At 42.9% G+C, this 72089-nt stretch overlaps 1 protein-coding gene across 3 annotated transcripts; it reads left to right on the plus strand.

Moving 5' to 3' along the window:
* The first annotated feature begins 2380 nt into the window (after positions 1-2380).
* EFNB2 (ephrin B2) lies at positions 2381-58496 on the plus strand. Of its 3 annotated transcripts, none has more exons than XM_081003240.1 (5): positions 2381-3120; positions 30710-30993; positions 51524-51616; positions 52388-52501; positions 54672-58496. In XM_081003240.1, the coding sequence occupies exons 1-5, from the start codon at positions 2993-2995 to the stop codon at positions 55052-55054; spliced, it is 1002 nt and encodes a 333-aa protein (XP_080859366.1). In that variant the 5' UTR covers positions 2381-2992; the 3' UTR covers positions 55055-58496. The 3 variants fall into 3 exon arrangements, with proteins under 3 accessions (XP_080859366.1, XP_080859367.1, XP_080859368.1); XM_081003242.1 differs by lacking the exon at positions 2381-3120 and adding an exon at positions 3796-4037; XM_081003241.1 differs by lacking the exon at positions 52388-52501.
* The last annotated feature ends 13593 nt before the right edge of the window (positions 58497-72089 follow it).

Below are 72089 nucleotides of genomic sequence, written 5' to 3' on the forward strand. Positions count from 1 at the left end.
CCCACCTTTCACCTTCAGATATCTGAGTCACCTTTCCAGCGATTGTCTCCTGGGTGAGAATCCGGATTTCCTCCTCCTCCTCCCCCCTCCTCTCTGGTCGGCGTCGGGTCTCCCCCGACAAAGGACACCGAATTCACAGTTGACTCGGCCCCGCTTGGCACTTTTGCGCGAGAGAAACCAACCGGGAGCCAGGCGAGAGACCCCGGCGCGCCGCGGACGCGCGCCTGTCGTGCAATTGGCGAAGGCAGGCTCGGGACCGAGTGCTAATTCGGACCAAACGGTGGCAGGAAAGCAGAGTCGCACGGCTTTGGGAAAGGGGAGTTTCACCCACGGCTTTGGGAAAGGGGAGTTTGGCTTCTTCCAAAAGGAACCAAGACCTTCTCCAACTCTTAAACATAAATAAAAATCCAACAAAACTCATATACACCACCCACCGAGAATTGTCTTAAGAAGAAAAAGGGGTTTCTTCATCCCAAAATATTAAGATATTTGGGTTGTTTTAATCAAATGAGAAGAAACGGAATGATTTTGAAAGCGGGGGGCGGGCGGGCAGGAGAGAGGAATACGCACAGATTTAAGATAACTTTTTTACTGTCTTGGTTTTTGATGTTCCAAACTTGGGAGAAAGTTTCCAGCTTCTAAATTTTGACAGAGCAGTTTGTGGCCTCGCTCGCTGCATCTCTCCAAATGTTTATAAGAGAGCAATCAAAAAATGATCGGATCGTGCCAGATTAGAGACCGCATCTCCTTCGAAACATTGCAGGGAAATTGCTTGATTGTTCTATCCATTGCAATTCGTATCATTCCACGTAATGTCGGGTTGCTAACTGCCCCGCTACGCAAAGTTCTAATCCGGAACATATGGGAAAGTGGGATTTTCCCTTGCGCGCTCCTCGGTTTTGGCCAGCATCCCGCGATGCGGAGGTGATCGAAAGCAGGACATTTCAACAACAAATCCCCAAACCTCCCCTTTTAATTTAAAAAAAAATCAAGCAAGATGAAGGCTCCCCATTCAACTACAACGCAAAGCGGCGCTCAGGATCGCGCCGTCGAAGCGCCCGAGCGCGGCTGTAATCCGCTGCGGTTACCGTCGCGGCCGCTAGTGGGCGCTGTGGCTCCACGGAATTGTGCAGGGAGGCCGGTTCCGCTTAGCAGCGCAGACCTGGCGGCGGCCGGGTTTGCGGAGCCGGGGAACCTGCCGCGCTGCCGGGTCGGGGCTCCCTCTCCGCAGGCTGCTGCCCCGCTTTTCCTCTCGTGGGAAGGGGGGGGGCTTCCATTTTTCAGCCGGGTTCCACTCTTTCCAAGCCGCGCCACCCAAAGACACCCCTCAGACCCCCCGGGGGCCGTGTGGGTTTTTTTTGGGGGGGGGGGTGATATGCGGGTGGATGAGCCAGAACCGAAGGGAGAAGGGGGAAGCCTCGTTTGCAGCCTCCCGAGGTGGGAACGAGGCGCCCCTCAGCAAAAGGAACCCCCGCGTTTCCATTGGGAACCAGCGGCGCTCAGGAGTCTCCGAGTTTCGGCGGGGTCGCCCGCTCGCCTCAGGAGTTTCTGTCACGGCCTCCTCTAATGCGTGTGAGGGGTATGTGTGTGAGCGCTGCGGCTCGTGAGGGGAGCGAAGTCTTCGACTTCGAACTTCTCAAGCCAGTAGTCCTCAAGGGACTTTCGCGAGGGTTAGGGCGTTGTGGCATTGCGGGGCGGCTCGGCCCGGCGAGCGCTGCGCTCCAGACGCCTGAGGAGCGCCGGTCCGTCCCTCAAAGTTTGGGAGCCCAAAGAAGCCACCCTACGCTTTCCCAACGCCTTTAAAACAAAGGTTTTTATTTTATTTTATTTTAAAAGGAACAAAAATCTAAGTGCGCTTTTATTTTCAACATAAAAATACTCGGCTGGGAAAGAGCGTTTGCGACCTATAACGATCCCCACCCTATGAGGTGACTGACTGGAGCTACTGGATTACCTGTCGCCGCCCTTCCCTCCCTCTCCCCCCCCCGCCACCCTCCCCCCCCCCGCCCGCGCGCAGGTTCCGCCCCTTTCGGAATGCGGGGCCTGAGCCTGGGCGCGAGGTTGGCGTAAGTGACAGCGGCGTCGCCCAACCAGCGCCGCCGTTGCCGGGGAAGGGGGGTGGCCGCGTTTATAGAGAGGAGCGAGGAAGCGGCGCTCGGAGCCTCACTCTCGCCTCTGGAGCCAACGAGGAGTCCGCGGCGGGGAAGTCCGGCAGCCCGCGGCGAGGAGCGCTTGTAGCCGCGCGGGGAGAAGGAGGAGGAGGAAGCGGACCACAGCGCGGGGACGAGGGGAAGTTGAGGGGGGAAAGGAAAGCGGGAAAGCAAAGAGCAAAAAGGGGCTGCTGCTGCTGCTGTTGCTGCTGCGGCGGCGAGCGAGAGAGCGAGAGCGCGCCTTCCTCGGTGCGCCTTCGCCAGCCGTGAGCTCGTCGCCACGCCTGGTCGTCTTCGGCGCGGGCGCTGGGAGCCCGCCGGAGCCTTCTCGCTTGCCTCGCTTGGACGCCGGGAGGAAGGCTGCCTATTTTTGCGGGTTGGTTTTGCCCTCATCCCGGGCCAAGGAGAGGATGAAGCCCCGTGGATGCGCCGGGCGGGACCTGCTGCGTCTCCTTCTCCAGGTGGATTTATAGAGGCGGCCAAGGACTCGCCGACGGGGGACTTGGGCGTTCCGGCGCTTTTCTCCCGTGCTCTTGCCGGCCTTCGCTCCGGTCCTTGGGGCGGCGGCGGCGGCGGGCGCCTCTCTCCTTGGCGGGCGCTTCCAGTTGGGGTTTGCGGCTCCTCCTCCATGCCGGCGCCCGGGCGCCCGACGCACTGAGCCGGCAGGGCGAGCTCGTTCCCTGCCCGGGATCTGCTGGTGGTTGTGGCTCCTTCTTCTTGGCGGAGGAATTGCGGACGCCGCCTTCGCTTGCCTGGTCGTCGTCCTCGTCGTCGTCGTCTTCCTCCGCGGAGTTGGCGAGCCTTTGGGACAGGACCCGGCGGCGGCGGCAGCGCCCCCGACCATGGTAGCGCGCCGGGGGGGATCCCCGTTCGGGAGGTGCTGCTGGGGGATCTGGGTGCTTTTGTGCCGGACGGTGCTGGCCAGCTCGCTGGTGCTCGAGCCCATCTACTGGAACTCCTCCAACTCCAAGTAAGTGCGCGGGGAGCCCGGATCTCTCCCCGGACCGGGGTTTGGGGACGGGGGGCGGTGCGCAAGGACAGGCAGGTGGGTGGGCACGTCTGGCATCCCTCGCGCGCCCAAGGCCCTTTCGCCAGGCCGCAGGATCTGGTCTGGGTGCGCTTGGGGATCGGTTCTGCTCTCGGAGCAAATGGAGGAAAAGTCTTGGCCCTTCTAGGTGGCCCGATCCTGCATCTTCTACAGGGCGCACAGTGCGGAGCTCTAGGCCTTGGTTAGCGGGTGGCGAGGCTCTCTCTCCCTGGTACCCGTGCGTGCGTAAAGGAGGAAGGTTCAGCTCTTTTTGCTACGCGCGCGCGCGCGCACATCACCGATCCTAAACGCACCGGATTCCCCCGATCCACAAGCGAAGGTTGGAGCCTGAGCCTGCCCTCTGGGTCCTACGCTCGGGTTTTTCGTGCGAATGAATGGAGCGCAGCGGAGGACACTTGTGTGTTTATTCTGCCGCTGGTTTTGCGGGAAGGAAAGCTAACCATAAAACAACCCCGTTGGACCCGGTTGTGTGGCGCCCAGGAAGCTGGCAGAAGTTTAGACAGTTTTGACAATGGGTCTACTTGAGGGCAGTGCTGCAGTGGTATGGAGTGAGGAGCCAGCATGAGAAAGTAGGGAATGGTGCCAGAATAAACCAGCTGTTCCCTGTCCACTGCTACATAAACTCCCAGTTAGCTTGACCATTAGGTGAAGTGAAGTCTTAGATCCTTGGGAACAGGGCTGATGAGTCATGATGAGCCCAGCTTTTTCACTTCTGGCCTTCCATTACTAAACCATGCAGAACAAAGATTATGGAGGTGGCCCCAGCAGGGTCAGAGCATGTCTCTACGCATAACTGTTGGAGTGGATTGAGATCGTTTCTCCAGAAAACCATTGATGCAGTAAGGCAAAAGGTGGGAGTTTGAGCGGAGTTTCCACCTTGATTCCAGTGGATTTAAGATCGTATCTCTATGTGCCACCTATCAAAACCTCTGGGTAAAAAGACTAGGAGAAGGCATGGCCTGTTTGTAGTTCAGGAGCATGTGAATCCATGAAATGCATGCAGCGGTGGACGGCAAATAGTGAACTTTAGGTATACTTGGAATAAAGTGAGGCTTCTGGGAAGAGAGATTTCTCTTGCTTTGGAAGATGTTTTACTATAGATAAAGCTGACTATTCAAACTTTGAGAAGCCTCTATAGGGTCAGGTTTCTTCGTTAGTGTGTGTGTGTGTGTGTGTGTGTGAGAAAGATGTACAAGTGAAAGTCTGGCCGGTGTCCTCATCGGGAGAATTAATTTTCGAGAAGACGTGATAACGGTGCCTTGTTTAATGATGTCTTAGGAAGTAGTTTATTCAAAATGAGCAGAGCACAACATGCCTATAAAACCTGAGCAAGCTTGCTGGATGTGAACAGAAGACAGGCTCTCCTATAAAACACGGTCAAACGGCTGTTAAAATACCTTTAAATGAGCAACGCATTGAGGAAATGGTCCGGTTCACAAGTGTGAAATAGCTCTTCAGTTGGGCGCCTGTGTGTGTTGCTTGCAGGCTCCGTGTGAAATGACGCAAGTTTGGATTGAGACCTAGAAAGCCAAAGGAGTTTATTTGGGAAATCACATTCTGACTCCATTTTTCTTCTGCTCCCTTTTAGATTTCCCTTCCTGTCCTTTTCCAAGGAAAGGAAGATTTATGAGCAGGCTTCTGGACCTTGATAACATGCAGGGTTTTGGTTTTTTTTTAATGTGGAAAACCAAAGAGGGGCCATTTGTTTTCATTATAATGCAGGAGCCTTGGTCCATCTTTAGCGGGATCTTGTGCGTGTTCAGCCCAGCGGTGCTTTCTTCCCTTCCCTAGGCAGACATACAAAGAAATTGCTTCTCTTTCTCTCCCTCCTTCACTCTCTGTCTGTGTGTGCAGAAAACGGTCCTTACTTGCAGTTGACACTATGGATTTGAGCTTGTTGTTCCAGTTCTCTCTCAAACCTGGAAAATGTCAGATAGGACATTTGTGTTTAAGCAAGGAAGGTGCCTGTTCTTAAGGGGAAGATGCATTTCTTGAAATTATTGTGTGTGTGTGTGTGTATTTGTTGGGAGTGGGAAAATCCACATAGCTGATAGCATTAAGTTTAGCCTTAGAGGAGAATGGCATATTCTCCCGCCTGCTGCTGCAGTCTAGTGATCGCTTTATTCCTACAGAGGTCACTCTTCCAATATATATCGGCATTCCGCTGTGCCGTGGTCATTATTCTTCTGGCTGCTTCCAGGCCTAACCTGCCTTAAGGGCGCACCCCCCCTTTTTACAGAAAGCTTTCCTTTTCAGTCTCAAATGGCCTGAGTCGCTATTTACAGTACATGGCCTCGCCCTCAAAGCAGTAATTCTAACATCTTCCCCTTGTTGCGTAAACTCATAAAAGGCCGAACGTTTATCAAGACTACAGTTGAATTACTTGTGCTTTTATTCCCAACTTAAAATGTAGTACTTGTTTGTCCACTGATGTGATTTTAAATTTTGTTAACCCAAATAGATTAGTCTTACTCAGCGCACTGGCAGAAGCATGCTAGAAGTGACCTGAGGTTTGTGCTCTCTCGCTCTCTCTTTAAAAATGGCTGTGGCCTGTGATTTTTATAGGCCTTGCGGAGGCCTGCACTTAAGGAAAATTTTCAAATGCAGTACATTATTCGTATTGCTGTAAGTGGTGGCAGGATCTTCACTTTTCAGAGAGCGTATTTCAGTTTAGAATGCATCACTGTTGTCTGCCTGAAGAAGAATAGCTAATGTTTCCTTATTAAATAGGAAATAAAATGCAGTTGTCTTCTGGAGAGCTTCCCTCCCACCTCAGTAACTTCTCAGGAGGATGTTAAGGCCAATTCCAAAGATAACTGCCCCGGAATTAAGTGTTTAATTCATTTAATGAAGTTAAATACGAACCGTTTACAATTCCTATATCTATTATACAGGGAAGCAATAAAAGAAAGAATTTTAGCCAGGCTCATAGTGGATATGTGATAAGACTGTAGAAGAAAGTAATCCAAATTCCTTCATGGCCTCCTAAACTGCGATTGCTCTGTGAGTTGCTTTAGTGACCAGAATTTTTAGCAGGTGGTGAGGAAGGGACGACAAGAAGACACCCAGATTGTATTTTCAATTGTATTCTGCTGTAACCTGATAACTCCTTCATTTAAATATTCCATGTTTTTGTGAGTGAAGGATACATTGCCTATATTGCTTTGCCTAAAAGGTGTGAGCATATAGGTAGGAGGAAAGGAATATTTTGCTTGGATGCCACTTTTGATGTTGTAAGGCTTCAGACAATGAGGAACCCAGATTCTAGGAAAACATAGCAAAATAAGACTTTTAGTTCACTACAGGGACACTTCTCAACATAGAATATTTCCCTTCTTCCACTCTCATTTCCTCAGTGGAGCTAACATGACCACAACTTCCCAACTTAATAGTACAAACCACAAACTGCAGTTTATTCAGTACCTTTTAGTTTGAAGTGGATGGAGCTTTCCTTATCAATAACATTGGCTAAATTGATGTTGCCTTACCCTTTAAATGGAGTAGTTCTGTCAGCTAATCATTTTTCTTTATCCGCCAACCCTGGGACTATTTTCCTTAGCAAGATGTAATTTGACCAAGGGAAGGCAAACAAATAGCTAAATAATATCTCTGATAACCTATTACACGTAAAAATCCGCCACAGTTAGCCTGAGTAAACACTAACCTGTCAAGGACTGATAAAACGGCCTACAATTGATGGCCCAATTTAAGCCATCTTTTCAGTGGCAAAAACCAGCCTGCTTCTCATTGTTTGTTTGTGAAATTCTTATTTTTTTTTTTTTGTAGGCAAACAAATGCACATTCACTGCTGACTGAATAGCCCCTTGAACTGTGCTCTGCAATTTGTGTTTGGGTTAATCTTGTCGGTTTTAATATAGAGAAGTGGGGGGCGGGGAGGGGACAAAGTGCCAAGGATAGAGTGAATTGTTAGTGCTTCCACATCCCCATTCCTTGCATTTTGTCAGGATGATAAACTGTAAGTAATGGACAGTCTTGCTTCACAAGAAAACTCGGCCTACTGGAGCAGAAAGAGCTTGCTGAAATGCTATCTTGCAGCGCGTTTGGAAGCACTCCTACTTGACAAGGATTTATTTGGGAATCCTGGAGCTTTGCTTCTTAATCCTAACCATTATAGAGTTACATTGGAGAAACGCAATATATTATATATGAAGATGCTTGGAGCTGGCTCGCACACTGGATTATGTATCAAATGGTTGGGTACGTCCTTCTGAGCTAGCAAATCTGAAAATGGAACACTTGCACGCCTCTTCTTTGATAGGGCAGGCAAGTAGCATACCCCAAAACCTTTCAGGTATTTTTTGCATTAACTAGGCTGCCAAAGCTCATAAAAATTTGCCTGGCAGCGGCCTAGTACTTCCAGCACTGAGCGAGCCAAGACTGTTCCTTTTAACAGCTATTTCTGGTTTGCTTTGTACCAGTCAAGCTGAACTTACCAAACCAAAACACTTTGCTTTTTCAGATTTCATCTAAAACATAGGTTTGGATCCCAGGCCTGCCACGCATAGGGTAGACCCACTGAAATCAATGGCAATGAAGTTAGCCATGCCTTCAAAGGATCTATTCTAAACATGGCTATCTCTGTATCCAAGCCACGATTTAGCCACTTACTGCTCAAAGGCAAAGTCCCAGGCAGCACAAAACTTATTTTATTTACTATGCTTGTAATCCTGTGTATTTCCTTCAAGGAGCTCCTTCCAACTCTATGATTCTCACTCTAAGCTCAAGTCAGTGTGCATGGTTCTCACCCACCATCTTATCTTTACAACAACCCTTTGAGGTTAGGCTGAGAGGTCTGGGACAGACAAAGATCACCACTGAGCTTTGTAGCTTGAGTGTGGATTTTAACATGGGTCTTCCAGGTGCTGTTCTGAAAACCCTTACCACTATGCAGCTACACTACACTGGATTTAGGTATGTTTAATCAATTCAGTGTGGTTTACTCCCAGGTAAAATGTCTATAGGATTGCAGCCTTCAAATGCTGTACGTTCCTTACAAGGTTTGCAAGACGTTAACATCTTACATTTGGTGACTCTCTTAAACATCTGCGTGAAACTTAGAAAATTTACTGACTGTCGTTTTTCGACGGTCAGTTAGAACACACGATTGGTCGCAATCAAAATTGCTGTAATTACAGCAATCATCTCAAAGCCTCTTATCTGTATGCCTTCTAAAGTGAAGTTGCATGCACACGCTTCTTACCTGGGAGTAAGTCCAATTAAACTCAGTGCGCCTATTTTTGATTAGACATGTCTAGGATCACATTGCCAGTTCAGTAAAGGTAAATTGCTATCATATAAACTTGAAAGTGAAATCATAATAGGAAAAGGCGCTCCCCACCCTTTGTCCTATTTTAAGGGCCACAGAACAACTTTCTGCTCAGGAAACAGTTCTTGAATAGGAAATTGGTAGAAAGTTTACCTCAGGATAAGTCTCTGTCAGATGTTGCACCTTTAGGAAGTCTGTTAGAGATGCTACAATTATGTGGGTTTTTGTGGTAGATGGGTACAGATCTAGTCTTAAACAAGCTTGGCTATTTACAACTTTACTGGTGCAAGCAAAAGACATGATATTCTGGGAAAGAAAAGTGTTCAGAACTCCATTTCCCCCCCAATTCATTTATGGCCTTTATGTAAACTTGCCATTAGCATGATGTGAGGAAGGCTTGAGTGGTTAAACAGTTTGATTAAAGCATGGGGACTTAATAACTTTAAATGCCGTGCTTGGAACTTAAAATGTTTTCATATTTTCAAGTTGTAGATTCCTCCCCCCCCCCCAATTTGTATCTGGCAAATGTAAAGTAGACTGCGGGGGGGGGGGGGGTGATGGCCCAAGACAGTGTAAGAACTGCTTGGAAAGAGAATTCCCGTGGCTCCATTGTTTCTCTGCAAAGCTAGTGCACACAAAGACATAACGCTATTCATCCCTTCACCCATGATGGAAAATGTAAACCGTTGACACGGTCCCTCTTGTTTAACTTGTTTAATTCTCATTTTAAATTCAGTAGTATAGCGGCCGTGTGAACTCTGGAGATTTCTTTGGTAATCCATTTTGTAGTTCCGAATCAAAAACAAAGTGAAAAGGTCTGACACAATTTGCTTTTATTTTTAGGCAAATCAACCCTGCTCCTAGTTAATAAGGGGATTACAACCCAGACTAGGCCTTTACAGATGTAATGTAAATCAAGGGCAGGGTATAAAGAAAGTGATCCCCTTTGATTGAAGTATGGTAAAAAGGCATAGAGAAACTAGCAGCGGTAATCTGATTGTATGGCAATAAAACCACCATTTTCTGTCTTTCAGATAAAAATAATGTGGTAAATCCATGCAGCTCATAAGATGTAAAGGCAGATAAAGGGGGATGCCATGGCAACATATAGATTAGCTTGATGTTAGAAATGACACGTCTATGAAAGGAGAAACTAAGGGTCTTGCTTCGGGGCTGCAAGGTATTATGTGAGAATTGCAAAAAAAACTTGGGGGCTGGGATTAGGAAGTATGAAAGGCCTACTTGTAGCCTGGCTGGTTGAAGCAGTAAAGAAAAGCTGCTCAGTTCTTGCTCATTGGTAGCGTATAATATGGTAAAGGTAGATTTCATTTACTGCCCTTTTTTTATTGCTCGAGATTTGGGCTGATTAAAACTTCGGATCACTGCAATTGTTCTGGCGTAGAAGTTTTTCCTTTTTAACTCCTGGCCCAGCGGCGACGGTCATTCTGTAGGATTAGCTGCACTTGGGAGTTTGTTTCCTTAATCTATTTGGGATATTCAGGCAGGGACATGCTGGCAAGGAACAGAGAGCAGAGGGGATAGGTGGCGTTGAGGTTATCTGAAAAGAAAAGAGAGGAGGCTTTTGATTCTAGCCATCTTTCAGACAGGGCCCTTGCAGCTCACACACCGCAGGAGAAGCTAAAATAAACATTCCACATTGTCCTTTCCCCTTGGCCAGATGATCCTTCTAGAGATATTTTTTTTTAAAAAATGTTTCTTATTTCGCAACCCCTGAGAAGAGAAAAGAAGTGGAGAAATCCTTCTTTACATTTTTCCAGACACCCCAAATAAACTTGCAAGCGCTTAATCCAGGTGGCATTTATTTCTGAAGGGCTGAAGCCTGAAGCTCGAATTCCACGGTGGACCTACTTCACTTTGGAAACAGTTGGATCAAACTCTTTTGCATTAATTTCAATGGAATTAGGCCAGCATAAAGGAAGTTTACCCCTGCTGACTGCCATATATCCTTAGGGCTTGTAGTAGCTGTAAAAGTAAGAAAAGAAATGGTCGCTGCTGCACACATTCTTCAGTACATCTGCTTTTAACTGCCCTTTATAAAATAACTTAAGACTCCTGTCTTGCTAGAGCCCTCACAGTTAGTAAAAAGAAGCCAAAAGCTAGTCAACTATTATTACATAATGAGCCACCATATTACAGATGAGAAGCTCCTTCTTTTATCACTTGTCTGTGTGATAGAAAAAGCCAAATAAATTGTAAGGCTACACGTAGAAAAACAAAAGGCAATTGGTGTAAAGTAGATCATGGAGTAAGTCTGGCAAAAACCCACATGTCAGCACTTCCTTGCTAGCTGTAATATGTTGTTTTTGTGGGTTACTGCGCTTTAGAGTTTTGGCATGTTGAGAGAAAGCCAACTGATTTCACCCCCCCCCTCCAAACCTGCAGCGTTTTTCTTTCCTTTTGCAGAACCTCTTCGAAACATTCTTTTGACCCATAACCGTTTTTCCAAACCCAAAATTGACATGCTGCTCAAAGTTAATATGGTTTAATAAATGCATTGGTGAGGGTTGAGTGTATTTGTGTAATGTCTAAAGTCTCATGCACAGCGATGTTCTCCAGTGTCCCAGCTTAACCTTCAGAAATCTATAGCAAAAGATCCATTTCTGCTGCAGATACTATGCAAAGCTCAGGGGCAATGCCCTCTACTTTACAGGCTGGTCACATCCAAGCACCTTGCATTCTGCATTTGACAATGATTGCTAATGGGCTATTCAACTAAAGTATTTGCTTGTTCACAGGGAACAGGGCATGATAAATGTCCAGCAAGCTTGCGGCCTCCTTTAGCTTTTCAAATGCAGACTGGTGCATATTTATGGAAGGCAAATCACAAAAGAAGCAGCTGAATTACTCTGGCCTTACCCTTTCTGTTGGAACAAGGGTTAAAGTGATTAAAGAAATAATGCAAGAACCAATGTCATTTGTTTGCTAACCATTATCCAACATTTAGCTTTCGAACCTACCTGTCATGTCACATTTCAGAAACCTCACAGATAAAACTGTGCACATTTAATATTGCATAGGAGAAGAGGAAATTGTTTATGAAGTGCTTCCTGTGCAGTAGCCGTCAAGCAGGCTTCTTTATGTCATCCCCTCTTGAAAGCAAGTGTGGATGCAAATCTTAACATTGTACTTACCTGTATACACGTCTTCAAGTGCAGTACATGAAATTTTGCAGCTGGGAGATAGTGCTTTCTGTTGCAAAGCATATTCACAACACACAAAGGAAGCCATTAGCGCTTCATCTGTTGCTGTAACTAATTTTTCTCTTAAAAGCAGCAAATTTTTGTGGCTCTCGTTTGTCCATTCCCTTCTTTTAAAACAAACAAACCCGTAAATTGAGACTGTTTTACATTAAGGGCCCACAGAACAACTTCTGCACGCTGGACATGCCATCATTTTAATGATACCGAATTATGTTACCATTGCATTCCTCTGAGGTCAGTGGAAATCTGGGTCTAACTCAGTTTTGGAGACAGTATGTTGTAGCAGTCAATTTACCTTTTGCTTTGCAATCCAAATGTTTTGTCCGTTTCGGAAGGAATGGTTTGACTCCAATTATAGAAATATTTATAAAATGTAAGTGTTTACACATGTGTGTTGTGTGTTGTGTGAAAGGCCAGAATTCAGGCCTTTTGGATTATGGTTTTTTCCCCTGTAGTACATGCCCCTCTGAACTATTGAGTACCCAAGTCATACAGCAGTCTAATAAATGCATTTCCATATTTGCGTTGAAATTAATGTGAAGCTTGGATCCAAGTGACTCTGGTCATGATGATGCTGAAAGATTAAGGGTCTGCAGCATGCGATGGGTGATGCAATGAAGCATTGCTATGCTTAAATGTACCCTCCAGCCCATCCACCTTGGGTCTTCACTGCATCAGATGTTGAGACCCAGATTGCACAGGTTGCTTTCGTCCAATCTCTGAGAGCACTTTGGGTTATCCAATCCGTTAAAAGAAACATTATCATTAACATATTGTTACAACATTTTTCAAAAGACATGCGTAATTAAGTCCTCAAGTCAGCTCCCATTAGAATAATTGGAAATACATTAGGAGTTGGGTTAAAAACAAAAAAGAGAAGAAAAGCTGGATCAGCTCCTAAAAAGTTTACAGTATTTAAGGAGTTGAAATGCAGTTTCCTGCTGATTCGCAGCTGTTGCAATTTACTTTACAGGAGTTATAACATAGCTAATATGTAGTACAAAGTAGCCAGTTTAACTAAAAAAAGAACTTGAGTGGATTTGATAAATGGTGCAGTATCCATGTCCTGTATAGCGTGTCTACACTAAGATTACAGCAGAGGAAACATTGCGAACATTGCTGCAGATTCTTCCTTTGCTTGCTTTCCGTAAAAGTTCAACACAACATCTGGACATCTTTGACCTGTATCTAGTGATAACAGTTAGAAGGTAGCAGGGTGAGTGGAGCAGTGAAAGTTTGTTTTTATTTCTAGTCAAGTGTACTTTACAGTGTAACGTGTAAACAAAACATACACGTAGCAGACTACTTAATGCTATTATTATTATTATTATTATTATTATTATTATTATTATTATATTTATAGCCCGCCCATCTGGGAGGCTTCCAACAAAATATTAAAATACAGTAGTGCATCAAACATTAAAAGTGGCCCTAAACAGGGCTGCCTTCAGATGTCTTCTAAAAGGCTGGTAGTTTCTCTCTTTGACATCTGGTGGGAAGGCTTTCCACAGGGTGGGCGTTCCACAAGGCCCTCTGCCTGGTTCCCTGTAACTTGGCTTTAACCTGGAAGCAGCAAAATGCCATATTTTAAAGTTTGAATAAGTTGCCTTCATATAGCTGCTTCTTGCCCAGAATGAACTATATAAAGGCTGATGGGTTTATTTCTCCTCATTGTGCCCAAAGAGTCTAAACAACGCTTGCAAAACTGCAGAGCTATTAAAAGGAATAGACAAGAATAAACCCCAGGGTCACATCCTCTAGGATCTTCCAGCTATCAGTGTCAGGTTTGTGCTGCATTATTAATCCTTGGTTAATAAATCGCATCGGACTGATGACCCTTCTTCTGAAGCTGTGGGGGAAAGTTACATATAACAGCCAGCTTGACTTCTGTTAAAAGCTTGTGTGTGCCCTGTTAGAATTAGAGATGCTTCGGAACACACCATTCTATTCTGGATATAGAAACTCCTGCCAGTTGTGTGAGCGGAACATCCAGATGTGTCCAGAACGTTTTGTATTCAGCAAAATCCAATGCCTCGAAATGAGACTGAAGTCCATCCTGGTAGTTGTCTACAGTAATCCAATAACAAATTGGGATGTACGTATTCTTATTTTTATACAGCATTATTGATGGGGTTAGCCAACGTGGTACCCATGAGGCCTTCAACTGGCACCTGCATAGTGTCTTAGCACCGTCTCCACTAATGAAAAGTGTACAGTTAAAGGTGGAAGCTGGAAGAGTGAAGTTCTCTTCCACGTCTTTCTAGGCACATTTTCATCATACCAGATCAAGCTTTAACCCAGATCTCATGGGAAAGTAAAGCATGTGTAAATGCAGTTTCTCTTTTTCTTTCTGTTGTTGTTGGTGGGGTGATCTGGAGGTATAAAGGTAAAGGGACCCCTGACCATTAGGTCCAGTCATGGCCGACTCTGGGGTTGTGGCGCTCATCTCACTTTATTGGCTGAGGGAGCCGGCGTACAGCTTCTGGGTCATGTGGCCAGCATGACTAAGCCGCTTCTGGCGAACCAGAGCAGTGCACGGAAATGCCGTTTACCTTCCCGCCGGAGCGGTACCTATTTATCTACTTGCACTTTGACGCGCTTTCGAACTGCTAGGTTGGCAGGAGCAGGGACCGAGCAACGGGAGCTCACCCTGTCGTGGGGATTTGAACCGCTGACCTTCTGATCGCCAAGTCCTAGGCTCTGTGGTTTAACCCACAGCGCCACCCGTGTCCGATCTGGAGGTATTCAGGGAGAGAATTCACCAGAGGGGGTGTTGCCCACAGGACTCCAATCAAATTTTGCAAGGCATGCTTATACTGTATATTTAAAAGATTTATATATTTAAAACATCTTTACCCCCTTTCACCACTGCTTGAGGCAGCTTGAATGGAGAACTGATGTTACTGGGCAGCCTGTGTATAACTAAAATAAACAGCATTGTGAAATGTTGCAACATAAGCAAGAAAAGTCAGTTCCCTACCTGCGGTGCTTCCCATCTAAATTTGGCACAGGGCTGGAGGGAAGGAATATTTTTTAGCCAGGCAGGCCAGACTGTTGTCTTCCCAACCCTTCATGGGCCAAGTTTGACAAGTGGGAGGAGCTGCCCACCCGTCAAATCACCCAACGTTGCAATAACATCAGGCAGCGGTTTTTGCCTACAGGGGTCCTCATAAGCTTGTTCAAAGTGCAGGGCAAGGTTGCACTTTGAGAGAAACTTCTGAAGGCTTCTTCAGAAGCCTCTCTCAAAGCACAACTCATATTGATTAATTTTTTTATGTATATATTTCAACAATCCCAAAGTTTGAGTGTGAGGAGCATAGATGTAAAGGTGGAGTATCATGGTTAAGTTGGCTGTTCTGCTGAAGAGCGCTTAAATTCTTCATGCACACTGTCTCTAGAAAATGACATTGCAAGGAAACTCTCAGAGGATGAAACTGTAGGTGCGCAGCTTGCTAGAAAAACCAGAAAAAGAGTATTTTTGCAAACGTGCTTCATGTTATATGAGATAATTCAGTAGAGCAAGTTTAATCAAGATTGGAGATGTAGTAGTTACATTAAAAAAAAATGTGGTGATCTGTCGTGGAACAATCCCACTGAACCGTGGTTACCCAGACCTTGACTCTGATTGCGAAGGGGCCCCCGTAAAAATTCAGGGCCTCCAAAATGTGGGTCCGCTACAGAAGTTAGGTAGGAGTGACTTAGCAAAATGGCATAATGGGCCAAATGGAGAGACTTGGTGGGCTGAAAGTTCCCCTAGCCCTGGTATGGGGGGAATGCATTGGGGGGTGGGAGAATACTATTGAGACAATGGATGTGCACAAATGCGGTGAATATGTACTTGGGCATGGACGTTTCCTTTGGTGCATAATTCCATGCTGACCAAAATGTTTTGCGCATGCTACCTTTGATGAGTGTTAACCATGCTGGGGCGAAGGCAGAAACCACCAAGACCCCCTCCCCATTTCCTATTGTGCAGAGTGATTCTCTTCACCACAAGCCCACTGCTCTTACCAGAGGTCTCAGAGGCAGGAGAAAGGTCTCCTCTTGCTTCTGTAAATTCCAACATAGTGAAATGTCCTTTGGTTTCAAGTTACTTCATTTCACAGACAACTCTTGAGAGAAGGGTTGTTTTTTGTGTGTGGATCCTTCATGGCATTGGAAGCAACTGAGTTTGTGAACCCTAGGATGAGTTGTGTCCATTTCTCGATTACCCAGCCATGCGCCTCGGGGTGCCATGCCATTTTGCCAGTTGGAATTCTTGCTGCTCTAGCAGGGTAGTCGTTCTGCAGAGCGCCAGCTCACAATGCCAGCATAATGTCACCAGCTGTGATGTGCTGCTGCAGGAGCTATTGGGCCTCGCCCTAAACACACATTTGGCATGGAAAAGGGGAAGCAAACAAATCGACTTCGTTTTGCAACAAGCTAGCACAGTTCACTCCTGAACATCAAAACCTTCATTAAAGCTTACCTGCTTTGGCAAGTGGGGTTCAAGGAGTCTGGGCAGTCCTGTAGTTAAATCTGCACATTGCTGTACTGCTGGCTCTCATTGAGTGAGGTATCTTCACTACAGGTCTACTTCGGCTGGTGCTTACCATCTGTTTAACTGGTGCCCAAGCAGCGGTTGATTTGTATGCCTCAGTGGGCAAAATTGCCATTTGGCATTAGCATCACCTTGACTCCTGCGAGGGGCTCTGCCGTCCTTTTGCGTCTTCTGTCCACACTCCAGTTGTTTTCTTCACATTTAATTAATTTTCAGTTTTATTCCAGGAGCAGTCTGGTTTAGTCATTCTACAGAGCTTAACCTTTATCTCTCCCCCCACCCTTTTTCTTTTCTCAAGGTAATTCTAGATTTTATTAGTGAGCTGAGCAGGGAAAAATCATGTTGGCTGGCAAGGCAGCCAAGCTGTGTGAGAGAAGGGTTTTTGTTTTAGCAGCACAATCCTATGCACCATCTACCTGGAAGTTAGTTCCATTGAGTTCACACCATGAGCAGCTCATTGCAAGCAGCAACAGTCGCCTGATTGTTGACACTTGTCAACTGCATGGGCAAAAACATGTCACCTGGTCATAGCTGTCAACTTTTCCCTTTTCTTGTGAGGAATCCTATTTAGAATAAGGGAATTTCCCTTAAAAAAAGGAAAACGTTGACAGATATGCACTTGGTGCCATTATTATTATTATTATTATTATTATTTATTAAATCTGTATACAGTTGTATCTCAGCTCCCGAATGATCGGAAACCGGAAGTGAGTGTTCCAGTTTTTGAACATTCTTTCGGAAGCCGAAAGTCTGGTGGGGCTTCTGCGGCTTCCAATTTGGAAGTCGAATGTTTTGGAAGTTGAACAGACTTCCAGAACGGATTCTGTTCGACTTCTGAGGTATGACTGTACAGCTCTTCCTCTGAAGATCACTGGGCGGTTCACAATATAAGCATGTCCCATTCTGCCCCCCAAAGGGCCTGCGTATCATTTGGACCCACTTAAAATGGTTGCCCCCTGTATAAAAATATAAAATGAGAACATCAAATGCAATAACCCCCTTCCCACAAACACATTTAAAAGGCCCTAGAATGTTAATCAGCCAAAGGCCTGGGTATAGAGAAACATCATTGTGATCTGAGGAGATTGAAATGTGGGTGACCCCATGGGCATAGCCATTAAAGCAATAGAAATACTTAACTAACTGACCAATCAACTGTCCCCCAACAAAAGTTCTGCCCCCCCATAGGATTCTGGCTACACCCATGGGTGACCCCACCTGCCTTTCAAACTTAGTCCACAGAGACCGGGTGGGTGGGTGGAATAGGTTAGGCCTACTGGCCAAATTCTGTTCCTTACACTGGCACACACCATAGGCTTTTATCATCCAGAAGCAAAGCACCACACACCTGCGTCCAGATGCACAACTCCCGTGCCTGAGTCACTGCCTAATTTGCTTCACACCCTTGGGAGAGATGGTTCCAGATAAACACTTGGCAAGACAGGAGGAGTCAAAAATAGGCTCAGCAGAAGGTTTTTCCGGTGGACCCAATTCTGTTCTCCCTCACCCACACACAGGAATTGTGACACAAAGCCATTGTTTTCATTAGCCCTGGCCTGTGTGTAATAATGAACTGGCTTTGTCCTTTTTGAGCCACCACAATTGGACATCACAAGGATTCCATATTGGACAAGACTTCAGTGAGAGTATACGTACTCCAATGGCCTCAAATGTTTTTGTTGTTCATTTTTGGCTTCTAGCAGTCTATGGTGTTAAATATATTCTGGGTGCGTCTGTGGGCGTGTTCTTGGTGTTTTTAGATGTACACTTCTGCTGTTTTACATGTACAGTGGTACCTCGGTTTAAAAACAGTCCGGTTAAGAACGATTTGGTTTACAAACTCCGCAAAACCCGAAACAGTGTCTTGGTTTGAGAACTTTACCTCAGTCTAAGAAAGGAATCTGAATGGTGGAAGGGCACCAGCGGTGGGAGGCCTCGTTAGGGAAAGCGCACCTCGATTTGAGAACAGTTTTGGTTTAAGAACGGACTTCCAGAACGGATTAAGTTCCTAAACCGAGGTACCACTGTACACCTAAAAATGTTAAAAATGGTTTCTTGTCAAAGTACTTGGGAAGCCGCACATGAAAAAGCAAATGGAGGTTTGTGTTTTTCCTGTGTGTGAAGCACCAATTTTGGGTCCCAGCGAACTATGCAGCCCAAACTGTGATGTGCTTGCTTGTATATGAGGTGTGTGCCGGTGCCTAACACAGCACCACAGGATACAAGGTGTATTGTGGTGATGGTGTGTTCCATGGTTGTATAGATGGCAGGCTATAATAAACACCATGTTCTTTTATTTGTTTTCGCCTTTAAAGACAACCTTTTTGTTCCATCTTGCAATTCTTTTCACATTTCTTCTGCCAAAGTTGTAGTAAATTCCCTGACTAGGAAACTGGATTAGATCAAGATTGCACATGAAGGATTTAGATTTGGTTTTCTTTTGGCTCTTTCCTAACAAATCTTCCCTACAGTGTTTTTTGGTGTGTGTGTTTTTAAAGTTGACGATGGATAAACAGTTTGAATGGGACTACTTTGACACAAAGATGTTTGGGAACTCTACATGTAAATTCTAAAATTTACGTGAAATGGATTTGAGGTTGATTCATTCACTTTATATATGCACATTCTCAATTACCTCAGGAGATCTGCATGATGAGTACCCTTCTTTGGGTAAAAAGAAGCTTGATTTCTGTACTGGCTGAACCCTGCAATTTTAATTTTTTTGAGGCTTGTGACTGTGTGTATCTTTTGGGCCTAGTATTCACAAGTGTGGTATTACGAGGCGACTGCAATAATCAATTTACATAGGGGCAGGGGAAAGTAAGTTTTGGTGTGAATTGGCCACAACTGCTGACACTGCCATTGTTAGAAATGACTGGTGCTACACATCCCAGCTTGAAAACAAGTGTGCTTAAGGAAGCTTGTGGTTTCTTCAACTAGGCAAAAACCACATGCTCTCTTTCTCTCAAGGAACAGCAAAACCAGTATCTCTTCTGACACATAGTCAGTGCTTGAACATTCCAGCCAAAGGACAAGGGAGTCCCCACCCTCTTTTGTTCTTGCTGTGTGACTCAGAACAAGACTGCACAGGTGCTGACAAATTGTAATTAAGAGGAAGGAGTCTCAAAACTTTTAAGGGTTGCCTCCTTACACTCTTACGTCTTGAAAAGGGGATTTCTGAATAAGGGACGCTGAGCTTCTGCTAGACTGCCACAGTCTTGTTGCATTGTCTCTACCAGCTTGGGCTTGTGATTTATTGTGCCCTTTAAAAAGTGCACTCTGGCAGATACCAGCTGGTCTCTCTGCAAGCTTGGAAAGAGCTGAGATTCAGAACTTTTGAAAAGAGGTGCTTGCTAGGCTTACTCTCCACTCTCTCTTCTTACACACTTAAATCTTTACATCTTTGCAAGGAAAGGGCGTTTCCTGCTTCCCAGATTGCAGAGCTCCCACAAGAATTCTCTTGAGTCAAGATATATATATCTTTGCAGCAAGCTATGGTGCAGAGTATTTTTATTTTATTTTAGGTACTGTTTTGGCAAATTTGCTGCCATAATTTAGACAGAATAGCCATAAAACTATCTGTGCAGTATATTTTGAATAGTGTGCATGCGCTTTGATGCAGCATCAAGCTCTATATTGTGACTACAAAACAGAATGTCAGTCTTTATATCGAAAGGGAGTCTGCTTTCATTGCAGTGCAGGTTCGGTTGCACAGTGCTGTAGGCAGTGAAATTTAATATTATTGTGACTTGTTTAGTAATTTTAGGATGACAGAAGGAAATGGATTAAAGTTTAAATATAAAGGCACACATGGCTTTTGTCAAATGGAATCTGAGGTTACTTACGGAGGGAGTGCCTTCTTTCCCATTGTCAGTATGAATTAGTAGTTTTCAAATAATCAGCCGCTAGGTGGTAGATTCAGTGTCTTGTCGTAGAAAAAAAGGAGGTTTACAGAGGCATGGCCACACATACAGACCTGACAGTGAAGTTACAGTTCAGAGCTGTTGAACTGGTTTGGTGCTGTAGGCTTTCAGAATTTGGGTTTCTCATTCATTGTGCACTTGCATTAAAATATTTTTTTTGTTCGTTTGCCACTATATAAAGACCTGGCTGGGGTGTGGGGGGAGAAATAGCTATATGCATTTAATACTCTACCCTTCAGACTCTGCAAATACAGCCTTGTGGCCTCCCAGAGCATTGCCTCCTTGCTATGTCTTTTTTTCTGTAACTATAACAAACCAGTCCCGACTGTTTTGCCTTGGAAATGTCCGAAAGTAGGTTTGCCTGAAATAACAGGAAAGACCCCCAAGTGCGGATGTGCCTATACAAAGGCAGGTGATTTCTGTTTAACCCCCTAGTCGCTGACTTGTTCTGCAGCTGCTTGAAATGAATTGACTCACCATCCTTACGGTTTGCATCTTTGGCAATTACTATAATGCTTCAGAACACAGCGTTTGACAGCCTATTCCTGTGTGAACCTACAGCTCTGTTGCCCTCTTGTTATCTTGCTGGTATTTAGAACAGTGCATTCATGCTCAAACCTGTTCTAATGTTACAAGTGCAAAAGGGGGCAGTAAAGTGCTATCCAGAAAATGCTATCTTTTTGAAGAGTGGGGATCTGCTTTTTTTTATTGCAGATACTCATTTTACTCTCTATTTGTTATCTCAAGTTATTCATTGGTTAGTTATTTTAGGGGACACTTTTCTGCATTTAGTGGTTTTTAAGTGTAGTGGATGTGTGTTTGCAAAAGACTTACCAATTTTAACAATAAATGCAGTGGCGGGGAATGGTACTTCAGCTCCTGTCTGAAGTTGCTTTGCCCTTTTATTTTTTCCCCTCTTTTTGCAAACGGCCAGAACTCTTCTGTACACACACGTGTCTGACAAAGTGCTTTTGCAAAGAGCTTCAATCAGTTAACAGTTTCTCTTATGTGTGCTGTACTTCCAGCACTGTATTCCTATGGAAACCATGTCCCCCCCCTCCACAAAAGAGGGGAAGAACGTTGAGAGTTGGGGCTGACATGAGATGTGGAGAAGTAAAATGTGGAGTGGGGTCAAGGAGTCAAGTGTTGGGCTCTTGGCCAGAGGTGCATGCATGATTCATCAAGAAGTGGTAGGAATGAGCATCTAATTGCCCTCCATTTACCAATTACTTTTTCCATCTGCTCATTCTGTGGGGCCAATTCATCTCTATAAGGACACGCCCATGATTTTACTAAAGGTGTACAGTGGTACCTCGGGTTACATATGCTTCAGGTTACATGCGCTTCGGGTTACAGACTCTGCTAACCCAGAAATAGTACCTCGGGTTAAGAACTTTGCTTCAAGATGAGAATAGAAATCGTGGCAGCGGGAGGCCCCATTAGCTAAAGTGGTGCTTCAGGTTAAGAACAGTTTCAGGTTAAGAACAGACCTCCGGAACAAATTAAGTACTTAACCCGAGGTACCACTGTACTATGTATGTATATGTATACATATCTGTGCACGTAAGGGGGAAAAAAAATACTGTATGCATATGTAGGTATGATTCCCTATCCCCACCTGCAGAGCAGGCAAATACAATATTATAGTGTGATGTTCAGCAGTGAATTCTGGGGAATGCAGCTTCCTGCTGTGTCGATTGGTGGTTTTCTGATGGTGGCATGAGGCCACTGCAGTTGACAAGATTCATATGGCTAAAAAAAAAAGTTACCAGGGTGATAATGCAATTCTAAAATAGAATATTCATCATATCCATAAAGCATTTTTTTTTTCATTTAGTAGACCAAAAAATAAAAAAGACACTGCTGCGCATTAGCTGGTTCTTTGTGGGAGCTGAAATTGATTTAGCAAATGGAACAAAGCTCTCTAGTGCGACAAGTACTTACAGCATTCCAGTAATTGCTCAGCAGAATATTGCAAAAATAATAAATAATAAAATGAAAATAGTTGTTACTATGTAAGGAGGTCATTTGTAAAAGTACCATTCATAACTCATCATTTTCAGCTAAAACAGGCTGTCCCTGCCCCGCCCCCCAGTAAATGATGTGTGAACTACATACCTCCCAATTCACATTCGTTTAAATCTTAGATACCCAATGTAAAACAGTCTTGGCTATATGAGAGTAGTGCAGGCGGGACAAGATTCTGTATATAGTTTTTCATTTGGGAAAAGCTCTCAGCAAATGATAGTGTTGCAGTGGGAAGATCATTAAGCGTGCTGTATTGCTGCCAGTCTCTAGGTTCAAATTCATGTGTTAAAAGTATTGCATGAAGATTTAGCCTCTCCTCATGTTTTTACAATAAAGTGGTACCTCGGGTTAAGTACTTAATTCATTCCGGAGGTCCGTACTTAACCTGAAACTGTTCTTAACCTGAAGCACCACTTTAGCTAATGGGGCCTCCTTCTGCCGCCGCGCTGCCGGAGCACGATTTCTATTCTCATCCTGAAGCAAAGTTCTTAACCTGAAGCACTATTTCTGTGTTAGCGGAGTCTGTAACCTGAAGCGTATGTAACCTGAGGCACCACTGTAAATATATTGTCCTGCAATGTGCATTTAAAGAAATGTTTTTCCTTTCTTACATTTAGCAAGTAAACAAGAGGCGATTTACTAAACACACTCTATCAGTTGTAACCTCTTGGATGTAAACTATTAGGCCCAGTTCATTTCAGTGTCTTGATGTTGGAAGACCCTGCATAGTGTAAGTTCGGTTGTCAATATCCGCCTAGCAAAATGGGCTTATGAAGACCCTTCAGCGCAAAGTACTGCTGCACAGAACTGTTGTGGGAGGAGTAGGAGAGTGACATTATAATATTTTTCACATATGATGATAAAGGTATCCTCGAGCTCTGCTGGTCTCGCTTGTATACCCACACGAATGTGTTCATGTGGGATCAAGAAGGCATCTTGAAATAGGATGTGCATTTGTAGCCAGTATAAATACTGCTCTGTATTCTCAAGTGAAAACACACTTCTAGTCCCGTGTGTGAAAATATTCTCAGAGTGAAGTAGGCTGGTGATTGAGGTTGGGCGGTAGTTTTGTAGCTGATTCAGGGTAAAGGTAAAGGTAAAGGGACCCCTGACCATTAGGTCCAGTCATGACCGACTCTGGGGTTGCGGCACTCCTCTCGCTTTATTGGCCAAGGGAGCCGGCGTACAGCTTCCGGGTCATGTGGCCAGCATGACTAAGCCACTTCTGGCAAACCAGTGCAGCGCACGGAAATGCCGTTTACCTTCCCGCCGGAGTGGTACCTATTTATCTACTTGAACTTTGATGTGCTTTTGAACTGCTAGGTTGGCAGGAGCAGGGACCGAGCAACGGGAGCTCACCCCATTGCAGGGATTCGAACCGCCGACCTTCTGATTGGCAAGTTCTAGGCTCTGTGGTTTAACCCACAGCGCCACCCGCGTCCCTGATTCAGGGTACACCTGGCTTATTGGGGGGTGTGGGGGCAGGCCCTGTGTGTGGCAACAATGCAACAAAACAACACCGCCACAAACTGGCTTATAAGTATAAAATCAAATTTACTAGAATAATAACTAGAATAGAGATAGACTTGTAACCACTCAAGCAACAAACATACTAAGGTGCTATGTGCAAAACAAAGCCTGGAGATACTGTAAACATGGAGTGGATAAATGTACAACTGTATCTTAACAAGTTACATGTGCAATAAACGTTTATTCTAGTTATTATTCTAGTAAATTTGGTTTTGTACTTATAAGACAGTTTGTGGTGGTGTTGTTTCATTGCATTATTATTACTGTCACCGCATTTGATACTTTGTGTATATACTGTGTGTGGCAAAGCAGCCCAGGCATTTGAAGGAGCCTGCTGAATCATTGTTAATCTGGCTAGTTTTATCTTTGTCTGTTTTATTTTGTATTAATGCTTATTTTCTGTTGATTTTAATGTAACCTGCTCTGGGATTAGGGCTGGGCAATATATCGTCCAAAACAGATTTGAAGTCCAAATCATGATATTGTGTGTGTGTGTGTGTGTGTGTGTGTGTGTCTGTGTGTGTTATGGAAAAAAGAATCACAATGCAGGAAAAACCGTGAAGCCAGGCAATTCCTCTCCATACCTCCATCCTTATTTCAGACATTGTGACATACCAGTGTATCGTGATGTTTAGCTGGTTATATATCACAATGTTGAAAACCAGATATCGCCCAGCCCTATCTATCTGGGATTCCCTTGGCAAAGAAGTACAGTGGTACCTAGGGTTACATACGCTTCAAGTTACATTCAGGTTACAGACTCCGCTAACCCAGAAATAGTGCTTCAGGTTAAGAACTTTACTTCAGGATGAGAACAGAAATTGTGCTCCGGCGGCGCGGCAGCAGCAGGAGGCCCCATTAGTTAAAGTGGTGCTTCAGGTTAAGAACAGTTTCAGATTAAGAACGGACCCCCGGAACAAATTAAGTACTTAACTTGAGGTACCACTGTATTTCATAAAAATGCATAAAGTTCAGTAACCATGGGAACTAGAAAACACTGGGAGAGGCAGAGTACACCTAAACAGTTGGGGATTTTTTAAAAAAGTCATTTGGGAAGAGAGAGATTACAGAAGAGTTGAGGCATGTACAGATGCAGCATCTGTAGTGTATTGGAAGTCTTCATACTCCTGTGGCAAATGATACACATGGGTTGTTTCCTGCTATTTCATGTTTGTCATAATATGTATATTACTTGGCATCCTGACACAGTAGAGGAACAGCCTTCCCACACTCTTTTACCACACAGGTAATACAGTGGTACCTCAGCTTATAAACACTTCAGGTTACAGCTTCCGCTAACCCAGAAATAGTACCTTGGGTTAAGAACTTTGCTTCAGGATGAGAACAGAAATCATGCTCTGGCGGCGCGGCAGCAGCAGCAGCAGGAGGCCCCATTAGCTAAAGTGGTGCTTCAGGTTAAGAACAGTTTCAGCTTAAGAACGGACCTCCGGAACGAATTAAGTACTTAACCCGAGGTACCACTGTATAGCATATGAAATGGATCCCACATGGACTTCCTATTTCATACATTATGTCATCTGTGTGACTGAGGTGCCTGGTGTTCTTCCGCTAGATGAAACTCCCAAGCAATGGATTTCCCCATTAAATAATTTCTGGCAAACAGGTTTTTCAGGTTTTCAAACATTTTCTTACACTAAATACAGTGGTACCTCTGGTTAAGTACAGTGGTGCCTCGCAAGACGAAATTAATTCGTTCTGCGAGTTTTTTCGTCTTGCGAATTTTTCGTCTTGCGAAGCACGGTTTCCCAAAGTCTTCAAAATCACCAAAGTCTTCAAAAACCTCAAAAAAGGCTACCACACCGTGTGCTATGAGTTGCTCCTCGAAGTCACCCTGGGTATTAACGGTTTTAAGAAAAAGGAAACAAACTTGCAAGACGTTTTCGTTTTCCGTCTTGCGAAGCAAGCCCATAGGGAAATTCGTCTTGCGAAGCAACTCAAAAAACGAAAAACTCTTTCGTCTTGCGAGTTTTTCGTCTTGCGAGGCATTCGTCTTGCGAGGTACCACTGTACTTAATTCGTTCCGGAGGTCCGTATTTAACCTGAAACTATTATTAACCTGAAGCACCACTTTAGCTAATGGGGCCCTTTACTGAAGCAAAGTTCTTAACCCGAGGTACTATTTCTTGGTTAGCGGAGTCTGTAACCTGAAGCGTATGTAACCCGAGGTACCACTGTACCTCTTCCCCTGAAGAACAGCTTTTGCACCTTTGAAATGCATTTGGAATCGTGGACTGAATATATTTTGTACACATGCATAGGAGCCTGTTGTCCTCTTTTCATATTCTAAGCATCACTGCATTTCATTTATAATGAGCGAGCATCTTATGTTTGAAATGTCACCATTCAGACTCACATTTGGGGAGTAAAAAAACAACAACAAGGAGGCTTTTCTTTTTTTAAAAAAAGGAATGAAAACAACTTGACATCTGTTTCTGAAGCTTGTGTATTTCATGTTCAAATCGCTTGCCCCAGTGCTTCAGTATAGAAGCTGGCTACGCATTGGCAAAGGGTGCAATCAGTCTGTACCTCTTGGCTGCTGGAATGGTTCCTAGCAGCCATATGCAGCTCCATATTTTCTATTGCAGGAGCCACGAGAAGGGCAAATAAGGCAGACAAAGGGAGATTAAAACCAATTTTGTTCATCAGCTCCATCTGGTTCTGTACGCCAGCCCTAAAAGTAATATGTTCTCTGTCTCCCTTTATCTTGCATCTATGTACACGTGATTAACAGCGCACCATTTGCTTGTTTGTACCCTGTTCAATTTCAACGGGGTTCTTGCTTGAATGTAAATCTGCGGTGAGAATGAACAGTGAAACGGCTGGAGGTTTTGCATTAGAGCTCTAGGTTTTGCATTTTGGATTTGGTGCTTTGCATCGCATACCTTTGCTCTGCAAGATAGCCCAACAGCTGCAGACATAATGAAACTGCCCTTACTGTGCAGCTTTCAGCTGAACTCTTTAGAGGACATGGCCTTGCCATCATTGGTTTGGCACCAGGTGTGGGTTTGGGGAGACTTTTGCTCTTGTGTATTAGTTACAGTTCTGTTTGAACCAAAGTTTTTTAAGTTAGCTAAAGCACTACCACCTCCTGCACGTTTTTCAAAGGGTCGTCAGGGAATATGACTGGATTGTGGATATGTAAAATCTCTAAAGACCGTATGTCCCACACCATCCCACAGATGGTGGCACAAGTACACCAGCAGCCTCTGCTTCGTGAATGCAAAACGTCACAGAATACTTAATGCCACAGTCCATAAATCAATTAAGCCTTGCTTTAAGGTGAATCAGAAGTTGTGGTCATTCTAGTTAAGATAGTAAAATCATTTAAAATGTTTACTGATGGCTTATTGTAAAACGCTTACACTCTGCCTTTCCAAAACAGCTCAAGGCTACCTGAAAAGCAAGAGAGAGAAAAGGAATACTAAAGATAAGTGAATGAATGAGACAGATCAATTAAAAATACAATACATTTGAGGTCTTGTGGGAGCAAAACTCAGAAAGATACATCCATAAGAACCGATGTAAAAGCCTGTCAACAAAAAAATCACTAACAGCCAAGCCTTTCTACCTTCACAAAGTACCTAAACTTTCTGCCCTCTTAAATTGGAGTTTACATATTTCTAAGCTTCCTCATAAATATCTGGACAGCCTCTTTTTGCCTCTATAATCCTGTGTCTTGATGTAGTTTTTGAAGTAAAATGGCTGCAGAGCAAGTGACTTAAGGAAACAATAAACACCCACACATTTTTCTTCATGTATCTTTTAAAAAATACATTTACAATATGTTTATTGACTATCAGGCTGTGTTCTTTTTGAACGACTTTTTGAACGACTCCACCATTCCAGAGGCAATTGTAAGCCCCCTTACCTGAGAGCAAGCCCTTTTTGATCTTTTAAGTTAAAGACAACATAAAAAAGCCGGAAGGAGGAAGGAGGGAAGTCAGCTCGGGAGAGCAAGAACAAATGTGAAACATAGTGTATGTGTATGTATAGTATGTAACTAAAAATTCAATAAAGATCATCTGAAAAATAAAAAGAGAGAGAGCAAGCCCCTTTTAACGTGGTGGGACTTAATTCCAAGGAAGAATGCACAGGATTGCACAGACAGATTGTTTTTGGGTGAAGATGCAAAAATAAAACAAAACTGTGATCTCTGCAACCTTTTAACAGTTTTTAGGCAAGTGGAGATCCATTTCTAGCTCACAAACTCACAATTAAGAGTCTCTGAACCATCGTCACCATCTTATTGCATGCACCTTTTTATGTGCATGCTAAGGCACAGTCCAAGTGTCTCTGTTTTCCAAGGACAGTCCCGGATTTACAGAAGCCGTCCTGGTTTCTGATTTGATCCAGGAATGTCCCACTTTTCCTTAGGACATACTTGCTTTCATCAGAGAAATGTTGGAGGGTACGCTAAGGCAGTCTTTCCCAACCTGGTGCCATCCATATATTGTAGGCCACAACTCCCATCGGCGAGCATGGGAGGGTCAGGGAAGGCTGGGGCAAGTTGTTGGTAGGCATATTTAATCAAGTGCAAGATGGCAGGAACCTCTGGTTTAATTATTAAGCTTTCATAATGGAGCAAGCACAAATGTTTGTATGCTTGTGTATGTGAGGGAGAAAGATTGCTCTGCGTTTTAATGCTAGCTGCTGGATAGGCCCATTCATTAGGAAGCCATTCCTTTCAGTCTTCAGAGACATTTTCTATTAAGGAAGATCTCTGCAGCAATATGGCTGACAGGAAAGATTTAGGAAGAGGGAAAGGAGGCTTTCAGCTGTAGGTATTAGGGGGATATTGTATCCATAGCTCTAAAGAGCAGCTTCCAGGCATTAATTGGAACACATGCATCCAGGCGTGGGGGTGGGGGAGAAAGATTGCAGTGGCCTTTGTTGCTTACGAGAGCGTGTCTTCATTTTGCGGTTGAATCAATATTACAAGCAATTATTTTAATTTTGAAACGTTTATTTTGTTTAAGGCACCACATTAAAATGAAGACAGTTATTTGACTGATGAGTAGCCAACTCGATAAGGAATCTGAAATATTTCAGATAACCATCTGATACCAGACAGTGCACACTTTAATGGTTTACGTAGACCTGCCCTAGTTTTAAGGGAAGGCAAAGCTTTCCTTTCCTTTTTTTTTTTTAACGAAAGGAATGAGGGAAGGAGATGAGTTGGAAGCCTTCTAAAGGATCAGCAAGCAGAGGGAGGTATTGTGGACAAAAGGAGGTCAGATGTGTATCCATTGCCTGGAAGCTGAAGCAACTGTTGGTTCATTGCCTGTCCATATGGTAGGCTTGGAAGGGGCCAGCCAATGCCTCTGTTACAGTTGAAATTGCTCTGTGTAACATTTAATTATCTAGCACATTTATCACATACCTTCCTTAAATCATGCAGCTCATGAATGGCTTCCCAGGCAGTCTCCCATCCAGGCACTCACCAGAGCCAGACCTGCTTAGCTTCAGCAGCAGCATCTGCCCTAGACAGTGCCTGTGATATCACTGAAAAGCAACATAAACCCCACCTACACCATTATGAGGGTTACGTCGCATTGGAGAAACGTAACTTTAACAAGCTTTCTAGGGTGATTGCTTCCATGAGCAAGGCTAACATCATGGAATTGTAGAGGTGTAAGGAACTGCGAGGGTCCTCTAGCCCAAACCCCTGCAATGCAAGGAATCTCAACTAAACCATCCAACTTCTGCTTTAAAGCTTCTTTGAAGGAGAGTCCACTGTCTCTCCTGGGAGTCCGTTCCACTGTCCAACAGCTCTTGCTGTCAGGAAGTTCTTTCTGATGTTTAGGTGGAATCTCCTTTCTCATAACTTGAATCCATTGGTTTGGGTCCTAGCCTCCAGTGCAGAAGAAAAGAAGCTTGCTCCATCCTCCATGTGAATATGGTTATCATGTCTCCCCTTTACCAGGTTAAACATACCCAATTCCCTCAACCGTTCCTCATAAGACTTGGTTTCCAGGCCTTTGATCATCTTGGTCACCATGCTCTGCACACGTTTCAGCTTGTCAACATCCTTCTGGTGCCTAGAACTGGACACTAGACTCCAGGTGTGGTTTGATCAAGGCAGAATAGAGTGGGACTATTACTTCCCTTGACCTGGATACTATGCTTCTGTTTTTGTTTTTGTTTTGCTTCTTTTTTTTGCCTCTGCTGCATCGCACTGTTGACTCATTCTAAACTTGTGGTGTACTAAGACCCCAGATCTTTTTTACTTGTACTACTGGCAATCCAGGTAACAGGATGCTTAATATCCGCCAACTGAAGTTTCCCGCTTCAAAGAACATTTCCTTCTCATTTCAAAGGATGTTTGCTTTTTACCTCTTTTATTTTAATTTAGGCTGTGTACCCATCACTGTGTAGTCTGGTTCCAGTGGACTCCCACTGCTGGTCTTGAAGCCATATGCACATAATGTTAGCCACAATCCATATCTACCCTGTGGTTTCTTCAGAAATGCTACTGTTTGATGCGTTTCCCCTCAATGGACTTCCTTCCTAGTTGAAAACATAAGGAGCATTCACTTTGCAGCTAAGCTGAGGTGTGCACATTTGGGACAGCTGTTGTGCGTGCACAGATGACAAGAGCAGATGACAGCGTCATGAACAGGAGTTCAAGGGGGGGTGTTGCAGGGCAGGGCCAACTAATCAGGAAATGTACACTGGGTGAAGACATTCGTAGTGTGCACAGCAATGTGCAAATGCGACTTGAAATGCAGCAGGGGGGAATTTAAGCCGGTAAGGAGTGCGCAGCCTTAAAAAGTGGGGTTTGTGTGCGAAATAGAGGTCTTGTGGCCTGTAGCTCCTGTCCCATTCATTTCCTTTAGCAACTTAGATGTGGGTTTCCCCCCAAGTTTTCAAGCTGTATTTTGTTCCCTTTGCTGCCTCCTTTTCAAAATATGTTTCCAAGTGTCTTGACATTTTCTCTCCCCCCCCCCCCGATTCTTTTTAGATTCCATCCTGGACAAGGACTGGTACTATACCCAAAGATCGGAGACAAACTGGATATTATATGCCCGAAGGTGGACTCTAAAACTAGTGGCCAGTATGAATACTATAAGGTCTATATGGTTGATAAAGACCAAGCAGATAGTTGCACTATTAAAAAGGACAACACACCTCTGCTCAACTGTGCCAAGCCTGATCAAGATGTTAAGTTTACCATCAAGTTTCAAGAATTCAGCCCTAACCTCTGGGGACTGGAATTTCAGAGAAACAAAGATTATTACATCATATGTAAGTGAACAATGACTTTTGTTTCCTTTTCCTTCTGTCTTGCTGCTGCTTAATTTATTCATTGTATTCAATCAAGTAAGAAGCTTAAAGGATTTATATTGTTTTCTTTAAAGTATTTTCATGGCAGCTTATTATTAACCAACTCCCTGCTGCTTTAGAGCTTTTTTTATTTATTAAAGAAAAGGTTCCAGGTTTTCATAGATGTGAGCTGTGTAATTGTGGTAGCGATGCTCATAATGCAATTTATGGAAAACACGGGCATCTTAATCTGGTTCCAACCAATGTATAGAGGGGTAAGGCACCGCCAGAAACAGCAGTTCTGCATTTACCCAAAGCCTTGAGTACACATTATGTACGTATGTTATTATTTTTTAATGTTACAGTATCGCCCCTCTGAAATATGGTATGTCAATCACTGCGCATTGAATGGTGAACAGCAATAATTAAGTATAATATACTACAGTTTTGTAAATCCTAATTTTAAGCAAATAGAAGAAGGGGGAAGTAGGAGAAATAGCTCAAGATGTGAAGTAATCTTTCTGGGTAGGAAAAAAAATAAGAAATTCCTAAAACATCACCTTGGTAGATAATTCACAAATTGATCATTTACATCAAAAAGTGGGTTTGGTTTCTATTTGCATAATCTTAAGTGTTCCGTCTCTAAAGCTTCAGAGAAACTGGAGACTTACAGCCTTCTTTTTCTTTATGCATGCCTTACCTTTCAGGATAAGTCCTATCAAGCTGGCTTACCTTTTCTTTTTAAAAAAGCGAATATTCATTTAAGATGCAGTTGGAAATAGCTAAAAATTGAAATGTACACTTACTTGAAGGTTAATTCATTGAAATCAGTAGGACAATACCAGACAGGTGGGCACTGAATTACAGCACCAATGTGCTCTCATTTCCCCACTCTATTGTTTTGTTTGCAGGACCCATAGTGAAAGTTAAACAAAGCTCCGAATTAGGCCTGATCTTTGAGTGCAGTCTTAACAGTCCTTCTCTGTTGATGTCTGTTAGGGTTAGAATCAGTGCCGGAGTTACATATAAGCTAAACAAGCTATAGCTTAGGGCCCCACTCTCTTGGGGGCCCCCAAAAAAATTAAAGGAAAAAAATAAGATAAAAAACAAATAAAATAAAACCTGCATACAGCAACAGTGTTTTGTAGGCTCCTATGATGTAAGTAATGGATCCTGCCTGCTAGCCTGCTCCCTAAGATATCACTGGTTTGCTCATTTCTTCATATAGGATGCCTGCATTCTGCATGGACTGGTTGCATGGAAACATGTTGCATTCAGCTGCACATTGCAGTGCAGCACAGTTGAATGTAGGTCAAGCTGTTGTACCTGTTATCTAATATTAAATTATTTCACTATTAATATACTTCTTAATTGTATTTCAGTTCAGCATATATTCAGTACAAAAAACAGCGACAATTTGTTGTTGACAAAGGACAGCTGGACATCTAAAGGGCCCCATTACCTCCAGCAGCTTAGGGCAGGGGTCAGCAAACTTTTTCAGCAGGGGGCCGGTCCACTGTCCCTCAGACCTTGTGGGGGGCCGGACTATATTTTGAAAAAATTATAATGAACGAATTCCTATGCCCCACAAATAACCCAGAGATGCATTTTACATAAAAGCACACATTCTACTCATGTAAATACATGCTGATTCCTGGACCATCTGCGGGCCAGATTTAGAAGGCGATTGGGCCAGATCTGGGCCCCGGGCCTTAGTTTGCCTACCCATGGCTTAGGGCCTCATCAAACCTAAATTTGGCCCTGATTAGAATGGTGCATAGCTGCCTCTCTGCCAGCCTTTGCCTGGGGAAAGCAGCATGGCAAATAACTGCCATAGTGGAACCCCTGAGGTTGGTCTGGTAGGCAGGTAGCTATTGCCAGCATTTCAGAGCAGAGGCTAAGTTTAGAGGCTGTGGGTCCTAGAAATCTGAACACTTCAAATATTCATAATAACTGAAAAATATAGAAAATTGGGCATGGGGAATAGCAATGGAAGTAAGTAGCTATTTCAAAGTTACATTCATTCTCCTTGTTTCTAGTAGATTCATTTATAAATAAGAAACAGGAAAATAGTCGCAGCAACTTCAGTGTAATTAAAACCTGCAGCAATCAGAGAGTTGATGAAATAACGAATGTGGAATATTTTAAAATGCAATTTGCTGGGTTGTAAGATTATGTTGTAAAAATGCACTGCGCTATCTTGGTGGGTAGTGCTCCCTGCTGTTGCCTGTGACTTTTTCCAGAAACGTGTAAGGGAATTTCTATTTTGCTTGAGTGAGAAGTGCTGCGCCGAAAGCAGAGACAGTTGCCAGTAGGCCTGATGAAAAAGTGCAACATAAAAACGTCTGTCTGTGCTCAAATAGCTGGTTCTGAGGATGAAATATTTCAGTTATCTAATGCTAGGGGGATTAATTCTCCACAGTAGGCCAACTGTGACATAAATGGCACCATTTTAATTATGACTTGAGAGTTATGGACACAAACGGAACTTCATGGTAGACTGTCAGCTTTGTCGTATCTGTGTCAGTAATCCCTCAGAGTAAATCCATAAGTAGGACTCATTTTCTTCATTTTTGTATAATTATTTCATTATGGCAATAAGGTATAATAGACATTACATTTCCGGGAGGATTAGGACATTCTTTAGGGGTTACAGAATTCACTGTCCCTTCAGCCTGGTGCCTTGGATATGGTACGAGATTTATCATAATGCCTCAGGAAGACATATTACTTGAAATAGGAACGTCTTAGCAGGACGTTATGCATGATTGGTTGGTGGTGCTTTAAAGGTCTGGTTTCAGATCACCTGTGACCAAAGCTGAAACTTAGTGAGGCATATATTTTCTTCACAAAAACAGGACACCAACATGCTAGAAATTCCCTCCATTTCTCAACTCCTCCAGATGTCCAGTTATGATCCTGTATTAGCACCAAGAATAGGACTTTTAATATTTGGATTGTCAGCCATAATTGTTCTTGCCACGAAGGGTATGTGACTGGGGAACAGCAGGTACTGCTTCCCCTTAGGAAGAAAGATAGGAGGCTGTCTTGCACAGAGTCAAATCATTGGTTCATCTAGACACTGGGACCTACCTCATGCGATGCTCACGCTCTGCCGCTGAACTTCAGCCCTTTTCCCTTGAGGAAAGAAAAGCCCCAAACCTATTATGAACAAAAGCAACAACTTTTTTTGTATTTTTAATGAATACAATTTTCAACCAGAGAATTAGTGTGCAAAGGCTTTCTTTATCCAACAAATACCTGAAGTAATTATTTGTAGGCGTCAGATACGAACATGTGGCTTAAGTGAAGTAATGCTGGGAGCTTCTGAGGGAAATGTGGCTTCCCTACCACTTGTTCACTTTGGAGAAAAAGGATGTGGCCACCAGTTAAGAAGAAAGACAGGAATGAGGATGAGTAATGGAATTGGTGTGTTATTCCATCCTTTGCACATTTATTGAGTAGGAGTGACTACGTAACTTGCTCAGATGTTCACAGAACCTGTTCAGACTAATATACCTTAATTCAGTCTGTTTCCAAGCCCATTCTGTGGCTCGACGCCTCTGCTCCGCCTGTGGTGTAATTCAGGTGCGAGAAAACCCCCACAAACATGGGATAAAAGACCATATCCAAACATAAATAGCTGTTGAAAGCATATCTCAGTTGCTTGTGCATGGAATCAACCTTTCTTCATCATCATCATCATTTTCTTAAATTGGTACAGAATTAGTCTTTACTTTAGGGTAGATTATCTCATTAATTATTGTTTTCTTGGAGGCCCTGCCTGTCCCCCCCAATGGAAGAGAAGCTGGGAACAGGAAGCCTAGAATTCCTCTGGGACCTTGAGCTAATCAGGGCCCAAGGAAGAAAGATCCAGAGGTCATTTCCTGCTCAACTTTCCACCAGCCTGAAAACTGGGCAGCTCTTCCATCACAATACAAATTGCAGTCGAGGTGGAGGGTTATTTTGAAATCTGCTCTTTTTTTTAATTGTCCCATTCTTTATCCAACCCCCCCCCCTCTCAGAATAGTAAAGATGAGCATAAGTGACAGTCCTCGCCATCACGCTTAGACTCTAAAAGACACAACACATAAGAAAAATGGGATGGGAGGCAGAGGGCGGGGGGGGGGAGCTTAAGGATCAGTTCATAAATTTACAGTTCTTATGTCACCTAGGTGGGATAGAAACTGTTCAGTTAGCCTGATGGAACTGCCAACACTAGTTCACAATTGGGGAGAGCCAAAATCTTTCAGCTGAGGTACTAGAGTAGTTCTGATTCCCTATTCTTGTCCCCTTTTATTTAAATCAACGACTCACTACTTACATACCATTTTTCTGGCAGAGATTAAAATAGTCATTTGTCTAGCCCAGCCTTTAGTCCAGGCATCCCCAACCTGTGGCCCTCCAGATGTTTTGGCCTACAACTCCCATGATCCCTAGCCAACAGGACCAGTGGTCAGGGATGATGGGAGCTGTAGTCAAGAACATCTGGGGACCCCAAGGTTGCAAAAGGCTGATGTAGCATATCATAAATGCCTTTACTGAATTAAGCCACATTTGATGCAAACAATTGTGGAAAGAAATAATAGTAGTAGTAGTAGTAGTAGTAATAATAATAATAATAATAATAATACAGAAACGTGTAGAGAGTTTTCTGTGTGGATAAAACAGTATCAACTATTTGTATAATGTGGCTGGGATTATGAGTGTCCAATTCAATGCTTTAAGAAAAATCTTGCTTGTCTTAGTACCTCAACAGAAGCCTGAAGGAGAATTTACAGGGTTACTTAACACATGTCATACCCTTTAACACAGAGCCTTCCACTTAGTCACACACCCAGGAATGAATATTACTAAATGAATTGCCTTCCAAAAATTAATTGAAGGCCAGGTTGATTATCTTAATTTGAAGGTCCTCCAGATGCTGTTGTACTCCAACTCCCATTGGCTCCAGCCAACATGGCCCAGTGGTCACAGGTGATGAGAGTTGCAGTCAAGCAACATCTGGGGGGGCCACAGGTACTCCAACCCCATTGTGAAGTAATAGATACAAATCAATTTAGGCTTGTGAGAAAACACAGTTTGTTTGGGATATTGTCAAGCAGTGGGATTATTGACAGGTTGCTAGAACAGAAGTTGTTTCTTGGATTTTCCTGTTCAGTTTCTCAGATAGTTTGACAAATCCACATCTCTAGACCAGGCTCCAGTTTGCTTAGTTATTAAATTTATGTTCCACCCTTCCACACAAAGGACCCATGGGCAGCTAATTATGGGTCTTAATTAGCTCTCTCATTTGCTCTCTCATTACTATGTTGATCTAGTCCAAACCATAATAAATGAACCTTTCTTGGGTTGGAGACATAATTTCATGTGGGTTCCATAGTATGTAAGAGCAGTGATAACAGTCACTCAAGAATATATATTTCCTTCTGATACGGCATTTGAAAGAGGGACCTAGTGCTTCATCGCCATGGTTTAACATCTGGAGCTGCCATCTGCATACTCTTAAGATAACCATTGGCTTTGCTAGCCAAATAGAATATATATGGCTTTCCTTCTTCTTTTTTGCCAACTTTTTCAAGTGACCCATTTTTGTAACTGCCTTCTGACTAAGATTAACAGAAAGAAAAACAAAGGTTATGCACAATGCAGAACTTGCAGCAACAGCAGAAAATCCTCCTGGATGGAATAAATTCTCATGTCTGCTAAACTCTGAGCAACTTCCGATAAAACATGCCTAGGATCAAGCCGAGGGGTGTAATCAACCTGGCCTGTATTAAAAAAGAGTGTTTTGTGTCTCTTGTTAAAGTCAAGTTATTTAATGGATGGAATTTTCAACTGGCCGTAAAGTTGTTTTGTTTCCTAGCGGACAGTCTTCGGTTCACTGCTTGATGTCTCCACCCCCATAAGACACATATATTGTTATTTGGTCAGTTCCTAAATTACATTTGTGCAATAGAAAACACGCCTTTGCAAAACAAAGCTAACAGACAACATTTTATTCATATGCCGCTTGTGTTTGCTAAGCATCTGAACAGCCACACATCAGGAAAGCAGGCCAGTTAAAAAACAAAACACACAAAAAAAACCTGGGGAAGGCTTGTGGCAAAAATAGAAGCAGCCAAGCTCAGAACAAAACACAGTCACTTGGCCATTTTGTTCACTGTATCAGGGGATCTACTGTGGTCGAAGGAGGTGTGCACTATGTCAAGTGATAAAGCTTCTGCATGCTCTCAGTTTTCTTTTCTTTTTAAAAATTATCTGAAAAAATGAGTTTTGAGACAAATCTTAGGAATGGTGGTTCATCCTGTCCCTGAGTTTTATTTATAAAAATATGTATATACCCCCCTTTCATGTCTGGGTGGTGTAAAGTAATATAAAAACATAAAGAAGCATTTTTGGATTGAGGCATAACAAAGAAACTACAGCTCCGCTTCTTTTTGCAATATATAAATAACAATATCTCTCTGTATATATATGAATAAAAGTTATTACTGGTTTCTGAACAGTTGCCCAACAACACCCTCTCTCAGTTGATTCCGTATGCCTTGTTTTGTTTCAATAGACTGAGCTGATTTGTTTTTTCCACAGCTGCATTATCATCCTTATTTTTAAAAGAATAAAGTTGTGTTTACTTTCAGAAACGGAACATTTGTGGCTATAGCCTGCCCTCCATGCAGTAGGGAAACGCTTATCTTGAAAGCCACCTTCGGTCGGCAAATTGCATTCCTTGCTCTCTTTCTCCTACCTACGTCTTCCAAAAGAATAAACAAATTACCTTCAGCCCCTCTTAACTGTAAGATGATATAAGGTGGTCAGTTATTGCGAGCCTTTTAAAGGGACTCTTGTTCAGCTGCGGTGGAATTAAATATAATTTTCACAAATAAAATTACTGGGTCTCCCCCCCCCCCCCAAGATTTGCAGAGCTTCAGATTCCTGTACAAAGCTAGTGAGGCTAATGGAGGTTCAGTCTGCTGGGTCTCCCTTCCCAACCCACATAGGTCCTATAAACTGAACGGAGCTGCTGTAGATTGCCTTTGTTCATATTAAGGTGCCATTATCTAGGCAGAGTGCTGGCTGCTCATCTCATTTAAAACTAGCTGGAATGGTAGTACAGCAGGAATATGTAAGTACCCCTTGCTTCATTCCCAAGTGTGGCAAATAAGAGGACAGGATGACTTTGCTTCTTAATAGGTGGGAACCAGTGAGCAAAAAATGAACCCCCCCCCCTTCTCCAAACTCGCTAATGTGTACTAGATATGAAAGGAGACAGGAAACAAGGAGTGATGGCTTAGAAAGGAAGAATTATTATTTAGGAATTGCTCAGACTTGAAAGGGTTTTTAATATTTTATCATATGTAGTTGAATATTTCCAGCTTCTGTTTATTTATAGCATTTCCCCACCCACACGCTCTGCTTTGTAAATGATTTAACAATGCCAAGGATAAAATGATGCCACAAAGGAGAAAGCCATTTCTCTGCTTAAGGAGCTTTTATATATTCATTATGTAGATTAGCATTAAATGAACTAAAATGCTTTAAACAAAATAAATAACTTAAGCCACTGTGTTACAAAGGCTTACACACACAGAGGTTTAATTTTATGTATATAAAGCATCTCTGTGACTTAAGTAGGACTACTCCCATGTGTAAAGTTAACTACTGGTGTAAAACTCTGCAAAATGAGTGCCCTAAGGCCCTTTCCCTCTTGCTATGGGATTTGAAGAACTCTCATTAAATCAAAGGGAGTCATTTGCATCCTGCTAAAGAGTAGGCCCATTAAAGAAGAGCAAGAATAAATTTAAATGAGCAACATAATACGTTTTGGAAATGTGCTTAATGTTTCTTTACATAGATATGGGCAAGCAGAATTTTTATATATGTGTGTGTGTGTGTACATATGGGATGATATGGTGCTATTATGAATATTGGTATCGGAGCAAACCCCACATACAGCAAAACCCATTTATAGATTTCCACCTGCAAGTTCTATATATAATTTTTGCCTTAATGTATTTCATTTATGTTTAATTTAACAGAGATCTGAATCTTGTGCCAAAAATAATGAGTATTATTCTTATTCCAAAATGAGCACTGATGTATTCCCCGCCCCCCTTATTTCTGCACCATGGTAGAAATGACTGAAAAAAATGAGTAAAGTGCCATTTTTTATAAAAATGTTATTTTGTAGGAACCTTTTAAAGGCTTCAATAGTTGCCAACTCAAAATATCAAGGGACACAACTTGCAGCAGTATACTGAATCATTTTTTGCATAAAAACGATGCATCGATTATATTTTGTTAAAGTGTAATTAGGCCTGGGCGATATATCAATATATCGCCCAGGACTGATATGAGGGGCAGTCTGTGATGACAGCTTCACTCAGCAGTATATCGCTGGTGAAATCGCCACTGCTGCAGAGTCCCTCTGCTACTTACCAGTGGCAGGATGGAGGCTCTGTTAAAGTGCTCCCCCCACCCCCGTCTGAAGGAGCCCCGATCCTTCTCCTGCTTGTGTGCAAACCAGAGAAACATTGGTGCTCCCTGAATTGGAGAGCGGCAGGCTTCACGCTCCCCAGCTGAGCAGTGCTGATCTTTTTCCTGCTTGTGTTCAAAGAAGTCCCCGTCTCTTGCACTTCACTGCCCCATCCCTCTGGCTCATTGTGTACGTGCTGGAGGGGCTGGTGGGCTTGCTCAGCCAGTGCAGGGGGCAGGCGAGCTACCTCTTTCTTGTGGAATGGGGGGCGAGTGAGCTGTCTCTTTCTCCTGGGAGAAAGAGGTAGCTCTGCCATACTCCCCTCCCCACCGGCGAAGGCAGAGGGAGTCCTGCAAACAGAGCCTGTCACATAGCACCTTTCTGGGTGCTGCTTCCAATGTGTGGAAGATGGTGCCCGCTTTCATGTTGCCCTTGTTACTTTTGAGGGCTCAAGTTTTATCGCTTTTTTCCCTGCAAACTCAAAAAGTGTTTTGTGTTCATTTTCATCATTTGATTATGTAGCAGGAAAACCAAATTTATTACCGGGGCAGTGATTTCTGCCTAAAATATTTAAGGATGTGGCAGTACAGAGCATACTGATAAAACTTTGCTTATCTGCTTGATAGGCAATATACATAGGTTGCATTGTTCATAGCCAATTCTACTAAATTTCAGAAGATTATGAACTAGTGGGTTGTCATGAAGGTTTAGATGCTTGGCAGGGCAAGCTTTGCTGCTCAGTGTTGCCTTTTGTACGCAAGAAACTTGATTTTTGTTAATTGTTCATTTTCCTACAAAGACTTTAATGATAAAGGCAACAGTATTGATGCATATTCAGTAATCCATGTACCAGCTTATAAGCTTGTTTTAATATTATTCTCTGAAGCAAACTGGGGGTGGAGTTTTTGCTCTACTTGAGTGGGGAAGTGAGGTCAAAATTAAAATACCACTGAATTCTGATTCCTCTGAAATCAGTCTTAATCAAAATATGTTTCTAACTCTGGGCGTAAACCTCTTCAGTACATACCCTTAAAACCACAGCTGTGCTAAACTTCTCTCTTTTTCTTGTTTACTTGCTTTTCGAAATTTCATTTACAAAGCATGAAAACAATAAGCAACCTCCTTGTAATATTAAATAATATTATGTTTATATTATTTAATGTTACAAGGATGTTGCTTATTGTTAAGCAAGGAAAAATAACTGTGTTATCTTTCTTGATAGGCTCCGTAACTGACCTGGAGACTTAAAATGCCAAATCATTTTTGTGTGTGTGATAGACAATGGCCAGAGGATCTAAATAGCTTTTTGTGTTCTGCAATAAAGCTTGCTTCTGTTTTTGCTAGAAGTAAAAGCGGGAGATGAAGGTATTCTTTTATTGAAGCAAACATGTGGAAAATTGCACTAGATTGTTATAGTAGAGAATATCTCCCCTGAAAGGAATGAGGTTCATCTGTAGGGCAAACCCTTACTGTGTCACTGCGTTGGGGTTACTGCTGGACTCTCTTGCGGTCACTGCAAATAACGTCATGTCCATCTAAGCCATTAGAGCCGTGCGAGTGGCACATTTTCTCATCTGTAGTGTTATATTCTAAAATGTCACTAGGCATTAACTCTGTCAATGGTGATGTCCTACCACCTAGAGATGAACCCTGCCTCAAGATGACGTTTTCCACTCCAGTGCCACTCTTACAGCAATTACTGGGTCATTAATATCATTGCATGCAATTAGTGACAGTAGACTGCACACAAGGAGTTTGCGATATTTTTTTCCACCCCCCCCTCCCCACAGGAACTTTTTATTCTAACCTTTTTATTAAGAGGGGGAAAGGAGGGGAGAGGTTTAGCAACAAACTGTAGAAGATTTAAGGGGATGCAGATGGAGGGCAAATCTGTTGACTGGTAATATCTTCCCAGGCTCCCTTAAGGAAGCCATTTTTCCATGGGCAAACCCATGCATCGTTTAGAACAATTGGCGTAACTCGAATACGAATTCGCTTTCTCCATTTTTTTGCTCAGCTGAAGGTTTAAGAAAATATCATAGAACGGGTTGGGAAGTATTTCTTGGACTCTTTCCAAGCTTGAGGTATATAAATATATAAAGAGAGAACTCTCTCTAGTATGAAGAAACAGCATGTAGAAACGGCAGGTTTTTCCATTGGTTTGTTTATAGAAAACATATATAGCGGATTTCAGCGCATAAACTGTGGTATTGGTCCTACAGAGAGAGAGAGAGAGAGAGAGAGAGAGAGAGAGAGAGAGAGAAAGAAAGAAAGAAAGAAAGAAAACAGAAGCTTGACAATTCCTTTTGATTGTGTCAGTGTGACTCAAATATATTCAAAGGCAGTGTTTGAGTTGCACAGAAAACTTAAGCCAGGTTCAGAACAGATATATTGTGGGAGCAGGCTGATAATGCCATTTTGATAGATGCCACTCTTTCCTGTATGGCTTTGGCTTAACCTTTGCATCGTCAGCCCGAGCTGCAACCAACATCTTTGCCCATCTTATTCTCTATTTCCTGTCCTGTGTTGTTTCCACGCTGTCTATTTTAGACACCAGCCCTTGATGGTGATATCAAGAAACAATGGTGCATAGCATCCTCTATGGGCCACTGGTTTGGGTGGTGCCTCCATCAGGGTACCTTAGCTGTACCTGATAGGGTGGTAAGCTCCCACTGTGGCGGGAGGCAACAAGAGTCCTGGTAAAGAGGTGTTTCAGGTCATAGTGCTTGCAGCATTGAGTTTTCTGGATCCAAAGCCCTGCAGATCCCCTGTGAACCTTGAGGCCCTTCAGCTGTACTCAACCTGGCTAAAGTGAGCGGTAAGCTTCAGATAAGGAGGTGTATCTGCTGGATTTGGATGCCTCTGCCCAAAAGTAAATGCTTCATTGTGCCAATAAAGGCCTTTCCAGGTGAAAAATATTCAAGTTTGGGGGAAATTGAGATTCCTTTCCCCTTAAGCCTAGTGCCTTCCCCCCATTCCTTTTTCATTGTTTTTTTCCTGGATAATGTATCTTTCCCAGCATTTAAAAGAAAGGAAATTCCTTTGGGGAAATGTGATTCTCCTTTCCCCTCTTCTTAGTCGTGCTTGCCTTTGTGAAAGCAGTACAAACAGAGTCTGTGTGAGTATTTGCAGATTGCTAGTGCCTGTGATACTTATTGGTGAGCAGTGACATACTCGCTGTCCTATATCTGCAAAAAAAAAGGGGGGGGGATATGGGCAGCAATATAAATATGTGCCCAGTGATGAGACAGTACGGGAGAAAAGAGATTTGGTCAGGTTTTAAAAGTAAATTAATTATTTTTTTTAAATGCTTTGAATTTACAAAGACAAAAGAGTACATTTCCACTGGAATCGGCGGAACACTCTGCTTCTAATTATATTCTGCTGCTCCACTTCTAAAAAAGAGATCGACCTTCTTTTCAGCAAAGCTACTTGCTTCCACGTGCATTGTGGGATCAGAGAACTTTGGTGTTGACTCTCGTGGGAGTTTTGCAGCACTATCTCTTGTTATGAGCACAATTCTGGTTTTTCTTCCCATCTCAAAAGGCTGTGAAAACATTCCCAGGAGCAATTCCTGATAGAGAGAACACACTAACCGAAACAACAAGAAAACTCTTAGCTGCAATGGAACATTTGGATTGTGCAAATTATCACTCTTCATAAAGTAGACTTCCAATTATTATTATTATTTTAATTTTTTTAAAATTGTGTGTGTATGTGTGGCATTTAGGGGACCATATGGAGGGCAAGAAAAAGGCTGCGCAATAGATTAAGCTAACAGGTGTCATTGCTGTGCAGGCTTTGCTAACATTTGTGGAAGCTGGTTATTGTGTAGAGCAGAAAACAAATACAGTAGCACTTCAGCTTACGTTACATTACGTTACCCTTGGGTAACGTAAACTTTGGGTTGTGAAAGTGGCAAGCCTGGAAGTGTTTCGCCGCATGTGCAGAAGTGGTCTACCGCCGTGCGCATGCGCAGAAGCAGTCTACCGCCATGCGTGCATGTGCAGAAGCGGTCTACCGCTTCTCCTCCGGTTGCGAAAACCTCAGGATCCGGCTGGACTTCTGGAACGGATCCCGTTCACAACCAGAGGTACCACTGTACAGCCCTTTTCCTGGGGTGAGTCTCCATAAAACAACAACAACAAGGTTTGGCTGTAAAAAACACACACAAAAAACTAGTGAGACCATTGTGGACCTGGGGGTATGAGCTGTGGAGCTCTAACTTGAATTAGTGACACCCTGTACAAATAGTTGCACCCAAGACACCCAGAAGAAATAAGCTACAGTACCATGTTCTGGTCTCCCTGCCTGGCCTCGTGCCACTGAATGAGCATCTTGAAATTCAAGGGGAGAAAACAGTTAGCTGAGAGACGTCCTGTGCTTGCAACCGTAACCCTTTTCCAATGAACACTGCATGCATTTCTTCATGTAATGGAGGGCCAGGATGGTTCTGCTTGACTAAAATGGGCTCCCCCTGTCGTGTGGAGGATCCTGGCATGGACTGCAATGTACACATGGAAACCCAGTTCTCAGAGTGAAGGTGGATGGAAGGGGGCTATTCAGGAGAAGAGGGCTCATGATCACTTGTCTTGTCGCATTTACAGTCTTAAGAAAACATGTGACACACATGACAAAGGGCATTGAGAAGTAGGTGATTGATGGGTGGGCTTGTAGGTGGTGGTAGGTCATCAGCTGGAGGGGGTCCCTGGCATTGGCATCCCCTGTACTGAATGGTCTCAGAAGTATGGAAACATGTGAATTGTCTGGACCTTCTGCATGGAAGGAATGAGTCCTCTGGTCCTCAGCTCCCTGGTTGCATGTGCATAATGTTAAATCAGCAGTAGAAATGTCTTCTTTATGAGCAGCAAGACCTATGTGTTGATTCACCTCTTGATACCATTAGAAAGCACTTTGAATTCAGGATTCAGTATAATTTAAAATGGCGTGTTGCTTATTTTTGTTAGTTAAACAAACAAGGAAGCGCGCTCCTTCCCCAACGTAAATTTGACATGGATCAACAAGCACAGCAATGGAGCAACTCGATGTGCTTAAAATGAGTTTCTTCTGCATCTTCCAGGCTCTCAGAGCTCTGGGATCAGAGGATTGGTGTAAGAAAAAAAGCAACTTTAATACCATTTAATTAAAAAAACACTGTGCTCAGATCACCACAGCTGGTTTATGTGCAGTTTCTAGTTGTTCCAGAAACAAGCACCTTGATTTGTAGTTTTTCAGTCTGTGTGGTTCTGGGTATTTTTAAATCTGTCTTGAAAATTAGATAACACATGTGTAAGAAGAAGTAATTACTTGATGCTTTACCAAGGAAAGCATTTAATGAAGGTGAAAGCAACTGGCAGCAGCTACATTATAGATATGCAATCCCATGGCAAGCACACACACTTCTATTTTTTGTTAAGACCATGTACTCAATAATCCTGTGAATTCACATTAGATCAAGCACAGCTTTGCATCAAGAATAGTTCTTTTTGCTATAACTGTATCTAAAGCTTTGGTGATTTTCCCCCCCTCTTAGGATCCCCCCCCCCCTTTTTACTGATCTGTCTTTTATGGATAGCATTTGCTGAAATTTGGATAATAGCCCACATTTGCAGGTTGCCTTAGCTTTTAAGAACCTTAATTTTTAAGAACTTAATTCTTGAAAATAGGGCTTTAACTATCTAGAGGAGCCTTGACAGTTCTTTGGCTGACATGCCGCTTGGTTGTAATGCTGATGAAGACGTAAGATGAGGTGGGTTGAGGATAACAGCTAGAGTTGGAGAAGACTTTGTTGACCTTGCAGCAGGTTCCTTGGCATGGTAACTTTTGTCCTAGCTGCTCTTACTCACATATGTACTAAGCTCAGAGAAGCTATACCTCTGTGTAAACAGTTTCCAAAAACCTGATTGATGAGATACAAGAGGTCTATAGGAGAAGACAGCACCATTCAAAACACTGCAGGCTCTCTTAAAAACCTTAGTTCTTAGGCCAAGACACATTACCACCATCACCCATGTGTGTGTGTGTGTGTGTTTAGGGTAGTAGATGGTTAATGTTTTAAGCTTTGTTATTCCACCACTGCCAAGAATTGGTTTATATCTTCCCAACAAATACTGAGAAACAGCTTGTGGAACTGAACCAACCAAATATATAGGTAATCCATGAATGCTTTCGGGTGGTATTTGAAATCCAACAGCTCTGATAAAAGCTGGACATTCCATTGTTTGTTTGTTTTGCACAGCGGCCATTTTTGGGTGCCACAATCTCTTCCTGAAAGAAAGCACTTTTCAAGGCCGTGATCTTGTGTGTGTCGTGTGACTTGCGTGGGAGTGTGGACATGGAAAACCACGTCCCATTTACTCATCTGGGAATGTGTGATATCTAGAGTGCAGTAGTTATAGTATTGGAGAAGGACTTTGCTTCATATCCTCACTCAGCTATGGAACTCGGTGGGTGATGGGTCAACCTAAGCTCTCTCACAAGGCTATTGTGAAAACAAAATGGAGGGGAAGTGGGGCATGCACACAGAGACCACTACAAAATTTAAAGCAATTAAATTGCATTTCAAAGCATCAGTATTTTTTCTTATCCAGTTGTACATAGTGGTTTTGCAGGGCTGCTTGTATAGGGTAATGCAAACAAACAGATCCTCCATTTTTTTAAACATCGAATCTTAACTGATTGCTTGAGTTATGCTAGCTTAGCCCAAAATATTTAATATTAAATTTTAAAAGGGGGAGGGATTGTGGTTGACGTGGACACCATCACCCAGCGCTTAAAAATACAATCCGTAGCTGATGCCTAGGACCTGTGGTTTCACTGCAGTACATTCCTCTTGCTTTTAAAAAGCAATTTTGCATTCTGTTTGGAAGAGGGGCATGTGTCTTGATTTTGTGTGTGTCTTTGCTTTATTTCTAATCTCTTAGTGAATGAAAGGCTGTATCCAGGCACAAATCCAGCAGCTTAATTCTCCATCTGATTAGAGCAATGTTACTAACTTGATGGGTTGAAAACAGCCAAGATCCAGGCAGTGGCTTAGCCTCCCGGGAGGCAGAGTAATAACAATCAAATGAAGATGTATTAAAATGTAATATTACTTGCGCTCCATGGGGACTGTATGGAAATCATAACCCAGAAACTTTCTTGTCTGTCTGTCTCACTGATTTCTTTTCCTCTGCATTTAGAGTGAGCCCACTTCATTCTATAAGCAGGGGTGGCATAGTTTTTGAAGCGTATAAATGTGACGAATCAAAACTTGGTTTATGGGATTTTCAGTGCTTTTAATGTAAGATTACCCTTTGAAGGCCATACTTTTTCAGCCAAGTAAAATGTTCCTTGAGCTTGAAACCATATTTAGAATTGTATTTTAGAATTGCTCTGCATTGCCCTTAGGTTTTTCATTGTGTTTTTTAATTGCGTATTTTTTAAAAAACGAAAACAAGGAATAATCACGCAAGCCCTGCTTTCTTTATAGAAATATAATTCCTGTAACTTCAGTGTATGCTACACAAGTTGGGATATTGAGATAAAATAACATAACAGTGACAAAAACATGTTACACTAGTTTATTCATTACATTGATATTTTGTCTCTATCTCTGGGTGATTTACAGAAATAAACAAGCAAGCACAAAATTTAAATGATAAAAATACTAAAACCAATTATAAACCAAGACAGCCAAGGTCACAACACAAGCACTGCAACTAAAACCAACAGAAAAGCAGCAGGGGGAATATCTCAGCCTGCAGAAATCGGAACTCACTAAGCAAAATGCAGCCTAGTGAGTATGTATGTGGCCAGTTTAGCTAACTTACAAGGGCAGCAAAAGCAGCAGGTTCGTAAAGTCCTCAGTGGACTGGTGTTTATTTATTTAAAATGTATATCCCAGCTATCTGCCTGAGAACGAAGCACTCCAGGCAGGCTGTATCCAACTGTATCCAACTATCTAGAATACAAACAGTATAAAAAAGAAACTTCAGATCATGTTCCGAGAGCAGAAACAGTATCAGTCACAGTGATAGGAGACTGGCCTTGGCAGAGTCAGTCACAAACAAATTGTGTAGGAGACTAGGTAAAAAATATTTGGCAAACAACATTTTTTGTCTTCAGCTTTATTATTATTCTGCATTATTTATTTTCTTTGGTGTTAGTTATTCACTGATTCAAATGGGCTTCCAGTTGTGGTTTTCTGCGTAACAAATTTGTTGAGTAATAAACAATATTGAGATTGAGGTTAAGAGATATGAATGAGACAGGGCTGGATAGGTCAGTTGGTTGGAGCGTGGTGCTGATAATGCCAAGGTTGCAGGTTCGATCCCCATAAGGGACAGTTGCACATTATTGCATTTCAGGGGGTTGGACTAAATGATCATCAGGATCCCTTCCAACTTTATGATTTATATATATAGAGAGAGATAGATAGATAGATAGAGAGAGAGAGAGAGAGAGAGAGAGATTTAAACATGGTGAGATGTATTTGTTTTTATGTCAGTGAAAACCTTACTGTTTCCTTACATGGACTAGAAATGGCTCCGATTTCATAGAAAGGCAAGCTAGACCTTTTCATCCATGTTGGGAGCCTGAGTTCATCTTCTTTAGTTTGCTGGGCGATACCAGCAAAAGGAGGACAAACCACTGTTCTGTTCCTAAGTAACAGCAATTTGAGAGGGGGAGGGGAATTCATTTAACAAGTTACTATGATAGTTTAGTTTTTATTATGGTTCCAACATTGGACCGTGTGATGACTGTCAGCTGCCCTGTGGTGAAGTAATGGTTTCATTTATATGGATGTGGATAGTGTCATAGCATAGCTTGGCCATTGGGTGGCGCTGGACTTAGTTTTAGCTCAGTGGAGTCAAGAGCTCCTTGTTGGTGTTCTGTTCTTCTTTAAGAGACATTTAATGCCCTTGTTGATATGTCCTTTAAGCCTTCATTGGAGAATGGCCACTCAGCTGGGTTAGGGCTATGATGGAGTCACTTTAAAAAAATCTATATATTTAGCTGAAAGGAATAAATGTTTCAGAATATGACAGTTATATTTTAATAAGGTCAAACTATCTTGGCGTTTTCTCTTGTTTATACGCTCCTTTTTCACCAGCTTTCTGGAGCTTTAAACAACATGCAGAGTTTCATCCCAGGCAAATGCTGTCCAAGACATGTTGATGACTGGAAAAAAAATCCAAATGCCTCCCTTGCAGCGCACGCCAAAAGGGCACCACCATAAAAAGCAGGCAAATGAGGAATGCAGGAGGTATAGGTGCCTGGTTTTTATTTCAAGCCAAATTATCAATATCTCGATTACCCAGTGAAAACTTAACTCCAAAAGGAGAGTTCCTGTTGCTTAATAGTCAGCACAAAGCCTTTTCACTGCATACTCATTTGCCAACGAATGTTCAACAGTCCTCATGAACCTAATGTTCCTCACAGTAACTTAGAATTCATCAAGGACTTAGGCAAAATCAGCATTGCAACTTTGATTCTAAAGAAGTAAGGCATGCAGGGATCCTTTAGGAGTGCAGCGGTATAACAACTCCTATATTCCTTTTGTGACACTAGTTTTGAGATTTCGTCTTCTCCAGCGTTCTTTGCTGTGTCATACAGAGGTTAAGCTGTGAATTGTTTAGGTTGCATTGCCATTGCCTAGATCATGGGTTAAACAAGATGGTGTCTCTCTTTTTTTTTTACAGTGTAGAAAGACACCGACTGCAGTCTGACTCTATTATATTTTAATCTGCAAAAGGCAGCTAAAGGCAGTTGAATTCCTGAAGCTTAGTATTAAGAGGAGGATGGTCACTGTTTATTTGCTATTTTCTCTACCGAAGCTCTATTTCAGTATTTCTGTACGCTGTTGGCCAGTGTACAGATTACAAGGACAGAAACAAAGAGGTCATAAAAAAAAACACACAGCAAAAGATGCATTTGATTTATGTCCCAAACTGGTTCTTAGTATTGATTTTTCTTTTCTCTGAGGGGGAGAAAAAAGATCTCAACAAAACAAAGCTATACATCTCCATTATTTTCTGAGCTTGGCCCCGCAGATGTGCACAATTTTCCCAAGCCAAATTTCTCACTTTAAAAATGCACATGCAAGGAGTCAGAAAACGGAGAGGTGAAATTTGGCCAGCTAACATTTGTGTGAGATGGAAAGCCAGAATTAGCCCGGGATGCCTGGGCAAGCTCAGCTACAAGGATAATATGAGAGGGAGCTGCAAGAAGGAAGTTCATGTAGTGAGGAATTATGTTACACCCACAAGGAGGGCGAAGCAGAACAAAAGCAGGAACTAGATCAAAGGGAAGGAAAAGGTTCATAGTTTTTGCAGCTAGTGAGAAGATTAGAGAAAGAAAAATATCAACATGGGGCTGGGAAGACACTTAGTGAAAGGGGTCCGGGAGTATGAAGGAACTCAGGAATGTATATAAGGTACATCTTTCTAAGAAAAAGAAAGAGTTATGGGGCCATATCTAAATTAGATGAAAAGGAGATTCTTCTTAGTACCAGAAGTGCTGCTTAATTGCTTTTTCTTCATGGAAACCCCCTGCAAGGGCTTTCATGGCTTTTCCCTTTCCTTTAATATTTTAGTAAGTTACCAGATGTTGTTGCAAATGTGCCTTGGAAAGGCTATAGAGCACTAGGGTAGGAGAAAGTACTGGGGGAAACCCCCAATAAAGTTGATACCAGATTTATTAGGGCTATAATCAGTTAGTTGTCATGGTGTTATTCATTAAGATAGATAGTCTGTGCAGCTATTTCTGCTCAGTGCGTGAAATATCGTTTGCAACTTCAAAACCCTTGCGATAGATAAATAATGTCCGTTCTCGAAGTCCCATGAATTAAAATGGGAGTCTACAGGTTCCATTCAGCCCATTCCTGCCTTCAGAGTATCCCTGCCTTGCAACTTGATAATTAAAATACCAAGAGCTAACCCAGCCCCCCCCCCGTCAAATCCCACTCTTCTTGCAGCTTTCTTGAGCAATTTGCCAGTGACATCTTCCCCTCCCTTTTGGCTCTCAGCTGATCAGCAACTTCCCCTAGAATTTGGGAGTGTGCATTGGTCTCTGGGAAGAGAATTTGCTGCAGTGGGATTTTTGCCAAATTCTGTTTGCCCTTAAGGGAAGATGGATAGGTAGAATATGTCCCTGATGAGTTAGGCGAGCTAAGGAAGCAGAAATGAAAATCTGCCTTTGAGTCTTCATTTTGTCTGTTTTTGCTTGAGTGTGTGCATCAGTTTGTTGAAAACTTAGTCTTGGGAGTTCATAAAGCAACCTGGGCCACAGTTTCCCTGCCCGTCAGGTGAAGGCAGAAATGGAAATACAGTGGTACCTCGGGTTACATACGCTTCAGGTTACAGACTCCGCTAACCCAGAAATAGTACCTTGGGTTAAGAACGTTGCTTCAGGATGAGAACAGAAATCGTGCTCCGGCGGCGCGGCAGCAGCAGGAGGCCCCATTAGCTAAAGTGGTGCTTCAGGTTAAGAACAGTTTCAGGTTAAGTACAGACCTCCGGAACGAATTAAGCACTTAACCTGAGGTACCACTGTAGATGCAGATGGGTTTAGTCCAAGTGATATACACACAGGTACTGGAGTACACAAATGATTAACTGCAAATTCTGAGTTGTGTTTTTTTCAATCGGTAGGACTCTGGCTTGAGAGGAATGCAAGTTACTTGTTCTGTTGAGGCTGGCAGGACTCCCTTTTCTTTCCAGCCAACTCCCAGTTTTTCAGGGCAGTGTAGGTGTGGAGATCTGTCTACTCTTTCAACCAGTGGCATAATAACAAGACAGCCAATTGTTCATGAAAGAAAAGTGCCTGGATAAGTTAGAAACCCGATAATGCATTCCAGCTTTAGGTATACAACACAGCCTGCTCTGTTTGCCTGGCTGTCAAGCGTTTCACAACTTTTTCTGGGTAAACCTGAACAGCAGGAGTGAATTTGAACAGATAACATCTATTTTCAGGTACTCTTGCTTTGTGTAACTTCACCTGGTGGCATCCTGAAATCTTTCACTCTGTGTTTTTGTTTTTGTTTTTTTCAATCAGCAACATCTAATGGATCACTGGAAGGCCTGGATAACCAGGAGGGAGGGGTGTGTCAGACAAAAGCCATGAAGATCCTAATGAAAGTTGGACAAGGTAAAGACCATCTGTGTTTTTCATCAAACAACTTTGATCAGCCCCTGGGCCCCATTGAGTGTCTCAGCTTCTGCTAATAAGGTGAAACAGCATGAAACAGCGGAGTCTATATTAGTCTGCCTTTCTTTGGATTCTGAAGGCAAAGCCTATTTTCTGCACCTAAGTTACTGACAGATTTTACAGGAAGAGAGTTAATGCAATAAGATCTCTTCATTGGAGAGCTCTCCTTGGAAAGAAAGGTCACCCATGAACAACATGTGCTGCAGTTATTCTTGCTTGCGTTTTAAACATTAAAGCACAGTTTCAGAGCTCAGAATTATTTAAAACAAATGAAAAGGAAAGGGGGCTAATGCTCCCTTCATTTGCTTGTGGCAAATCCTCCCTAAAGAAGAGAGGGTTTTGTTCATTGTCCTTTGCTCATATACAGATAACCTATTGTGCAGAAAAAAACCTATTCTTTCTAATTAGAGGTTGGTTTAGTAGTCAATCAACTTGCCTGCTATGCTGAAATGTCATCTGCAAAGGTTTTCCTGCCAATTTCAGGAATCCCCTTCATTTTCTGCCACTAGCTTCACAATCTAAATCTCTGAAATAACTCTATAGCTTTTTCTCTCTTGCTTGCTTTAAAGGAGAAAATTACATTCTCATATCTTCTTGTATTCCTGCATAAAGGATCTTCTGTTCAAAGCCATTCATGCCTCGTGAAAATTGATAACCAGCTTATAAAGCACATTATTGTTAGTTTGTAGTGAATCATTTGTGTTGTTTCAGTTCCCAATTCTGGTGGGTCCCCAAATAATGCTGATCCAACTAAACGCCCGGAACAGGAAGCTGGTACCAACGGGAAAAGCTCTACAACAAGTCCCTTTGTAAAGGATCATGCAGGTAAACAGGAGAGCTTTTAGATTTTGAAGGAGGTGATTTTAAAGGCTATTTCTTATACATTTTATCTCCCATCATTAAGGGTTTATTATATAATAAGAAACAATAAAAGCAAGCATTTGCATAGGGAGAGGAAGCATGCGTACCAGTGTGTGAGAGGTCAAAGATCATTACTTCTGCAAAAGTAAGCCTCTCTTCATTTGGATTTCATAGAAATGGAATGGTTCCATCTGGAAATACTGCTGACTTCAAAAAGAAGGGAAGGGAGAGAGGGAGGAATCGAAGTAGTTATAACAAGCTTACCAGAAGAGATGAGTTGGTGGTCATTGGTTGCAATCGAGTTCATGGTTAAGCACACTTGACTCAAGCCTAATTGAAGTCAACTAAAGGATCCTTAACTGAGCACTAGATTGTAGCCATTGTCTTCTGGCAGTATTTATGAAGAGTTTATCATTAGCACTTATCAGGCTTGCTTTAAAACATGTATAATTACTGCTGTCATCCTCTGGCGGATCACATTGGCACTCTGAATAACTCATCTAAGCAATATATAATGACTGAGCTGATTCTTGGATGAGTATAAGACGAGTATTTATCTTAAATGTCAGAATGACAAAAATAGCAGTAGCAGCCATTGAGGTGGTTCACGGGGTGAAATGTATCCAGCAGCAGCACATCTATGGAGGGGAGCAGCCTTTCTGCTCTTACTTCTCTGAAGGTGGCAGTAGAGGTACGGGTATTGCGTAAACGTTGTGCAAGGGGTATGGTCATCTCGATGACATCAGCCACCCTCACTTATGGCTGGGCAAACATCTCAGACAGCCATGGGATTGCACAGTTCTGGCTGTGTCATCCCATGTCTGCCTTGCCATTGGCAGATATGGGTAGGAAGTCCCCTTGTCTGCTATTGCCATCTCTTTCGCCTCGCAAACCACCGCATGGGCCACCACTGTAAGACCAGTTTCTTCTCTTTATTTCACTTGAATGAGGAAGAATAGCGAGGGAAAGTCAGTGAGGAGAAGAATCTCAGACTAAGACCACCGCTCAGTCAGTTGACTTCAGTGCCATCGTTGATTGTTTTTTTTTATAACTCCTTAACCTGCACACCATTATTTGCCATCATGCCATTAAATCTTTTGCTTGTCAGTTACTTGAGCAGGCATCAGCAATTTTGTGCTAAGGGAGGATTTTTCTACCCAAATTCAGCCTCCACAGCAATATTTTCTCTTGAAAATAGGCATCAAGTTGCAAGAAAACCCATTAAAGGTTTTCTCAGCGACAAAGCACCAAATTTGATTTAATTTAAAACATGCTTGCTTTTGTGAGCTCCAGATCAGTTTGCATCCTTGTTACCGCTATTCTAGCTGCAGGTACATGGGAATCTTGTTCCCAGCAAAGCCCCCTTGCTACCAGCTATGACCAGCACTCATCCCTGCTGGCCTCTGTAGATCTAGTGGGCTAGATTGCTCCACTGGATGCTACACAGAAGGGCAGGGCAGGTGCCCATCTCTGCCCTAGCAGATCTGTATGAGCTGATTGACCCAGAATGAGGCTGGACCCTCTGAGGCATCTGAGGCTGTTCCCACCTGCCCTGTTTTAACTAAACCGTAGTTTAAAAAACACACACAACAAAATGAAGCAATATCTATTGGGGTCTCTTAGCATTTCAACCAGCTTTCCACCTGGCAACACAGATGCATCTCCAGAGAGAGGTTAAGCGCACAATGGCAAAGTTTAGTCCAAATTAGTGTTTGAAAAAGAAAGTGGCAGGGGAACAGTGAGTCTTGAGAATTTCCTCCCCCACCCCCGTTTTTATCCCTATTAGCAGCTTTGAGCTGACCAACATCTGTTAAGACATGGTGTGCATCAAAGGCTGCCTTGTCAGTGCCAGTCCTTGCTGCTGATGGGTGATGATAGATGAAAAGAACACAGTGTGGTTTGGGAGCAACATAAAAGTGAGAGAAACAGACACAAGCGTCTTGCTGAATGTGAATGGCTGACTTGTGGCTGGTTGTTCCTAGATGTCTTGCAGGGTAATTGGTTTGTCAAAAGTTCAGTCAACAGTCAAGTCTTTCGGTGCTGCAAACTGGGGATGGGACAATGATCATTTTGAACTTAGATCTCTCTCGCTCTGTCTCTCCCCTCTGCCCCTTCCTTCCAACTTTATCCCTAGGTCCCAACTCAGATGGAAGCAAGGCTGGACATTCCAGTATCCTTGGTTCAGAGGTGGCCTTATTCGCAGGGATAGCTTCAGGGTCCATCATATTCCTCATCATCATCATAACTCTGGTGGTTCTATTGTTGAAGTATCGGCGGAGACACAGGAAGCATTCTCCCCAGCACACGACTACACTGTCACTTAGTACATTAGCCACCCCCAAACGCAGTGGGAACAACAATGGGTCTGAACCCAGTGACATTATCATTCCTCTGAGGACTGCAGATAGTGTCTTTTGCCCACACTATGAAAAAGTCAGCGGCGACTATGGACACCCAGTGTACATCGTTCAAGAAATGCCCCCTCAGAGCCCAGCAAACATTTATTACAAAGTCTGATGAACACTCAGCGCGGTACCTTTTTTGAAGCTCTCTCTCTCTGGTCAAAATGCTATCCGTGACGCGGGGGGTGGGGTGGGGTGGGGGGTTGTGATGAGCCCCTGCGCTGGTTACTGGACCAGGCGCAGCGGAGGGAACGGCAAGCCCCACCCTGTGACAAGAGAGCCACGTTGAGATGGACAGCTTCCCTAGTCTGTAGAATTCCTGCCTTGGTGAACAAGCATTTACTTGGAAGCTGGAAGGATTTGCATAGAAGATACCTGCCCCCATTGCTGTACGTTCATCACCTCCGAAGCCATGTGCTGCTGGCATCCAGACACGTACAAAAAGCCCAGGGAAGATGGAGCAACTCACGGATGCTAATGGTTTTTAGGCATTTGGGAGGGAGTCGGAAGTCATCAAGCTTGAAACGCAGCCCTGTGACTTTGTGTGTACTCTTAAGAGCTTGTGGATTTGTCATACAGACCTGCTTTTAAGTAAGACTTTTTAATCATCCTTCTTGCTTTTAGTCAGTCCCTGATGCATTCTCAGTCGGGTAGCATTCTCCACACTAGTATTCATTCGCACTCCTCAACCTACATCACTACTGGAAAGCATACAATTATTATTATTTTATTTTTGCCATTCCATACACCATCCGTTTGTGGTAGCAGCCTCACTTGAATGATTAGTGCTTTTGGGATGGGTGGGGAGGGGAGGGTAGAACCGGGCTTGCTTAATAATGGAATCTTCCGTCCTGAAGCTAGCTTGTCAGCAGAGCCAAGAATATGAGGAGGAAGGGCTGATCGACTGTTGTTGCCTCTGGAATATCAACTGGGCCAAGCCAGACAATTTAGGCAGCGCAGCACTTTTGATATCTGGAGTTCTAGGAAGCAAGTTGGAACACACAGCAACACAAGCAGCTGAATGGGGTCTGCATTTGAAGGATGCCAAGGTTGTTCTCCAATAGCAATGTGCGGGAGAGAATAGTCCTCTCCCTTTAAAGTAGGACAAAGAGTGTAAGTAAATGGACGTGCCTGGGAGACAAGACAGTAGTGATATATGAGGGCAGGACTGCTGGGGTACTTACTGTGCCAGCAATAAGATGTACAGCTTTGAACTAGCTGTAGCAAAATCTCGGTCTGCTTCAAATGACATTTCTTTTTCTTTCTTTCCTTCCTTCCTTTCTTTTTTTTTTGAAAAAATAAAAAAGCAGACTCCGCTGCTATGCTTATCACATTTTAATTAATCACAGGACAGGGGAAAAATTGTTTAAGAAAACAGCAACATCTGACATAGAAAAATCACATGCTTAACAGTCAAGAGGGCTATAATTCCATCACTTTAAAAAAAAAAGCATTCACATCTCTGAATATTAATCAGGATTTTATTTTTCCTCCAATCAAGCCTTGTTTCTGGCAGTGCATTTGCAAGGGAGCCCTGTACTCCCAACACTGCTGCTATCTGGGGTATTCTCTTTCAGAGTTAAAGCACATATGGTAAACTGCTTACAGTCCGTAAAGATGCAATACATTTAGACACACGAGAGGGAGATGTAAGGTATGACTTATTTATAGTAGGTGTATAGAACCCAAGGAATATAAAGTAGCAGATTTTGTTATGATTACTAATATATATATCTATATATATATATATCTAGAGAGAGAGAGAGAGAGATTGCACAGACTCTACACCAGAAGATGTGAAGTTCATCTGTGGCAATGCATTCAATCTTAAATTGTCAGTGCTAAAGCAAAATGACTGGGCAAGCCTTCTTGGGGGAGGGGGGGCGGAAATAGCTTCACTCCAAAAAAGAACAATACTGAGAAAATAACAAAAGCCCTCTAAGCTGTCTTGCATAACTCGTAGACTAGGAGAGACAAGCCCCAAAATACCACAGAATTGGCGTAACTGCATCATGTATTTAACAACCGGATGTTCTGATGTGGGTTTTCTTTTTCTTTCTTTTTTCTGTGTTATGTCCCTGTTTTGTTCCCGCCCCTTTGCCTTACAAGATGGAGTCCATTCAGCTGGTCACAAAATACGGAGAGTTTTAGTTTAGAGTTTCTGCTTGAAGCATGGTTGCTTGTCCTCCTTCCCACCTCTTATACCCTGGGGGAGGGTGGAGGAGATCTACTTTTTTATGTGCTATGCAAAATAGATGTCTTTTCACATAGTCCTGTTACCATAGCAACGATTCACTTTCTGGACTGGAAAGAACATGTAACTACAGCATTTTAAGGTTCTCAAACCTCCACTGAGCACGTGCAAAAAAAAAAAAAAAAAAAGTACTGTCATAGAAATGATTACTCTCTGTATTTCCTGAACCTGAAAATGATGTTGGTCCAAGGAGAAGCAAAGAGGAAGGGAGGGTGGAAGAGAATCATGGTTCTGTGGGAGGTTACCATGGTAACCAGCTACAATACAGATGTAGTTCTTTCCTAAAGCCTTCCTTTCTGTGAATCCATCCATGAAAGATTTTTTCTTGTAAGTCATTAAGATTTGATTTGGGGAGGGGGGAGGAGAGTTAATAGATGGGCCTGGTTTTTTTGTTTTTGTTTTAATTGAGAGTATGTTTAGTTGGTTACATTCTGATCATGTACTAAACTTTGCGAGGGGGAAATATTGGATGAATCAGTGGAGAAGGAGAAGGAGAAGAAGAAGCAACAACCTGCAACCAGTTTTAGGGGGGTGAGGAACAAAGAAAAGAAGAGCCCTGTGTATCTGTGTTGTGTCTTGTGCAGAATAATGACAATCTTACCAACTGTTCCTTTTAGTTGGTGTTTGGTTCAGCTTTGAAAAGTTACTGTAAATGCCTTGCTTGTGTTACCCCTTGAATCACCTAACTTTTTGAAATTTACACCATCATGTCTAAAGAGTGAAGATGCTGTAAATAAGTTCAAGATTTACTGTATATGGATTTGGGGTGTTACAGTAGCCTTATTCACCTTTTTAAATAAATATAAAATAAAAATACACATGGAAACGAGAATAAACATCTTTTCTTAACCAGATTGTGTATATAGAGCAACATTGGTTTTTTAATAAAGTCTAAGCGAGATGTTTTGTATAAAATCTGACTTTTGCTATGTATTTAGCTACAGCTTGTTTAAAGGCCGTATCATTCCCCCTTTGCACAGTATCCAGGAAAAAAAAAAAGATAAGGTATAAAAAAGGTTGCCAAATTGCTGCATATTTGTGCTGTAATTGTGTACCATGAATATTTATTTAAGAATTCCTTTGTCCAGTTTGTAAGTAACACAGTATTATGCTTGAGTTATAAATAATTTTTTTCTCTCTTTTTTTAAAAAACCTAGAGTGTCATAGATTTGAAATCTGCTTTTGTTCTACATTGCAGTTAGCCCCTTCCAGAAAATGAAATCTATGAAAATTCACATTCCACATCTGTTTCAAACTGAATTTGTTCTTTAAAAAATAAAATATTTTTTTCCTATGGAAACAATGCCTTCTACGGATCTTATTTGGTCCCCCCCCCCTTTCATCCACTTCAGTTTGGGCCATATCCACTGGGGAGTTTGGAGACACCCAGTTCCACACCCCAGCCAGGATGAAGGAACCTTTACCAGCAAGAGTGTTACATTCCATTGTTATCAAATTTCCGAGTTCTGCATGGAAGCACGGCCTGGCCTGTGGGTGTCCTGAGCAGGGCGATGGATTTTATATTCCTTTTTGTACAGTACACTGCATTCTAGCCGTGCAAAAGTCAGATGCTATACCCAACCAAGCCACAAGCTTTATCATAGTTCAGGGACACATTCCAGCCAGGCAAGAGCAGTCAAGGTTGATACAGAGCAGGGCCAATCAGAACTCTGTATAGAGAGATGTAGGATGTGCATGGGCTGGAAAATGAGGCTCAAAAGAGCTATATTTGGCTCCATGACCTGAGATTCCCTGCTGATGTACTTGGCTGATGGTTACTTATGGCATGAACCACACATCCTATTGATTCCATCATTGTAATCAAGTTTGCAACATCTCTCATGGTGGCAACCACCTTACGATGGCATGCCTTTTAAGCCACATTTATAAAGCAAGCAGTCTTGCACCATGTAGGTGCTTTGGTTATTCCTTTAGAAGTATATCAATAAGAACACATTTTTAAAATCTGAAACCATAGGAATGAACTCCTTGTTTTCCTTTTTTTATTTATTCTCACTGATCTGGATCTAGTGTGTGCACAAAGCAACCCAGAGGGCACAGTCTTACACTTTGGAGATATGCTGCTCTTTCTGTTGGTAGACGTTTTCATAGCTGGGGTTTACCAGTGCTCTCAGCTGCCAGTCCACTTGTGTGCGATAGTCATACAAGTAGATCTCAAGGAATCCTTGACTTCTCTGTTGTGCAGCTTGACAAAGAATCTTGACTCCAAGTTCAACCACTTCATCCTGTATTGATTCACCAATGATTATCTTCTCATTCTTGGGAATAATGAGAATATTATTAGAATTTTGCAGCAACCATTCTAGAAATCTTTAGATTTGTTATTGCAGCCTATTCAGAAGTTTGTCCCATTGACCCTTGCCTCTAGGTTGGCTGGTTTCTAGCCACAAAGGAGCAGTCAATGGTACTTGAAGAAAATGTGGTGGGCAGTATCTTCTGCTTGATTGATGCTTAATACCTTCCCCTGTTAATGAATGGTGTCCAGATTTGTCCCACTAAACACTTATGGAGTAGAATGTATCTAACACAGACTTAGTCCTAATTTCAGCCACTGCTGAAGGCTTAGTCCAAACAGAACTTAAGTAAGTTCATACTTGAGGAAATTGGTGATGTCTCATTTTCTTCGAATCCCAAGCACAGAATGGAAGCACCCACATGAATTCAGCTGATTGCTTTTTGGAGATAAATGAACATTTTCATTTCATTATGATACCTCAGACACACCGAACCTATCCAGCATCATATAAATCTCTGGCAATCATCACACAGAGAGTTTGATTTGGGTGGAATCAGCCTATGCTAATTCCATGCTAATACCTATAATTCCATTTATATGTATTTTCACCGTCCACTTAGGCACTTGTTTGCCTCTATAGCATTTGCATATCCTGCATATTTTAGCTTCTGCTACACACTGCACTGTTTAAAACTCATTAAGTCTATGATTGAAATGGAATTTGAATCCTGATCTCCCAATGCCTCAGGGTATGGCTGTTCACTAGACTACATGGGCCTTGCAGTATGTTCAAGTCCCTTGTATTTTCATGTGCATCCTGTGTGATTTCAAAGATCACACAATCCTTTCATTCAGCAAAACATGCTTAGAGATGTGAAAGTTTTCAGCATGGAGCTGGTTGAACAGTATCAGGGAATGTGGCTTAAATCATGCATTTGCGGACATGACATGATTATTGGCTAGAATAATGAGAATCTGAGCCCACTGATAAGATGGCTACAATATTGTTTGGACTCTGGACTGAGAAACTCAACAGGACTGTAATTCACTGGTAAACCACATACTTTGCATGTAGAGGTCATTAGTTCAATGGCATCTCCGGGTAGGGTTGAGAAAGAAAGACCTGGATAACCACAGCCAGTCTTTGGAGGCAACCCTCGGCTACACTGACTTTGTAGAATCATAGTTCGAAGAGACCGCGAGGGTCATCTCGTCCAACCAATGCAGGAATCTTTTTGCCCAATGTGGGGCTTGAACTCGCAACCTTAAGATTAAGAGTCTCATGCTCTGCCAACTGGGCTACCCCACAGTCTCCCCATATTCCCAAGCCAAGTATTCTCAAGTAACTGCAACCAGCACTCTGCAGAAGCTATTCACCTTTCAGAAAACATACCCAGCATAAAGCTGGCTGACTTACAACCCATGTTTTATAACTTGAAGGGAAAGATGTACTTGCATTTTAAACTGCTGCTGACATGGCACTATTAATTATCAAATGAGAACAAAAGCAGAATTTACTACCTCATTATGAAGCTTGTTTCTCTAGCATGAGCCTGGGCTGAATCAATAGACTCTAAGTGGAAAATAAAATGATAATGCACAGTTGTGATCTACCCTGAAAGGAGCAAGAATCTATTAAAGGAAGGAACAAGCAGCTCACAGATTGTGCAGAAGATGTGCAACCTGGTATGTTAAAAAGAAAATTAAGGGAAACATGGTGTTGCCTCAATATAAATGATTTCCCCCCTCCCCCCAGTGAGACCCTGACTGCCTGGTTGCTATAGCTCTTGAACCTTTCTTTCTATGCTGTAGTGTTTTTTGGTGGAAAGGCTTATCGATTTGGGGCCTAGCCATGGAACGTGTACTAAAGAAGACCGAGAACTATAACTTAAATAGAGACATATCTCCTTAGCCAAATGACATATGACTGGCGAACAATGAATCGAGAGGTCTGCACTAATAAAGTCAAACAGTGCATCCATCAGGGATTCTCTTTGTTTTCCAACATACACCAATGACATTTTTATTGCTTCAGTCCAAGGCACAAGCTAGCATAAGCAACGCGCACCGTGTGAGATGGACTAACAAACCAAAGCTGCGGGGGCTGGTGTGATTGGGGTTCTTGGTTGTCCCTGACCCAAAGCACAGCATATGAAACTGAGTACGCTCCTGTAAGCACAGAGGGGAAGACTTAAAACTATTTCTCATGAACTGGATATTGCTAGTTTAACTTTGGACCTAGGAAAGACATTAGTAACTCTAGTGGTTCCTGACCTAGGGATCTAGCCTCTTGTCATTCAAGCCCTAAGAACCTCTGAGCTTGATTACAACAACGTGCCTTGTGTTGGGCCAGTGCCGGATTTATGTATAAGCTAAACAAGCTATAGCTTAGGGCCCTGCTCTCTTGGGCCTCCCCAAAAAATTTAAAGGGGAAAAAACCCCTGGATGTACATTTCCAAAATATAAGATAAAAAAACAAAATGGCTTTAGATACCTATTAGGTCCATAAATTACCATATAGCATATATTCAACATAAAAAACAGTGACAATTTGTTGTTGACAAAGGACAGCTGGACATATAAAGGGCCCCATTGTCTTCAGTAGCTTAGGGCCTCATCAAACCTAAATCCGGCCCTGTGCAGGACTACCCTTGAGAGCTGTTCAAACAATTTGGCTGGCAATGTTGTGTTTTGCTGGAGGAAGCTGCAGGGAGCATTCAGTTTCACTAGTGCTGACCTAAAGTCTTAAGTAGTGTCTGAACCCCAGTTATATTCTCTTCCTCCCTGCCCCAAATTTCTCTTTGTGGTGGTGCCTTTCTAATAGACCTCCTGGGAAGGCTCAAGTTCTTGGAGGACTTTTAGAAGACTGGTGAAAAACCTGCTGTTCCATGAGGTCTTTGGGATTGCAGACTGAGCTAAATATACAATGTCCTGCTGCTGACTTTCTGTGTTGTTTTTATCGCATTTCACACCATCATGTTGTTTTTTTAAATAAAAATTAAGGGTGATAATGACAGTCACCTTCATCATTTGCCAACTTGTTTCTGGGCTCAGTTCAAGGTTCTGGCTTTGACTTTTAAAATGCTAAATCAGGAGCTACTTCTGAGGCCCTTCTCTCTATGTCTCTGGTGACAGGTGTATGGTAGCTGAGTATGAGAAACAAAGGCTTTTCGGTAGTCACAACCTCCTCTCAGACTCCATCAGTTTCCTTCTTTTCTTGAAACACTCTCCTGCCTTTTCACCACCCAAACCCTCAGCTTTCTTCTTTTGGGATAGAAGACTCCGACGATCACATGGGACATGACTTGTGAAACATATTCTATTGTGAAGGGTTATTATGAACTTGCGTTCAAACCTTTCTTAATTTGTGGAGTTCTCTGTGAACAGAATTTGTAAGTGCCAATATCTCCTGCTGTTTATAATGCTTGTTAGATGGTTTCCTAAATATTTGGTTGTATAGGCTGAAATTTGGCTATCTTTCCAGCAGTGATTTTTTAGGTTGCATATTTTCTACTTAAGCAGATTGTGAATAAAGATGGCATTTTATTTTTAGTATTTCCCTGAGGAAGAACAAGTAGCTCAAAACTTCTATATATTGGGCATCTTATAATAAATATCTCTGCATGTTGTACAACCGTGGGTATTTATATTCTTCTTTCTCCCCTTGTGCATCAAAAGAAATCTGCACTTTAAAAAGATTGATTGGGATATGTTTCCCAAACAGCTTTCAAGTCTTAACATTTTGCAGAGATCTAGATAGAGATTGAGATATAGATCAGATTGGATCATCCTGCAAAGCGTACGGAGAATTTTTACTGCACTACAGCTACCTGATAAGAAATCTGAAGAAGCAACAGTAAGAATCTCTTATCTCCTAACAGAAGGCTACAGACTGCTTGCCAAATTATTACACACACACACACTGCTTTGTTTCCACGTAGGGTTCATCCAGACTTTCACTTGTCCCACCGCTTTCCCTAGGGAAAATCCGATCTTTACCTCAACATGGGCGTAGCCAGGATTTATGTTGGGGGGGGGGGCGGCAGCAGGACGCCCACCTGTCATCATCATCTGTCTGGCGCTGTCCATCGCTCAGTCAGGTCGCCAGTCGCTTCACTAGAATGTGCCACAACATCACCTAAGTGCAGGAAGCTCCTGCAGCCAATCATAAGCCATGCCTTGGTTTTTGAATGTTTTTGGGAGTCGAACGAACTCCCAGAACGGATTCAGTTCAAAAACCAAGGCACCACTGTATAAAACTGCACTGAAGAGCAGTGAGGAGTTTTATTTGCAACATCATGAAATGGCAGCCGAATCAGCCCTGTGCGCAGCCAAGATTTCTTCTGGAAATGTGTAGAGACTTTTTGTTTTAGCTCTAGAGCTTTAACCTGGAAAAGAAAGATTCCTTTGGGCTGAATGCACTGAAGGTGCTTTAAAACTAGGCTTAAAGTTCAAATAAAGTTTAATCTTGATTCACCCTGGACAGATCTACGCCATGAAAACACATTTATTCCTGCATTGCACGGTTTGGAACTAGATGACCCTTCCAACTTTACAATTCTATGACTTCCCACAAAGAATCCTGGGAACTGGGGTTTGTTGAAGATGCTGGGAACAGTTGCTCTATGAGTTCCCAGGGTTCTTTGGGGGAAGTCATGTGCTTTAAACGATTGGTGTGGATCTGCACGGCAACTTTGGTAGAAATCAAAAAGTGAGCACAGATGAGACTAGAACCTGTGGGGCTCTTAGTGTGTTGGGCATTTGTCAGGTAGGCACCAGCAATGGGATTTTTTTTTGTAACAGTGCACCACGTTAACAATAAAATCCAAATGTGCTTCTACAGAACGCCAGCCAGTTCAGTTTGTGTTATTACGTGACTACATTTATACCAACGCACTGTCTGTTCTTTCAACTTAAATGCCTCTCCCCTTTCTTCCCATGTTGTCATCCTGCTTTACAGCAGTAGGTTATTTTATTTAGTCAATCCCCCCTTAGTGTAAATATTTTTAGGATAAAGCAGCAAGGGGCCTGTATGCCAAAAATGTACTAACACAAGCATTTTTATCCATTTCTCCATTGCATCTGGTAGAAACATGATGTTTATGCCATGTTCCTTCAACACAGAGACAAAACATAAAATTTAAAAGGTGGCTTAAATTCAGCCATTCCACTTTGCAGCCTTGGAAGGTCTTATATGCCTGTGGTGTTCTCACGATATGCTTGCAATTTTCAGCGACAAAAATTTGAAATCTGGCATGTTTTGAATATTTATACCTCTTAATGTTTTGCTAAATTCCATCCTCCAGTATCTTAAAAAGTGTTCTTCCCCTGCGAAAGGAGTTTCTATTTTTTCTGCCTTATTCTTGTCATGACAAGGTGGCTGTTATACTTTCCTGCAAAAAATTATCTAGCACTCTGAAAACAGTGCTAGTGCTGAACTGTGGACCTAGCAGTCTTTCAAATGACCACACAGAGAGTAGGAAACAGCTGAGGCATAGAGTCAAACAGGCCCAAATGAGCACCAGGATTGGCATACGTGTCAGGGCTCACAATGGAACATCCTTCATTCTTCTTATATCTTTTTTAAAAATCATAGTCAGGGGGCACCTGGGCATATACTGCTGTCAAAGTGGCAGCGGCATGGACATTACATTCCTCACTCTCGGTATGGGGTCCTTTCTCAGAGTGAGAGATTGTGAGCAAGCATGGGACGTGGGTGGCGCTGTGGGTTAAACTACAGAGCCTAGGACTTGCCGATCGGAAAATCGGCAGTTCGAATCCCCGTGACGGGGTGAGCTCCCGTTGCTCACTCCCTGCTCCTGCCAACCTAGCAGTTTGAAAGCACATCAAAGTGCAAGTAGATAAATAGGTACTGCTCCAGCAGGAAGGTAAACGGCTTTTCCGTGCGCTGCTCTGGTTTCGCCAGAAGCGGCTTAGTCATGCTGGCCACATGACCCAGAAGCTGTACGCTGGCTCCCTCGTCCAATAAAGCGAGATGAGCACTGCAACCCCAGAGTCAGCCACGACTGGACCTAATGGTCAGGGGTCCCTTTACCTTTACTGTTTTACTTTACTATCTGCTGAAATATTCATAGGCCACACTTTCAAAAGAACACTGCAAGATGAAATAACAGCCTACCAAATTACAATAAGGTCAATAAAACTATCAGGGCAAATGCCAGTAAATACTGGTTGGTAAAAAGAAATATGTGCAACGCTGTCAAATTTACAATACACTTTAAACATCAAAAGATATGCACATGGGGCCATTTCCCTGTTTCAGAATGAATCATTTTCAGATAGGTTAGATGCTATAAGCAAAGTTGTTGGAAATGGAGACTCCTTGTTTTCAACAAGGAAAAAAACAACCCCACAGAGGTATAATGCTCAAAGCAAAACTAATGTGACATTATCTGGACACTTTTAATTACTGTTTTGCTTTTGCATTTTTCTACTGGAAAGAACCAGTTTGGCTAGATTAGCAAGTAGGGTAGCTCTCTAGCAATTAGCACAAGTTTCAGAAAAGCCTCCATGTGATACAGCACTCAGTGGAGGGGAAAATAGTACTGTAGGAATTGAGAAGTGGTTTTGCTCTGGGAAAAGCATTCTTTGGAAAAGATACCCTAGCAACTATAAGAAACAAGAAGCAGTTTTGCTCTGTGGTAATCAAATATGTTTTGTGGGAAAAGTACCTTAGTACTGTAGGAATTGAGAAGTGGTTTTGCTCTGGGAAATTATTCTGCGGGAAAAGTACCCTAGCAATATAAGAAATGAGAAGTAGTTTTGCTTTGAGGAAATTCAACATGTTTTGCGGGGAAAGTACCTTAGTACTGTAGGAACTGAGAAGTGGTTGTGCTCTGTGAAAATGAAATGTATTCTGCTGAAGTCTCAGCAGATTTAAAGAAACTTCCCTTCAGTTCTAATGATTGTCAGCTAGATAAGGAGGCAGAGGTGGAATGTTCTCCCATCATCTGTGGACTTAAGAAGATCAGGGGACAAAGTTTTTCATGCTAGCCTTGCACCTCCATTCAATCCTACTAGTAATAATGGAGCAGTAGTTTGTACCTTCTTGCTTGTGGGTAAGCACTCTCCTCCTCTGCAATAACCATTTCTGTTCTTCTAAAAAGCCATTTCTTTTATTTCAATTCAAAACAAAACACCCTGTGCTTTAAACTCAAAGCGTTAGAAAACTTAACGCAAACTGTCAGAAACTTTGAAAAACCTCATGGCAAAAATCAATAAATGCCTTTGAATGTTTTATGCCCTGTGCACTTCTTGTTTTTGTTTTTTGTTTACAGGAAGAAAAGTGTAAATTGCAAGTGGCTGAAACTTGAGGATGCTGTTTGTTACTGTGCAGGCGACAACATCCTCGAACTGCCTGGATCTTTATCTCTCTTATTTCATGGGCCAAGATTGATGGGTGGGCAGGGCTGCCAATCAGGTCACCCACTTTTGGCTGCGTGGTTTGAAATCAATCTCCTCAGACAAAGGAAGGAGTCTTGCAAATGAATGAATGAAACTTTATTTGCGGCAGCCATCGGCCATAGCAACAAAAGAACATTGCAATGTACACAGAACAAAATAAAAAGTTGATTATATAAAACACAGCTTAGGGTCCTGAATCAGCAATCAAATAGTGGACCTTATTCTAATTGCCCCAGCTAGAAACCTTGCAACCTTTGCAGTCATCTTCTCCTCTTGATCTGCCAGGAAAAAAGACACTGTGGCAGTGGTTGGGCTACCCGGAATAGACAATAAAAGAGGGGTGATAATCTCGTTCCTCAGGTCTTTGTAAAGAGTGCAGACCAGGAGGACATGCACCACTGATTTGGTGTTGCCATCTCTGCAGGGACATAAGCATTTTTGTGTGTGGAATCTGTTGGAATTGTCCCTCAAGTACAGCCGAGGGCAGTACATTCAGTCTTGTGAGGGTAAAGGCACATCTATACAGTGGTACCTTGAGTTACAAATGCCTCAGGTTAAAAACGCTTCAGGTTACAAACTCCGCTAACCTGGAAGAGTTACCTTGAGTTGAGAACTTTGCCCCAGGATGAGAACGGAAATCATGTGCCAGCGGCTCAGCGGCAGCAAGAGGCCCCATGAGCGAAAGCACACCTCTAGTTGAGAACAGTTTCAGGTTAAGAATGGACCTCCGGAACGAATTAAGTTCGTAACTAGAGGTACCACTATAGTTTGGAATTGCTAGATTATACAGATAGGGTGCCAGAGAATTAAAGTGGGAGGGTGGAAAATGGGCAAAATTTCCTTATTGTGGCCATGTTGTTTTGATGCTTGATATCATTTAGGTGTTGGCAAATTAGACTGTTTCCTTTACTATAACCCACGGTGAGTAGCTGTTGTGGGGATAAACCACAAGAGTGAAGTTTTTGATTGACAATTTTAAGGGGTCCTGCAAACCTGACAGTGATTGCCAGAGCTTGCAAAGCCCTGTCATCAGGCCTGGTCGGGGGTCTGCAATCCTCTTTTTGGCCCAGTCGTGCCTTAACATGTCCCACACCTGGGCATGGCTTTCCTGGTAGGCTTAAAGAGACCTCCAAGAGTGGGGTTTTCCAAGGAAGCTGAGGGAAAGGGTTGCCTTGGAAGGAGAGTAGGAGGAAAAAGGCACCTTCTGGGCAGGCGGAATGAACAGAGACTAGAACTGCAATGGTGAAGGCTGTTGGTTTGAATGAACCCATCAAACTGTACACCTCACGTTAGAATGCAGGACTCAACTTTCCTCACAGTTGTGTCACAGATGTGTGTATATTGCTGTGCGTGTTTTATTCCCACAAAGTGAACTGAACACCATAAAGGAACTTGGAAAAGGAAGGATTTATTCTGGAGCTCTTTGAAGGCAAGAGATGGCAGCTATGGCCCATTAGAAAGCTGAAGGCTCTGGCTGGAACCAATTAATAAGTTATAACAGGACAAAGGCATTGCAGGACTAAGCGGGGCTTTGGTCATGGGTTAGGTATCCAGCACTGAGGTGCTTTGCGTGGATGTCAGTCGACTTAGATGATTTAAGGCTTCCTGCAAGAAGGACAATTGTGGTTTATAAAGGCCACCCGGCTGCAAGGAGGGAAGCGGCACGTGATTAATGGCTCTGCCACCAGGGAGACAGAGGGTGGCACAATAAAAAGTATCGCCTTACCCACTTGCATCTCTCACACGAGGGGGACAGGAATTGTTCTCAGCGAGGACTTTGAGGAATACTCCTCAGATGCCAGAAATGATAGCAGCAGTCTTGCACAAACCGCTTCTGCAGTCTCAAGGCTGTTGTTTTCCTTTCGCCTTGTCTGACACCTATGCAAAGGAGTGAAGCAATGACCCACAGTAATACAGCTGGGCCTTGCAAGGCATTTCCCACACCCTGTTTTCGGGGGTGCCTGCTTGTTTATCGGCCCTGCTAATCTGCCTCCAGCTGCAGCCTGAACACACACACACACACACACACACACACACACACACAAAGGTGGCTGAAGTTTTTCCTGGCTTGCAGATAAAGTGATGCAAGGAGCTTCATCCGGCTACTGTTAAAAGTGTCAGGCCAACTAAAAAAAAATATTGACAGCCATGCCCTGCTTATGAGTGTCTCATGGTCCCTACACATATTCTGAGACGAGGAAAATCGGGGTGGAGAGGGAGGACTCTCTTTCCTCCTCTGAATAATATCCATATTAAGTAATCAGGTAGATAAGTCCACTTCCAAGTCTGTCTGCGCCACAATACTTGTGTAGGTATATATTTTGCTGTCCTAGACAGGCCTAGACACCTATTTTTCCCACCCAATCTGTGCACAGCTTGCATTCTAATTCAAGCTGACATTTTCTAACACATTCCAGTATTTCACTTAGAAGAATCATAAAGTGTCAAGCATACCATCTTCTGCGTATTTTTTCCTCTTATCCCCACAGGCATTCATTCATGCTTCTAAACAGTCCCACTCCATGCACTTAGAGGAGTGGGGGGCGGGCGGGGGGATAGCACAAATCAAAAGCTGCCTTGGTTTTCTTTTCCTTCATATTTTAATCTCCAGCAAATGAATTCTTGGACACTTTCCCTCCTCTCTTCCATTAACCGAGGTGACAATTTTCGGTTGTTCAAATCAATGTTAACAATTTTATTAAAGACGAGGACATGACAGATTCTTGACAAATGATAGACTTCTCTAGGTTTAAAGCAAACCTGAATGCAAAAATGTGGCGTGTGTGTGTATGCGTGATATAGATGCTAAGACAATACACGGCTATGTGGGTTTTTTTTTTAAATAAAAAAATGCAATCGTTGGGGGACTGAATGAATTAACTGATTGATATTTATACACCGGTCTTTTTCCAGCTGCTGATATATGTATCTCGCATCTAAACACAGCTCAGAGCCTATGGTTTTGAAATCAGAAGCTGAACTCTCTCACCTGCCTTTGGCCCATTCACAGCGCCATGGAACAAACCAAAGAACATAAGAAGTGTCTGATGGATCAGGCCAATGGCCCACCCTGTCCAACATCCTGTCCTCACAGTGGTCAACCAGGTGCCCATGGGAAGCCTGTGAGCCAGACATGAGCACAAGACACATCCCCTCCAAGTCTCCCTATTTCCCAGGGACAGCCTTGGAATTACAAAAGCCATCCCAGCTTCTGATTCGATCCCAGAATGTCCCTGTTTCCTCTGCCGGTGCCACCACCGCTGAGCTCGGGGAGGAGGATGTGCTGGCACTTGTTCTGAGTGATGGTGGCAGCAGTGGTGGCTGTGAGGAGCATCCTGTTGCCTCTCCATGGCTGCCGCAGCCGGCTTCCTTCCTTGGGCAGCTTGTAGTGTCTGCTGGAGAAGTGGGGACGCCCCATTCCATAATGACAATTTTATTATTTATACCCCACACATCTTATTGGGCTGCCCCAGCACTCAGGGCAGCTTCCAACATATCTTAAAAAGATAGTAAAACATTGAATATTTTTTAAAAAACCACCCTCCCTATACAGTACCTCTGGTTTAGAACTTAATTCGTTCTGGAGGTCCGTTCTTAACCTGAAACTGTTCTTAACCTGAGGTACCACTTTAGCTAATGGGGCCTCCTGCTGCTGCTGCGCCGTCGTCGTGCGATTTCTGTTCTCATCCTGAAGCAAAGTTCTTAACCTGAGGTACTATTTCTGGGTTAGTGGAGTCTGTAACCTGAAGCGTCTGTAACCTGAAGCGTATGTAACCCGAGGTACCACTATATAGGATTGCCTTCAGATGGCTCAGGGGTTGGATAACTCCATACCCAGCAACATTTCTTCTATGAAAATAGAGACATCCTAAGGAAAAGCGGGACATTCTGGGATCAAATCAGAAACTGGGACGGCTTCTCTCAATCAGGGATGTCCCTGGAAAATAGGGACACTTGGAGGGTCTGAGACAATGACCTGGGTTTGAGTCTCCACTCAGGAAAGAAGCTCACTGGGTGACCTTGGGCCAGTCACCATCTCTTAACCTAAGCTACTTCACCGGTAGGTTGTTGTGAGCATGAAATGGGGAGGAGAAGAACCATGTTCACCACCTTGAGATCCTTGGAATATAAAAGTGGTATATAAATATCAGAAATAATAAATAATAAATGGAAGAATATTCTTTTGCTGACATGGTGCCCTCCAGGTGTATTGAACCACAACTTGCAGCGAGCCCAATTGTGTTGGATGGATCTGATGGGGATTGTAGTCCAAAAAATCTGGAGGGCACCAGGTTGGCAAAGGCCACTCTGTTGACATACAGGTAAAAAATGGAGATAGCTCATTCAGTAGAGCATGAGACTCTTAATCTCCAGCTCATGGGCTCGAGTCCCAGGTTGGGCAAAAGATTCCTGTATTGCAGGGGGTTGGACTAGATGACCCTCGTGGTCCCTTCCAGCGTCACAATTCTGTGATTCTAGTCTATGACATGTGGTAAAAAGAAGCAATGAAGGGGGAGGGTGGACGATGCCTGAAGCCACCATCCCAACAAGAGATAAGTCTGATAACTGTTGCACTAATTTAGCTTGCATTATATTTCCCGCCGTACAATAGCATAATGAGATCAATTTACCGCTGAGTACAGATGCTATTAACAGGGTGCTTCAGTTTATTCTGTCTTAGGGCAAGGAAAGTGGACTAGAACGATGAAGCACTAATGATGATATCCAGTTCATCCATTCGATAACCGAAGCAACCAGCTTCTTTCTTTCATCTTTCCAGCTCTGAGAAGATAACGTCTGATTTCTCCAGGCTCCCTCAGTGGCACCTTTCAGCGCAGAAATTCTTCAGCCTGACAACCCAGAGACGTGAGATATAGGGTTATCCTCTGTGATGGCCTTAACATGGGACAGTTTCATCAACTGATAAAGGAATTTGATCTGTCAAGAGCTGCAGAGTGACTTTGCTACTGTGCGGAGTTAAGAAGCAGCAACCAGGGGATGAACAAGACAACATGCTCTCGAAAGCTGGTGTGCCTCTCTAAGGTTCAAGGACGGTTGCCGATGCTTCCTTTTGTTTTACTGGAATGACTGCAGTACCTTAAACAGCTCTTGGAGAACAAGCATTTGACAAGAGAAGCACTTCCTGGCATTGAGATGAGATGATGGGGGGGGGGGACTTTGCTTGTTAATGCAGACAGTATGCCAGGAAAAAGT

The sequence above is a fragment of the Podarcis pityusensis genome (assembly GCF_964106645.2).
Source record: "Podarcis pityusensis genome assembly, chromosome: 4".
NCBI classification, from domain to species: domain Eukaryota; kingdom Metazoa; phylum Chordata; class Lepidosauria; order Squamata; family Lacertidae; genus Podarcis; species Podarcis pityusensis.

Excerpts from the sequence above, each read along its gene's own strand:
- EFNB2 (XM_081003240.1), top strand. The coding sequence starts at position 2,993 with ATGGTAGCGCGCCGGGGGGGATCCCCGTTCGGGAGGTGCTGCTGGGGG. Across the intron at positions 30,994-51,523 it reads CAAAGATTATTACATCATAT|CAACATCTAATGGATCACTG; the intron begins GTAAGTGAACAA and ends TTTTTCAATCAG. Across the intron at positions 52,502-54,671 it reads CTTTGTAAAGGATCATGCAG|GTCCCAACTCAGATGGAAGC; the intron begins GTAAACAGGAGA and ends CTTTATCCCTAG.